At 36.5% G+C, this 66,877-nt stretch overlaps 1 protein-coding gene across 2 annotated transcripts; it reads right to left on the bottom strand.

The window, feature by feature from the left end:
• Positions 1–7,919: 7,919 nt before the first annotated feature.
• On the bottom strand, positions 7,920–55,539 carry ACSL3 (acyl-CoA synthetase long-chain family member 3). 2 transcript variants are annotated; one of them, XM_008593643.1, is made up of 15 exons: positions 55,482–55,539; positions 35,297–35,714; positions 28,708–28,885; positions 27,066–27,175; positions 26,355–26,493; positions 23,030–23,180; positions 21,483–21,606; positions 21,040–21,111; positions 19,563–19,702; positions 17,805–17,977; positions 15,002–15,076; positions 13,342–13,533; positions 11,782–11,896; positions 10,014–10,171; positions 7,920–8,643 (listed from the first exon to the last, which is right to left on the bottom strand). In XM_008593643.1, exons 2-15 carry the CDS (start codon positions 35,672–35,674, stop codon positions 8,486–8,488), a joined length of 2,163 nt encoding a protein of 720 aa, XP_008591865.1. In that variant the 5' UTR covers positions 35,675–35,714; positions 55,482–55,539; the 3' UTR covers positions 7,920–8,485. The 2 variants fall into 2 exon arrangements, with proteins under 2 accessions (XP_008591865.1, XP_008591868.1); XM_008593646.1 differs by having other exon boundaries at positions 17,741–17,850; positions 55,482–55,524.
• Positions 55,540–66,877: the final 11,338 nt, after the last annotated feature.

The raw sequence follows: 66,877 nt of genomic DNA, 5'->3' as shown, positions 1-66,877 counted from the left end.
ATAATTGATTATACATATTTTGGGGGTTCAATGTTGACATATGTTGATAAAATCAATATTATTAATATGTATATTGTTACGAATTGTACTAATTCTTTTTGCCCCTTGTCCAATCTCTCCCCGTCCCCCTCCCTCCCCCTCCCACCACTGATAATCCTAGATTTCTTCTCTCCTTCTGAATGAGTAATGGTTACTCTGTTGATTTGTTGCCTAGATGATCTGTCCAATGCTGAGAGGTGTGTTCAGGCCCCCAAATATTATCACAGAGCAGCTGCTGCTTCTGTCACTGTGGAATGGGCTTTGTAGAGAGAGACATCCTATTCTTTTCATTGGTCTCTGCTGGTGACTCTCCTTGTGTCAATGCACTCCAGTGGTTGGCGGACCATCTGCGTGGTGGTTGTGACATCTAGCTACTTTCGCAGCAGCCATGGTTACTGTCGTGGCTGTGGTGGGCCACCTGCGTGGAGGTGAAGTTTTTGGCACGCTCCTTGGTGCTGGCAGTGTGCCTGGCTGTGGGAGTGGGGTCTAGTCCCCAGATCCAAGCCCCAGGTTCCTGGGCAGGCCGAAGGTGCTGGTGGTGTGCCTGGGCCGGACCTAATTTTTAGTCCTTTGCTTACTTCTAAAACCAGGAACTTCCTGTGGGAACCAGTACTTGAGCTGTGTTGTTGAGCTAAATTGCTGCTTTGCTGCTGTTTCCCTGGGGAAGATTTTTTGTGTAGCTCAGGGCTTAATGGTTGATCTTATAGGTACTTCCAGCTCTCCAGGGACCCAGTGGATCTGGGTTGTGTAGATACTCTGATCTGGGCCTGAATCTTTTCATCAAACTGCACCCCATGCAATTCTATATTCCTGACCAGCCTCCTCTGAATAGTCCTGCACTGATGGGGGGCAGATCAGCTGTCCTTGCTGTGTCCCAGTGTTCTCCCTGTGGGACCATCTCCCCCACTGCCTGTGCTCCAAACACTTCCCATGGGACAGGCTGTGCTTTGGTCCTTGCGATGACTCACCTGCCTCTGGATGGCTCCCCTTTTTCAGCTGTTCTGGCTCCTCGCTCCTGCGTGGATCCACAGGAACCCTATTAGTGTTCTTGCTGTCCTGGGGGCCACCAAGGCCCTCTTCTCCCCTGCCACCTCCAAGTAACTCCATCTGAAGGGCACAGCTGCAGCTTCTGCCGGCTCCTGCTCCGTGTGCTCAGCAGTTTCAGCCTTAAAGCGGCCACGTCCCCAAACGCTCCAAGCAGTTTTTTCTTTCTCTCATCGTGGTTTCTCCCTCTTCATGAACTCCATAGGTCTCTCCTCCTCTTCCCTGAGCTCCAGTGGCCCCAGCTTGGCTGATGTTACATTTTTATAGTTGTAAATGAGTTGATTTGAGTGATGCTGGGGACTGTCTATTCCACCATCTTGACCAGAATTTCACAAGTGTTTTTTAAAGACAGATTCCTACAAATGGAAGCAATGGGCAAAACACAGGAACATTTTTCAGCCTCTAGTGCATCTTGCCTTCCTAAATGAGGTGAGCTATTGATCAAATGAGATTTAGAAACAGGCTCTGGTGGCTACTTTTGACCATGGCTACAGAATAGCCATCTTTCCTTACATCTGTGACAACTTTTTTTTTAACTCTCCAAGGTCTTGCCCCAAAGCTCTCAAGACAGACAACGTTCAAACCAAGAAAGCAGTGTAGGTGATGCTGGCACCAGCACTAACGCTGAGGAGTATCAGGCAGGCCAGGCAAAGCACCTTCAGGGTAAGGCTCGCCCTGGGCTTGCCTGGGAAGCACTCAAAGGGGGAGAGCAGCCCACAGAGGGGCTGGGGCTGATGGACTATGAGGTCCATCTCTCAGCACTAGACATGGGGCTTCAGGAATAGCACACTGCTGGGTTGCCAGAGCTGGATCTCTTACACATGAGCATCTTCCCACTCATCTGGAACTCCCTGTCCTTCCAGGCCTCCCGTTAAAGCCGTTCTTTGATCTCATTCAGATCTGTAGTCTTCAACAACCGTGTTCTCAGACTTCAGACACTAGATACAGGCTTTTATACATACAAATTTTGAAAGCTGGGGCATGAAATTATTTGGACAACAACACAGTGGTAGGTTTTCCATTTCTATTTTGATGAAGAATATGTAACTTTGCATTTATCACATAACAAATCTTCCACCGCTGTGTTCTTTCAACAGCTATGATTTTTTTTCCCAGTGGGAAGTTGGGAGTCAGGTAGGGGGAGTTACACACATGTTCCCCCCTCCCTACCAACCCCTATCCTTGACTTCACTCATATCTTTTTCTCTTTTATCTTAATATGACTATCATCATTAAGGAAAATCAAAGTGAATGATTTAAAAATTCTACACTTTTCATGGTAAAGCACAACTTTAAAGAAAAAAAAGTTTGTGATATCTAAAAACACCAGTCGGGCCGGCCCGGTGGCGCACTGGATAAGTGCGCCGCTTGGGAAGCATGGTGGCGCTCCCGCCCGAGGGTTTGGATCCCACATACAGACCGGTTCCCGCTCACTGGGTGAGCGAGGTGCGGGAGTAACGCCGAGGGTTGCAATCCCGTTGCTGGTCCCCGGTCCGGTACGGGGGCAACACTGAGGGTTGCGATCCATTGCCGGACACGGAAAAAGACAAAATAAATAAATAAATAAATAAAAATAAAAAATAAAAACACCAGTAGATTATAAGCCACATCAACAAAAGCTTTCTGGGGTCCTCAGTAATTTTGTCATTAATCTCTTCAGAGCATAAAGGAGTCCTGAGACCAAGAAGTTTGAGAACTGCTGCCTTATTCGACATGAAAAATCACACAGGTAAGAAATCCTATGATCATAAAGTATTGATAAAGTATCTAAAGTTTGCCCCTCCCTTATTTAACATGTTAGAGTTCATCCAAGTTTAAAAAACAAAGACAAAAAAATCACAAATTAGCCATAATGCATCAGTTAGCCAACAGCAAAGAATTTATACGGGAGAGACTCAACAAATGTGAATGTGGAGAAATCACTTGTAGCTTGCCCTTGACTAAACATGAAAGACCTCACACTGGAAAGAAACTGTATGAAGGCAGTCTGGGAAAACCTGCAGCTATAACTCATCCCTCTCTCAACATGATAGAACACATTCCAGAGAGAAAGCCTGTAAAGGCACTAAATGTGGAAAAACTTCCAGCATCAAAAAACTCATACTGAAGAGAAACCTGTTTCTATAAAAGTAATCCGTGCATTAAAGTCTGAGATCCCCTTCTACAGAATAACAAAAAAACACACAGGAGAATAACCTTTCCTCATAAAGTACAGAGAAATAATCTAAAAAGGAATCACCATATGAGAGAAGTTGATTCTGAATGAATCCCACCAAAGTCAACATTATTGAAAGGTATCACTAAATAAAGATACTAATGGGGAAGGGTTTGCTGAAAAGTGTCTTGAAGTCTGAACTGAGCTAGAAAGAGACATATAACATTAAACAAGGACACATATATGCAAATGTCATGACTATCAATTCACTCTTTTTAAAAAGAGTTATTTATTGAACATCTACTCTGGGGGCTGTGCACCATGTTAAAGCACTGGTACTGATTTTGAAATGGGCAGTCTCTTGCAGCCTACATGCTTACATGTGGACCTATTACAAAGGAATCAGATTTTTTCTTTATCAGATTGAAGATAACATACTTTATTACTTAAATCAGGCTATATAGCCTGCTATTCTTATATGGTATGTCATAAGAATCTTCCCATGACTACATAGACATACCTCATCCTAAAATCATATATGTATTTGGTGTGGTAGAAAAATCAAGCTACGAATGTTTTAAAGAATAATTTAAGCAAAGTTAATACAGAAACAGATGGTTGTGCCTCATTTCTAAGTTGATTCAAAAACAAACAAGCAAAAGCACATTGAAGCTGCCAGATGCTTATGTAAAAATACCTTGACTGGTTCTGTTAGTTACAGGCTTACAAACATACTTCTATAAAAGTGTTAATATAAAGTTACATATGCCCAGTTTTGCCAGAAACAAATCTTGACTAACAATGGAAGGCAGGGAGGAATTAGTTTCTGAGATATCATAGCATGATAAAATGATTCCTCCCACAATCACAGGATTAAATGTTAGCACAAAATTTAGGTATTGCATTGCTGCCACATTGCTTCTATCCCACAAAGTTCAATGCCAAAATTTAATTTACCATCTCTATTCAAGATTTCTTGCTATGTGAATATTATAAGCATAGAACACATTTTATCAGCACTGACATTAAAATGCTGACAGCATAGCTTCTGTGCAGTCAGAACCATAAGGGAGGAAAGCAAAAGAGCTCAAGAAGGGTTAGAGCAAAGCTAGAAAACAAGAATGCTACAAAATAAAGTGGGTTAAGAAATTTCCCTTCGAATGGGTTGGCAAGCTATGAAAGAAAATTCCCCAAACTCCTTTTCAACAAATATTTCAGGAATATCAATTAAAGTATAAATTTTATGGACTTTTTTTTGAAATATTGAGTTTTAATATCAGAAACTTTAATTTTTACGTATTTTTATTCTTCAAATGTCATGTCAATTTACAAATAAACAGCCCACTATGCAGCTTCTCTATGATGTACAGTTCTTCAGGCAGAAAACAGCAACAACCAAGAATACATTGAAATGAACACACAGTAAATAACCAATTGCAAGTATAGAAAAGGATGCATTACATTTCAGTGTGATCTAATACGTACACTGTTTAAAAGTGGATCACCATTAAAAACATGACAGATAATTTTCTTACAAAAAGGAACCCACAAATTAGAGTTTTCAAAAAATTTTGAAGTTATAACACAAGGACTAATTGTTTAAAAACTGTAAAATCTTCAGAATTTTAGCAGCAAACAAAGTTAGTGCAAGTTAATCTATTCTAAACATTGCTGGAAAAACTGTTAAGTTTCAGAGAACACCATGGGTATCAACTCCACTACTTAAAAACAAAGTGGTATTTTGTTTTGTTCTGTTGTAAGTAAAAACGTTTTAATGAAGCTTCAGCTAAAAAAAGTAAACATTTTAGCAGCAAACAAAGTTAGTGCAAGTTAATCTATTCTAAACATTGCTGGAAAAACTGTAAGTTTCAGAGAACACCATGGGTATCAACTCCACTACTTAAAAACAAAGTGGTATTTTGTTTTGTTCTGTTGTGAGTAAAAACGTTTTAATGAAGCTTCAGCTAAAAAAAGTAAAAACCAACGAGGGGGAGAAAAAGATGGAGAAAGGAATAGAGGTGGCCACCAGTCTATGTGCTATAAAGTGCTAAGCTTATTGTAACATGAAATGTTTAAGAGTTCTTCATATAGCTTGTTATCAAAAAACAATAGTTATTAGGAACCATCCCTTTAGGATCTATATTCTATTTTCAGATATGCATATTAGATTTAGCAATCTACACTGATTCCTTAGTTTTCTTCCCCAATTATCTTCTAGTTAAACCAGTATTTATGTAATAAATTTGTTAGGTTTTGGTTTTTTGATTGGCCAATTATTTTCTTCTTGAAAGGGTAATATAAAAGGATATTTCAAGTCACTAAAGATTTTGTTTCGATTAGAGAGTAATTTGTTTGAAAGGGGATTCTACTTATTTAATTTCATGCTCTCCTGTGGCATTCGACACCTGGCATCTGACATTTTAGGAATTAGGAACGTTAATTATAGTAGAAAACAAATGGAACTAGATAAATCACCCTTACTGGATGTTTCTGAAAAGAATCAACTTTTATTCAGTGATAAGCTATTTATTCATCTGACACTATTTCAAGTTACAATTACTGGTATCTCTTCTTTGAAGCATTAAAGCTTTTTTCTCTAAATACCTCCTCTTTTTTTAATTATCTGAAATAAAATTAAAGACAAAGCATCAGAAACGAATTCTCTCCACCCGTCCTGATTCAATTTTCAGATCAAAGCACCCTGATATAGAGAAGTTCCATTTACTTTCTTTCATATTTTTTCTTTTTGGCAATTTCCCCAAACATTATTAAAATTTAAACTATGACAAAAGAGAAAAGCATTCAAAGCATAATACAAATATACAATACAAAAAAAAATTGAAAACAAAACACCATATTGCAATGTCTCCAAATGTTTGTGATGTGACCAAAAACTGCACCATCCTGATCCTCTCAACTCTCCCACTATCTTACACAGATCTGTTTTCATATATTTATTTCTTTGCCTTGAGATGTCTACAGTAACTGAAAATAAAATAAGTCTGACATGAAGAATGTGGTGCATGTGATTTTTTAAGTCCTGATTTCAGCACATCTTAACTGGTACAATATTACTCTTGATAATCCTGAAATAAGAGACAAGTAATACATATAAGACGACTTACTATGTATCATAGAAGCAATATTTTTTGAATCACAAATAATTCCTACGATGACATTAATACCTACAAATTAAATCTTAACTCACCCCATTATAAAGCTAAATTCTCACATATCTTAGTGAAAATACTATTATCAGAAACATTCTAAATTGTTTTATTTTCTAGTGTAGGAAGATTATGGTAGGAAGAAAAAATAAGTTTTAAATAAGCTACCACCACTCTGTCTGTCTGTCTCTCTTTCTTTCTCTCCACCCGTCCTGATTCAATTTTCAGATCAAAGCACCCTGATATAGAGAAGTTCCATTTACTTTCTTTCATATTTTTTCTTTTTGGCAATTTCCCCAAACATTATTAAAATTTAAACTATGACAAAAGAGAAAAGCATTCAAAGCATAATACAAATATACAATACAAAAAAAAATTGAAAACAAAACACCATATTGCAATGTCTCCAAATGTTTGTGATGTGACCAAAAACTGCACCATCCTGATCCTCTCAACTCTCCCACTATCTTACACAGATCTGTTTTCATATATTTATTTCTTTGCCTTGAGATGTCTACAGTAACTGAAAATAAAATAAGTCTGACATGAAGAATGTGGTGCATGTGATTTTTTAAGTCCTGATTTCAGCACATCTTAACTGGTACAATATTACTCTTGATAATCCTGAAATAAGAGACAAGTAATACATATAAGACGACTTACTATGTATCATAGAAGCAATATTTTTTGAATCACAAATAATTCCTACGATGACATTAATACCTACAAATTAAATCTTAACTCACCCCATTATAAAGCTAAATTCTCACATATCTTAGTGAAAATACTATTATCAGAAACATTCTAAATTGTTTTATTTTCTAGTATAGGAAGATTATGGTAGGAAGAAAAAATAAGTTTTAAATATGCTACCACCACTCTGTCTGTCTGTCTCTCTTTCTCTGTCTCTCTCACAAACACACACACACACACTACAAACTATCCAAAAAAAAAAAAAAAATCCTACTTTTGGCCATCAAGCTTTTACACCCCTACCATAGCTGAAGCCTGTGCTTGTTACTGTGGAGATACAAAGACCTACATCAAGTTCTTTCCACCAGGATACTTATGTTTTAAACATCTAAGTGTCCATCTGTTCATGTGTCTTTCTGTCTACCCATCTATACCACAATTTGTATATGTAACATGTTAGGGCTTAAACACATAAACAAAGATCATAAATAAAGACAACTCAATGTACATATGCTAAATGAAATAAAGAATAGCTTTCTATCCTCTGATTTTTAAATTCTACCCTGTCTTTCAGAATTGCTTTTATTTAAGTTTGGCTATTTTTCTAGTTTCAACAGCTAAATAGAAGACACCAAATATTTTGATAGTAAACTACTAGAGACTAATTGTCATACTGCTACACTTGCTCTGTTATTCCCTTTACTATGAAATGAAAACCCTCCCCTGCCATTTTGTTTCATGCAGCACCAACCAAACTTCACTTTTTTTTTCTAATAAAAAATAAATATATAAAGAAGACACCGTCAGGCATTCACAAGATCTCAGTTTCTTAGAACATAAGTATAGGTATATTTATTTCTCTCAAATGCATACAAGACAATAATTACACAGCAACAAATCTCTTGTTCAACAATGATTTGATTCATAAGCATTTGAAATTTACACAATTTCACATTAATACCCTTGTATTTTTAAATACAATTAAGTAAAAAAGCCCCCCAAATAACCAATTCTTATATTTCCTATTTATCCCTCTATACATCCAAACTTTAAAAAGTTACAAACTGAACATTATACAGAACATATAAATCATGTTTAAAAACTTGAGGTTTTAAAATCACTGCTTCCCCAATATGATTCAGAAAAATTTTCATACTGACAAGTACAGTCATAGATGGTAAAGTAAACTGGAAGAGGGGAAAAAGAAAGAGACAGACTCAAGTTTTCTGTCTTAATATTTTACTAATCCTGTCAGTTAAAACTGGTGATGTCATGAGAACAGTTTAGGTTTAATATGAAGAATAAAGTTTGCCTCACAGTTTGAGACATGCATTTCAAGTATTTTCCTATTTGATCTGAGCTCACTGTAGCAAACTGAAGAGAATAATTATTTTCTTCCATACATTCGCTCAATGTCCGCCTGGTAATGTGTTTTAAGCTCTTTGCGTTTCAGCTTGAAGGCATCTGTCACCAGACCAGTTTCAGGGGTCCACGGTTCAGGGCTCAAACGAATTTTTACTGGAATTTCAAACTTTTCCAGACTTGCTGAGATGATGAAAAAAATAAAATGCAAAGGCATTAAAAATTCATAGTTAAAATTTTTAGTATTTATAAAATGTGGCATATATCCATATAATATATATGGCAATAAAAAGGAATGAAGTATTAACACATGCTACAACATAGATAAACTTTGAAACATTAGGCTAAGTGAAAAAAACCTGACATAAAAGGCCATATAGTGTTTGATTACACTAATGCGAAATCTCCAGAATGGGAAAATCAATAGAGACAAAAAGTAATTAGTGGTTACTGAGGGCTAGGGGGTTTGGGGGATAATATGGAATAACTGCTGATGAGTATGGGGTTTCTTTGTGGTTTGAGGATAATGTTATAAAACTGACTGTATTGATGGTTGTACAATTTGGTGAATATACTAAAAATTATTTAACTGTACAAATCAAATGGGTGAGTTGTATGGTACATTAATTATATTTCAATAAAGCTGTTAAAAATATATATAAATAAAAGAAGAAGTATATAAACCTAAAATTATGCTTAGCTATTAATATTTCAGAATTCTGCCTTACATGGAAATTTTGTAGGTTCCTCATGAATATCTGTTAGTTTAATCAATTTAGTATCAGTCTAAGGTTTTATCAGTCCAAGGTTTTAAATTACCTAAAAATGTCCGAAACCATCTTCAAGCTGACATACTACAACACATAATTAGTGCTGAAATAAAGGACCAGAAAAATGTTCCCATTTGGTTGAATGCAAATTTATATTTTTCATAATCATATTTAACATAAACAAGTAGAATAAAAATTCATGCCTATATTATACTTAATGCCGATAACTCAAAAAACAGCTGTTTTTATTAGACCAACAATATTAAACTAGTCTAGGACCAAGAGAAAAAAAAAAGGATAGGACACATTAGCACAACCAACTACCAGTACACTAACATTGCACAAAGTTCCAAAAAAAGTTTTGGACCATTCACTGTGGGCTAGTGTAGGAAACTGAGCAAAGCCTCAAAGAACACAGTACACTAACATTGCACAAAGTTCCAAAAAAAGTTTTGGACCATTCACTGTGGGCTAGTGTGGCCAGGAAACTGAGCAAAGCCTCAAAGAACACCCGAGATCAGCAGAGAAAAGGGCCAACCAAGAAAACAAAGGCTGCAAAGATGAACATTCAGGTTACATGTACTTCAGTCTGGTGGCAGTGGATGATTTGTGTGTCCTGTAGAAGGACTTGAATGAGGGGAGAATGATAAGTGTATTTTTCCATGTACTGATGGTAGAAATGGTTTCTGAGCAGAAAATGATGTACCTGAAACCTTACAAAATAACAGGTTATATGGATATAAACCATCTCAACTCTCAAAATCAGTTTAAAACAACACTCACCTGAAATAGCAGCTTCAGAAAGCACTTTAAGTACCTCGTTTTCCATTTCACTACTGTTACATAGCTCCTCCCAAGTCCCTTTAAGTCCTTTCTTTCGAGCAAGTTCTGTTAGTTCCTTTTGATTTGGCACAACAAATCCAATGACATAAGAATGATAACTGAAATATATAAAGGATAACTTAGCTAAGGAACAACGTGGTATACTGTGTTAACTGCAGTTACTGATTATACTGACATTTAATAATTATTAATTCTTCACTATTTTAAAAAAAAAGCATGAGCCATACTTGGTACTGGCATATTTATTTCATACAACAGCCAGTTTTTACTGTTTGATTTATAATAAATTCCAATGTTTTGGCAGAGTTCATTGTTAAATAAACCTCAATGTGAGTTTATTTCAAGTATGTCTAACTATATTATGAATAGTACTATGTCACATTTTCTAAAAGATAATTACAAATATTAGAAAATTAATCTTTAAAAAAAATCAGTAATTCATGGCAACAGGTTAAACAAAATAAACTTTAATGTAAATTAGGAACTATATCTATTTCAAGTATGTCTAACTATATTATGAATAGTACTATGTCACATTTTCTAAAAGATAATTATAAATATTAGAAAATTAATCTTTAAAAAAAATCAGTAATTCATGGCAACAGGTTAAACAAAATAAACTTTAATGTAAATTAGGAACTATATCAAAAGAAATTGAGCAGCAAATCAAAATAATGTGATTATATTCATTTTTTCTTTTGTTATCATGAGAATTTCTGTTGACAGACGAACTCTGAGTATGCGTGATGAAGGCAGATACTTTTCTGAAAACCATAAAATAGTAACCAGAAGAAATGGCAGCAGCATCAGATAGGCAAGGATAGTTCTGGTTAATATCACGTAAGTAAAATCCAGAACTGTACCATCACTAAAGAAAATACTCAATGGTTAACTGAAGAGCAGAATCATTTATAAATCAATGTAGTTCGTCTTTAACTTAGACTGTACCACCAAAGCCTGTTCCTAAATTGGTTTTTCCTAATACCAGATTTTATTTTCCCATAATAATTATGTCAACTGCTATAGATCGGTCTCTAGTTTACCCACAAAATGTCTGATTAAAAATTAACATCTAAGAATAATTACCATGTGCAATACCATTAAGGAGAAATGTAATCAGAGTTCCAATCCAATCTGAAATTCCAAAATGTGTCCCAAGAATGCATTTCTGGGATTTTAACTTTAAACTCTCCTTCCCATCTGTCTCTTTATCATCATGGACTTGGGATGCTATGTGTTAAGCCATAGCTTAACATAGCTTATGGTGGGAAGCCATGGCCCCACCCAGAGTCTCAAGTAAGCTCAGGTTTAGAGAAGGGATACAAGCACTGAACAGCACACTGCTTGCTGACACTTCTTTACTCCCCTTTCCTCTTAAATGGTTCCTGTGAAACTTTCCTGTGCAGAAGGACAGGTAGCTAGGGGTACCAAAACAGCAGGAAGGAAGATTTTACTCTCTTCACCTCCCTACCACATAGGACACTACAGTGAGATGTAAAGCAGAAAACAGGAACAGAGGAAGATGATGAGGGGAAGCATTGCAAGGAAAGAATTAACTAATGGCTGTAATGACAAGGGGGCTGTTTCGAGATAACAGATAAGAAGGAAGAGTTCTTGGGATAATTTCACAAAGACCCATATATGTAGGAAATGCCTACAGCACACCAAATGTTTTAAGTAAAAAATAGCATGAATTCCACTTTCTTACCTGTTTGCATATGCACAAATGTTATCTATTAGTGGAAGATTCTTCAAAGCTGCCTCTACTTTCCCAAGAGAAACATATTCTCCTGCCTGCAGTTTTACAAGGTCCTTTTTACGATCTGTGCAAAATCAACAAAGGTGGGGAGTGGAAAAAATTGAGGGAAACAATATTAACAAAACCTTTAATACATATAAATACTGGTCATTCCCTAAATAATTTGCTATCAAATTATTTAAAATGCCATTAAATAAGCATAAGCATTAATGGTTATGCTAAAATTAAAAGTAAATTAGGCCCTTATTTTTGTGCTATTAAATATGAGGGTACTTCAAAAAGTTCATAGAAAAATAGAATGAGAAGAGAATACAAACCTTCCCATGAACTTTTTGAAGTACCATCATTCATTCGTTTAAAAGAAAAACAATTAACTTCTTCTTAAGAGACCCCCTCAACAGGCCTTCAGGTATGTTCTACTGAACAGGCATGTTCCTGGAATCTCTTAACATCAGGCAGGTGAAGAAGATACTCAATGTCATCTGCAAGCTCACATTCTATATGTGGAGATATGCATAATGCAAAAACATATTACTTCAATACAATATGGAAGTGCTAAGTGTTAGGACTCCCCAATCTGTGGATTCAGCAAGAATTCCTGCAAGTGAGACCTGAGCTGAGTCTTAAGGGAAGAGTGAGAGGTAGCCAAGCACAACAGCACTGGCTAAGGCCAGAAACGGGTCAGCTTGAATTACTGCAGCATGAAGAAAGAGGGAAACAACTGAGATGGAGGTGGAGGATGACTCACCCTGCCTGAGCCTCTAAGAGCTATTTAAAAGGTTTTCAGCAAGAAAGTTACCTGGTAAGATCAGTGTTTAGTAATCACACAGTGACAGTGAGAAGGAGTGTTTAAGGGGGGTAAGCATGGCAACAAAAAGGAATTTCTTGCAAGCCTGACCAAGGATGATGGCAAGAGGGACAGAGAAAGAAAAGAGTATGATTTCTTGGCATATCTCATAAGATGAATCAATGGGATGTGAAATGGGTATGGGGAGCTGACTGAAGAAAAGTCTCTCATCTTTTCCGAATTTCTAGTTAGCATGGCCATGATAGAAATGCCATTAACTGAAAAAGGAACCTAAAAGGAGAAGCAAGAGAAGATATTTTCTGCCCCACATGGGTCACAGTATTTAAGCTGTCAGTTTTCTCTTTCATTCTCTTGAGCAAGGCAAGAACACAATTCAGATAAGAAAGCCCCATCCAATAACCTCTAGATGTCAAAAACTTCACAAAAATGAGTGTTCCCTACACAAGCAATAAAAAATGACTAACAGTTATCTAATAGTAATTTTAAAAACTACTGCTATTGGAACAATTTTTGAGACCTCATGATATGTCAGGACTTACAAATTCCAGTCCCTATTTAAAATTTTTTATAAAACAGACTATACCAACATTAAATAAAGATATATTCTTACATTATTAAACAGGATCTCTAAATACACAGTACCTCTAACATAAAACTATTTAAGAAAACAGTCACTTTCAAAACCACATTAGATGGCTCACCAATAATCTTTAAACAACCATCAGGGTCAAACTCTCCAATATCTCCAGTACAAAGCCACCTCTGTCCGTTTTCATCTTCAAAGAAATCAGTATTTGTTTTTGTTTCATTTTTATAGTATCCCATCGTCACATTTTGGCCACCAATAAGAATTTCACCCCTGGGGTGTGGTTTATCAGTATTAAAGTATCCACCTAATAAACACAGAATAATTTTGAACTAATTCAATATATCTATCCCTATATGCAACACAGGAAAATTTGAAACTATTAGTTTCTAAATAGAAACATTTTATTATTTTAATCCAATTATAGCTTCTCAAAGGAAACAAGGAAGACATTATGAATGAACAGTTTATCAATATAAAGCTAGGTGCAAAATTTTATCTATCCCTATATGCAACACAGGAAAATTTGAAACTATTAGTTTCTAAATAGAAACATTTCATTATTTTAATCCAATTATAGCTTCTCAAAGGAAACAAGGAAGACATTATGAATGAACAGTTTATCAATATAAAGCTAGGTGCAAAATTTCAGTTGCTTAACCATAAGCATTTTTGCTTTTAAGCTACTGTTCCAAGAAAAAAGTTATACTTTAAAATCGAACATCCTACATCTACTGTATAAAATAATTACAAACACTACAGAGGTAGTAAATTGCATAAATATTCTGCAGAGTTAAATATCACACTAATAAACTGATAAAAGTATTAAGTCATACATCTACTGTATAAAATAATTACAAACACTACAGAGGTAGTAAATTGCATAAATATTCTGTAGAGTTAAATATCACACTAATAAACTGATAAAAGTATTAAGTCGAGGATTTAATAACAGAACAAGTCACTATATAAAATCAAATTACTGGACTGGCCAGTTGGCTCTATAGGTTAGAGTGTGGTGCTAGTAACACCAAGGTCCAAGGTTTGATCCCTATACTGGCCGGCCAACAATTAAAAATAAATAAATTAAATAAATAATAAAATTACCATATATCTAGGAAGTTTATTCTTATTGTTTCAGAATGACTCCAAGCTCAAATTTATTAGACATTTTCACCAATTCTGCTAAAGATAGCTAAAAAATGACATCCAAGCCTTAGAATCTTTTCCTTTACTTTGGACTGAGAAAAGATACATCCCAATAAATCATAGATAATTTGTACATTTTAATAAGATCAAATAAATTTTTAAAGAAGTGATTAATACTTTAAATGGCATAAGCAATAGAACTTCTATAGAATTATAGTGAAAATTTCATTCTGACATTCCTCGGTTGAGTCCTCAAAGTAAAGAGAAAAGGGAAAAACGTAAAAATCCTCAGTTTCACAGAATAAATTTTATTATTTTGCTTCTACAAAACAAGTTATAATCACTCCTAATTTATTGACATTATTCATTTAGCAAATTTCAAGTTTTTGCCATCATTCTTACTTGCATTTACATAATAAAGTAATCAGAATTATAATAGCTTCTATTTTGCTTAAGAATCAACTTTGAAACAAGCAAAATAAATGCACTCATTATAAAGGACAAAAATGAGCATTGGTGGATGTTTTATATTTTAAAATAAGATAAGGAAGGAAATGAAGAACAATTATAATTTTAAAGTTTAATATTATAAAAATTAATGCTCTGTAGTTAAAACAGGTTATTACCTTCCTCCCAGTTCTTTAATTTGATTTCACAGCAAACTAATGGTGCTCCCACTCTGCCAGTATTGTAGTCCCACACTAGGATGCAAATGGGGGGAAAAAGTTTTTGAGAACAGTAGTTAATAACCTGCTTCATTATTCTACATTACTAAAAATGATTTGTCCCAAAGATTAGATATCCCCAGAGAACCCTTAAAAGCAACAATTGGAAACTGATGAACCACAGGCCATGTGGCCTACACCGGTGTGTTGTTTGGCCCACACTGGTATTTTTTTTAAACTTTAATTAGTTATTGCCATTTTTTTTAAAAAAATCAAGATTTTTACATATAAGTGCAGAATCTCCAGCAATGACAAGTCCACATTTCAGACACAGCAACAACTGACAGCCTCTGTTTGATAGAGCAGGCCCGCTCCAGTTCCCCCAGAATCCTTCTCCAACACATTTTCTTACATCAGGGCCCACCTTTGCTCATTTAAGTAGCTGCCCAGTTCATGACTTTGTTGTCCCTATCTTAAAGGATGTTGAGGCACAATGCTCTACACCCATTCCATTTTCTTTTTAGGCCTCACAGCTTTGCAGTACATATAACCTCTCCATTCTTCTCTCATGTATCACTCTTTCACAGTGAGACCTCCACAGTCTCCCTCACATCAGCTTATGTTATCACACCCTATTTAAAATTCATACAATAATAGCTCAGAGCCAGGCTGGAGATTAAGACTGCTAGCTTTCAAGGATCTGGGAAAATAACCTCCCACTATCATGAATTACGACTGCATTATGTTTCCTCTTCAAAGATCATTCAAATATAAGAAATGAAAGGCTAATATTTAACACTTTAAAGACCTTTATTTACAAAAGAAACTGTTACCGATTAATTACATGTCCAATTTTAATCTTAAAAATTTAAGAAATTAAAGATCCTCAGAAGAAAAAAATATATTTGTATTTAAAATTCCTTCTTTATTTCTTCCAAAACAAGATTTTGAAGTAGCTTCCTAAAAATCTTTAAAATATAGAGAACATAACTGAAAAACGGTGAAATAAAGAATGAGATATGGGCCGGCCCGGTGGCGCACTGGAGAGTGCGCAGATGTTGACTTCTTTACAATCTCCTCTGATTCCTTCTGCTCAACTCTTAAAGCAGTACTTTGTTTTGTCTCCTTATTAAATAGGCTCCTTGAAAGCCAGCGCTTTGCACATTTATCTCAATTTCCTCAAGAACTTAGCAAAATGATAATCATTTAATAAGAGTTTGCCAAATTGAATTAAATCTGCTTAATTTGATTATTGCTTTTATTGAATGTAAACTCACTGAAGACAGGACTGTGTTTTGTTAGCGTTTATATTCCTAGCATACAGGACAGTAAGCATTCAGTATACGTCTGAATCAATGAATGGGTATTTGATGTAACTGTAATACAGTCGAGTCACAGAACAATCCTGTTTACCTGACTCAGCTATACATTCAGAAGACAGAAAATTTTTAACATCTCTGATTTTGCCTGTCCTTTGACTCATATAGCCATGCCCTATGATGAGGATAACGATTCAGTGCCCTTTTGAATCTGCTATTCCCCCAGTCTTTTTTCATTGACAGCAGCCCAGGGCCCCCAAATCAGGCTGCACCAAGTGTGAGTCTAGTATTTGAAAGAACAGTACTTTTTTTTTGGTATAATGTGACCACTAAGTGCAGCCAGCTTACTTTTCCTACATTCATCTGAAGAAATAAATATCTATTCCATTGCTGGGGGAAAAACTAGCTATGTTGTACCTGTTGAAAGATGGTAATATTCCGTACTTCATGGGCATTTCAAGGGACTTTCGAGTATAATTTCTACTGTATGCTATTTTGCCTTGCCTGCTGACTGGCTGTAACTCTTCTATAGTGAAAATAGCACTGCCCTTAAAAGACCCGTTTAAATTGGGGCTTTGCGGCACACCATTTGTTTGACCATTCTAAATCTCAGTTTTGTAGTCTGACATGGTGAAAATACCTACCTCACAGTGTTGTTGTTATGATTTTAAAGTGATAATTGTGAGAATGATTTGCAAATTGTTTTACCTGTCCCTCAGTGACACTGCACTTGCTTATAATTGCCTCATTTTCTTCATTCTTGTATTTTATTCAACATTACTTCTATTTTAATAGAACTTCTTATTTCCTTTATGCTGCTTTGTTTTGTAAAGGCAATAAGGAAATATTGTTTACATTTTTTTTTCCTTTTTGTCTTTTTTTGTGACCGGCAACGGATCGCAACCCTCAGTGTTGCGCCTGTACCGGACCGGGACCGGCAACGGGATCACAACCCTCGGTGTTGCGACCGCACCTCGCTCAGCCAGTGAGCCGCTGGTCTGTATGTGGGATCCGAACCCTCGGCGGGAGTGCCACTGCGCTCCCAAGCGGCGCACTGTAGCAGTGCGCCACCGGGCCAGCCCCAAAAACATTCATTTTTCAACACAAAAAGAAATTTAATAACTGATGTGAAAAAATAAAATGTATACAAAACAGCCATTGCTTGAAACTAAAGATTCTTTTCGAGAATGCTGAGTGGTTTTTAATATTACATATCATAGTTTAATATGAAAAACTCCTCTAGATGAATTATTGACTATGATGCACCTAATACATTCTAAATCTTGTTATCAATAATCATAGTACCTGGAATTTACCATTATTCTGCTACACAAAATCTTAACTACTGTTCTCCTTTGTATTTGCAGAAAACAGCCCATACCAAAAAAATGCTGGAGTTGTATCCCTGCCTCTGATGGACACTCCATTTCATGGACAACACCAACCTTCTGTAATGGTCCCAGCCCCAGCAGATTCTGTGAGTCCATATCCCTGACCAACAGGACAGCAAAAACAGATATTCATGAATCGCTGCGTGGTTGCAGAAAGTGGAGCACCGCCACACAATAGAAGACGAATATTTCCACCTAGCAAGCTTCGAACTTTCCGAAAAACAAAGCTATAAAAAAATTAATCAGAAAATCACAGAATTTTAAAACTAAATCATTTAGACTAATCTCATCTTGATACTTGAGATTTTGAGGTTAAATGACTTATCCAAGGTCACACAGCCAATGCAGAAGATTCCCTTGACCCATTACTTAAATCTTAATTTTTAGTACTTTAACAAGGTAAAGAATATATAATTTCATTTCAAAAACTTTTCAAGTAATATGTGAATTTAAAATTGTCAGGTTTAATTTTGTATAGCAATGGAAACCCTTACTTATGGCCAGAGCAATAATTTTATATCATTAATTATAAATAATATATCATTGTATAATATACATTTTTATATTAACACTAAACAATCTTATTGTACATTTATAAAATTTATTAAAAGAAAATTAATTTTTGCTTTAACTTCATTGGAAATGTGCACATATTTGTATACAGCAATCTAGACATTTTTAAAATTTAATTAGTTCAAGTTTTAAATTGTTTATGGATAAAAAAAATTGTAAATTATCTGAGAAATTTAAAAAAAAAAATTCAAACTTCTAAATGATATGTTTCTCAAACCGCACTGATAGAATGAGGGGGTGCCACAGCCTCACCTCTGCGCCTCCTCCCTCCGCCTCCTCCTCTCTATTTCCTTCTCCTTTCCCCTCTCCCTCCCAGCTGCTCCGCAGCAACATCATCATAGAATGTAAAAAAATTAGTATTAATACATAAACTTAAAAAAAATAATAAAAATAAACAAATCTGAGATAAACATAAGAAAAAAAAATAAAAAATATTGCTTTCTACACCTTCATCAAAAAAGGGAGAGGGTTCTTTAATACATAAACTTAAAAAAAATAATAAAAATAAACAAATCTGAGATAAACATAAGAAAAAAAATAAAAAATATTGCTTTCTACACCTTCATCAAAAAAGGGAGAGGGTTCTTTAAAAAAAAAAAAGAACTTTGAAAAATGTGAAGACTAAATGGCAACCATTTAAAAAATATAGTATTAACGGACTTTCCAAAACAGATTATATATCTCACTAAAAAAAAAGGCTGCGAAAAAAACTGTAAAGTTCTAAATAATATGAAGCACCTAAAAACTATATTAATACTTGTATTCCCATAAAAAATAATTTAAATGTCATACTTTCATTTTCTAACTTCTAAACTTTTTTTATAATAAAATCATAAATCTACTTTATCAATGCTACAAAGATAAAAGGTCTGGGATAAAACTGGTCATTTAACATTTTAAACATAATACATTTAATCATATTTAGCTGCCATTTATATTTATATTACAACAAATTTACAAGCAAATAAAAACTATTTCTCAAAATAATTAAAATCACCTAAGTGCCCACAGAAAATACTGTATAAGCACACTCTTAAATACAGCAAAATCTAAGTGAAAAAATGTTTTAAATGATATTGTAGTTTTTTTTAATAGCTCACATTCCTACACAAGATGGATTTTTAAACAATCCTTTTGACTTTTTAAAATAAATTTCTTATAATTATCTCAACTGAGCTATTAAATGTCAACTAAATGATTAAATTATCAAGGGGGGGCGGGAGGAGAACCTTTACTTACCTGTCACATAGTGGGGTACTACGTCCTTTTGAAATCTGTTCCATTTTGTAATTATAGGCCAGAATAAACAAATTGCGTTGAAAACTACTCATTTCATTCACTTTAATCATGACATTTTTGTATATCCGATCCATGATTTCCTAGATGTATGAGTTAATATAGTCAATAATGTTATCAACTGCCTTACATATTCAAATCTTAACATAAAATTAATATGTTTACCAATATTAAGTACAAGATGCATTCTGTCAGGATCAAACTTTTAAAATAGAGACACAATTAATTTAAAGATGAGGTTTCTGCAAAAACAATTTTTAATAGCAGAAATATATCTAGATATTCATTATGAGTAGCAAGTAAAAATAGAAATAAAAGCCTGAGGATAGGAATGTACCATTATTGATTCTTGGAATTGCTCTGTTATTCTGAATTAAAAACTAAACACAAAATAAATAAACAACTATCCAAAATAGTTTTAAAAGATCTCCTAACTTCATCTTATAACCATATGGTGTACCACATTCTTTCTTCACAAAAGGACCATGGCATTTTTTTCAGGTTTTTTTTGGGGGGGGTTGTTTGTCATTTAATGCTGCATCCAGGAAATTTTCCTTGTCTGCATTGCATTTTGCTTGCTAGGTCCATTACTATAAAGTATACTTTAATGAGTGAAAATAAATTTTCCGCTACAATTTTAAATTATAGGTAATTTTTAAGTGAATTAAAAATTTAAAGTAGGATACTACTTAGGAAACTATAATTATACATAAATAAACTCCAAAACTACTAATCATTTATATTTGACTTTGGAATAACTATGTAATTATGCTTGATGTAAGCACTCGAGTATCTGACAATAATTCCCAATACTTTCAAACAAAATCAGAAAGCCACATAAAGCCCACAGTAGGAGAAGCCAGAAAAAAAAAATCATTGCAAAATCATACCATAAGATAACATTTCTGTTATCTTATTCCCAGACCCCCACTCCATCCTGTATTAAATTAGGATGCTCAGTGTATATCACATAGTTCAAAGCTGCACTAGCTTCTGTCACTTTTTTTGGTGTCTAGGCCAGACTCCCTGAGGACTCAGGATGTAGCTATACAATCTGCTTAGAAGAAAGTAATCTCAAACCCTCCCCTCCTATCTTCTTCTGAGTTTTAGGTTTCTACTAATCGGTAAACAGATATCATGAAAATGATTTTAACAAGAAGCTATTTATGGGAAAAAGCTGATAATATATGAAGATAAAACGAAGTTGAGTGTTTAGTAAATAATAAGAAAAAAATAATGCTAAAGCAAGACTGAATAAATCCAGTAGAACTTAAGGCAATATGAATAACCAGTAAGGAAACAATAAGGAATAAATCTTTCATAAACTACCTTGTCAACAATATCCTTTCCACTAGCATTAATGTTCTGTAGCACACAATACTTCTTTAGTACTCAATACTAAGGAATGGTCAATTCTTACCGGAACAGCTGCCATCAGTGTTGGTTTCAACATGGATGTATCCCCTTTGCTTCCTTTTTTTATTTTTGAAGACTATAAAACAGAGAGAAAAAATGATCTATGTTAAGTGATTTTTATTTTTTTTTTGTCCTTTTTGAGACCGGCTGCACTGCGCTCAGCCAGTGAGTGCTGTGAGCGCACCAGTCATCCCTATATAGGATACGAACCCGCACGGGAGCGCTGCTGCGCTCCCAGCGCCGCACTCTCCCGAGTGCGCCACGGGCTCGGCCCAAGTGATCTTTATTTTAAAAATTCATAGATCAAAAAGCATATTATAATTCTTAAAAGGCAAGAGCTTATTTTAAAATGATGAACCGTCATCCTTAGAATATACTGTCAGAAAATAGTGTTTTAAAAATAATTATGATTTTTTTAGTATTTCAAGTAACAGACATTTAATTTACCTGATCTGCTAAAGTCTGTGGTGAAGAGTAGCCAATTCGGCATCCATGAGAAAGACAAACAAGCTCAGCACTTAATTCTAGAACATGGGCCAAAGGCAAATACCCAATGTACACATCTTCCTCTCTAAAAGAAGAGAGAAATAAGAAGCAAAAGTGAGGTGCAAAGGCACATGGACATCAATATGCTGGTGGAGTATGTATGTGAGGGAGAGACAAGACAGACACTGGTGAAGAGAACAATAGCTCAACCTAAAATTGAGGAGGTAGACAACTCTCAGGAAGCAGTTCTGTTTCCAGTCCTACTTGAAGACACTCACTCATTATGAGTGCTGCAGAAGTAAAGGCAGAAGAAATAACTTTGAGGGGGGGGGAATTAAAGGTTCATTTGAAGGACACAAGAAACCATTCAAGTAGGAAATGGTCTTTGGAGCTAGTGGGCTGTCAACCAGAAGACACAACTGTCTGCCAGAAATTTTACATAAGGGATTCCTGTTCTTGGAGTTGGGTCAAATAATAAATTATATCTTAATACATAAGAAAATATGTATGTATATGCGTGTATATATTTCAAAAACTACCCACACCCCCAAAATATGGAAGGCAACTGAGGCAAACCTACAAGGAAACTATATTTCAGAAAAACTCAAATGTTGGGCCGGCCCGGTGGTGCACTGCTACAGTGCGCCGCTTGGGAAGCGCAGCGGCGCTCCCGCCGAGGGTTCGGATCCCACATACAGACCGGCCGCTCACTGGCTGAGCGAGGTGCGGGGGCAACACCGAGGGTTGCGATCCCGTTGCCGGTCCCGGTCCAGTACGGGTGCGACACTGAGGGTTGCGAACCGTTGCCGGTCACAAAAAAAGAGACAAAAAGGAAAAAAAAAAAACAAAAAACTCAAATGTTTTTCTGAAATATATGCATACGTAAGAGAAATTCCTCTCTCCATCCCCAAATTCAATCTCACAGTAGCCGCATGTGTAATTTCTGTGCATAAAGGCATCAAAAATATCCAACCGCTGCACCAGATCAGTCAACAGAATACTGATAACATCTCTGGGACTGTCTCCTTTACAGTTCCTCAAACCTCCACCTGGTTTCTTCCATCAGTCTTTTTCCCACTCCACTATACCTTCCCCTGCTACCACTGGAGTTTATCTTAAAAAGAAAAATCAAAGACTATGAATACAGAAGATCAATAAATATTTACTGGATAGATTAAGTTATCTGTTCACCTGAATTGTATTTAGATATAAAAATAACTATAGAGGCAGCAATACCAACTGATTAAAATAATATAAATTAAGGGGCTTATAACTATGACAGCTAAAGTCTGAACTCTTCAAAAAGTAAGTATCTATAAACTATATTTTAAACATCACAACTATAACTATTTTGCAATTAATTTTGATGTCCCTTTTTTAAAGGAAATACCTATTACAAACAGACTTTGAAGGAGTAAATTAAACATACACCACTAAAATGACCCAAATGTTTATGTTATAACTGATATAAATACTGAACTACTCAATGTTATTTTACTATAACATACCCCAGTCCCGGAATCCTTTCTGCCATCCCAGTTATACCAGCAATAATGTTACTGTGTGAGATCATAACTCCCTTTGGAAGTCCTGTTGATCCACTTGTATACATGATTACTGCAATATCTGAGGGCAACGGTTTGCTATGAGGCTGGTTTTCTGTATTGGAGAAAAAACAAACACACACTTCTGAGAAATTCAGCCATATCACCACGTTTTTAATAATCATTTATTCATTAACAAAATTCAACAAAAATTAATTATACTCACACAGAGGTGAACAAAACAGATCAAGTCCCTGCACGTAAGGGACATTCATTCTATTGGGACAAACAGATAATAACAGCTATGAAGAAAAATAAAGCAAAATAAGGTGAGAAAATGATAGTAGATGCTATTTAGATGGAAAAGTCAGAGAAAGCCTCTCTGTAGAGTTATTTTAGTGAAGACCTGAATAAAATGAGGAAGGGAGCCATGAAGACTCTCGAATTGAGAAAAGGGTTCCAAGTAGAAGAAAATGAGCAAGTGCAAAAACCCTAAGGTAGGAACATGCTTGGCATATGTAAAGACTAGCAAGGAGTGCGGCTGGAATGGAGTGAGCGAGAGCAAGATTTACAGGAAACAATGGTGAAGTGGCATCTAGGGCCACACATAGAACCTTAAAGGCCATGCTAAAGACTTTGGACTTCACTCTGAGATGGAAAGCAATGTTGTTTTGAACAGGAACATGTCATCATCTGTGACAAGGATCACTTTGGTTGCTGTGTGGCTACCTAACTTCAGAATGGTAAGAAAGGAATGAGGGAGACAAAAGGCTATCCCAGTAATTCAACTAAGAAATAAGGGTGACTTGGACTAGGGTACCTAGATATTTGCAAAAAGAAGTTCTCTGCTTCACCGTGGTGAAGTTATCTAGGTCAAACTGAGAGTCCTGGATTAAAAGACAATGTCACCTATGTGCAATCACAGACCACAAGCCAACATGCTGTAGAGGTGGCACAGCAGAAAGACACAGAGAAATGGGTCATGGATGACACTGCTCATCTGCCTGCATTAATCTCAGAACTACCCTACACGCGGACTTCTAAGTGAAGTGTGAAAACATTCTTTAAACATATTCCCAAGAAAATATTCTTTCTCTCCTACCCATCCAGATACATTTATTGAAAACTGTTTTCATTCAAGTCTATTTCTGAATCTGCCATTCATTCCTTCAAGCCACATCACCATTCTCCACCACCACCACTTTTTGGAAACTGTCCTCTCTAAAATGACATTGGCTATGTCTGATGGACCGTTTGCAATCCCCGTGTCATCTGACCTCTCCATGCACCTGGTCCTGCTGATGACTCACTGAGATCTCCCTTCTCTTGGCGTCCATGAACCACACACTATTTGTTTTCTTCTTTCTGCTCTGACTAGTCCTCAGTAGCCTTTGGGGCCACCATTCTCTGTGGGTGACATCATCTTTTCTCACAGCTATAATTAATATCCAACTGCTTCCCGGTTCCAAATCTCCAAACTTAACTCCAAGAGTACTAGACCTGTATTTGACATTGCCCACTGGAAATCTACATTTGAATGTCTCACCAGCACCTAAAATTCAACATGCCCCAAATTAACATCAGTATAACCTGGTCCCTGAGCTGAGCAAATACTTATATCTAATTAATCACTAAATTTCCAACTACAGAGGAAATAGTTGCAGCATCCCAGCAGCATCTGTAAAACTAGTATACTCTCCAACATTGTCTGACACTTATTTGAGAATAGGCATTTCTACAATCACCATGCCTAGGAGTGCTAGTTGGAGGATAAAGTTGCCCCATTTGGAAAGAGTAGAACTGGAGCAGAAAGAGTAGAACTGGAGCACAGAGTAAAAGAAGGGTTCTAAGTTTAGCCTTTCTGTTAATACTTATAGGTAATTCACATAGGATAAGTTTGGAGGCATTATTTATAAAACTATAAACCATCCAAAACTACCAGGGAAAAATTAAAAAAAACAGGAAAACTGGATAATGTACAAGAAAATGTATTTTAAATTAATTTCACATAAATACTACTACTTTTAGAACAATTATAAATTGTATTTTTCTGTGGAGGGTACTAACAATAATAAAGCACATGTATTTCAGAGGGCCTTAACCTTTAGCCTAGTAGGGCCACAGCCCTAAGATTAGAAGGACCACAGTCCTTAGATTAGGCTGTAGCTTAGTAGGATTTTTATCTTAGTAGGACAACAGTTCTTAGCTGTTAGAAGGGCTAAAGCCCTTTAGTTTAGGCTGTAGCATAGAAGGACTACAGTCCTTAGTTTTAGCAAGGCCAAAGCCTTGTAGTTTGAGGAATAACCTAACCTTTTAGTATTGCACATAAGAAATGCTAAGCCTGGGAAAAAACAGAAAACATTCACAGGACTAAAAAGTCTCTGGTGTGGATATGAAAACTGTAACACAGCAAAAGTGCTTGGTCTAAGGGCAGATGCCCTTCGAGGCCAAAGCCTTGTAGTTTGAGGAATAACCTAACCTTTTAGTATTGCACATAAGAAATGCCAAGCCTGGGAAAAAACAGAAAACTTTCACAGGACTAAAAAGTCTCTGGTGTGGATATGAAAACTGTAACACAGCAAAAGTGCTTGGTCTAAGGGCAGATGCCCTTGGTGCAGCTAAACCTAATGATGGGAAAAGTACTATGTTAAAAGCTTCAAGGCTACTCTGCCAATTAGCATTGGTTCCACATTTCACCTTCAACTGCTTCTCTAAGTTTCCTAGGGAACTAAGTGTTGCCATAATGATTACCTCATTGGTTCTTTTGTTTGTCACATACCTTAGTTTTATGACTCCTTTGATGGCAAATTGCTTAAACTATTTTTAAGTTGCACTTGCTTTAATGAAAATTGTTATGTAGTCAGTTTGTTTATGTTTTTACTATGGTTGATTAACCATGTGTGTTCTTTTCTGTAACTTTCTTGGCTGGACAATAAAAATCGAGAGAAAACCTAGTCTGGGGTTATTTTTCCCAAGGAATGCTTCTCTCTTGAAGAAGCCGTCTCCTGGAATTAACCCATTCTGAGCCTCTCACTGCTCTGGAGAAATGGGCTCTGAGTAATCCTTTGTGTCTTCATCTCCATCACCCTGGGGGAGAGGTGACATTTTTCCTTAAATCTTTCTTTAAAGGCAAGATGAAAATATACCTAGAGAGACCTACTTCCCCAAGTGATGGTCTAGAAACCTGATTATGTCACTTGATATAACTTCAGGAAGAAATCTTTGGAATAATTCTGGAAAGCATGGTCAGTGGAGAGCACATACAAGAAATTAGGAAAATGCAACATACCTACACTGGCCTTTGCTCCCAGAGCCTGCACTGCAGCCATGGTATGCACAATGACGCCCTTGGGGAATTCAGACCAGGTTGGTGGCTTCCCATCAACAGTGATGATGTGCCGCAGGCGTGGGACCAAAGAAACTATATCCTGGAAAAACACAAATATTCATCATGTTCTTCATTATTCATTCAGAACATAAGATTACCATATTCAGTGAATTGTTAAAGTAATATGTTGCCCAGAACAGCCCAGATATTTGTTTTCACAGGGAGTTGTCTAGAGATTAAAGAAACTTCTTTTTCATGTAATTCCATAAAAAGTTTTCTTTTTTAACTTTTAAAAAATTCTGAAACCTCATACTCAATGCTTCAGAAACTAAAGGAATTACTAGTTTAAAATATGACCCTTTAAAATTACAAATTTATTAAAAGTAGACTAGAAAATAGATGAACACAATAAAAGAAAAAGTAGTTGTAATTCCTTCAATTTAGACATAGGCATGTTAACAATTTGTAACTCTGGACTACTTATATGTAAATTATATATGAAATACACTTTTTAATTTCTGAAGGAAAGGAATAAAGTCTGATATTCCTAAAAGCTTACAAAGATATTAAGAACTTAAAAGATAATAAAAGAACTAATAAGTATCAATAATAGGGCTCGTGACACAAAAATTCTACAGTATCAAACAGTTATAAAGTAACTGCAGTCCTTACCTTCAACTTTGTATGCAGAAGTTCTTTACTAGTAATGATGTTGGTCACCTCTGTTTCATTTAATCCATGAACAATTGCTGGACCTCCTAGAGTGGCATATAATGTAACAACTACAAGGAAAAGAAGAGCAAGTAAAGCACTGGAACATTTCATGAACTAAAAAATGTACATAAAAACTCTGAAAGTGGACATGAATCATAAGGGAGCATTCTGAACCCTAACTTGTTAAATTCATAGTCTATGAGAAACAATGTTGTGTTTTTAAAAACTATTTTAACATACTAATTAGCATTATACCTACTCACCCTCTCCTAATTTCCCCCAAATTTCCAGAACTTTAAGATGAAGGTATTTTAAATGTTATTTTGTTTCACCTACAGATGTTACTCTAGGACTATTACAATGGGAAGAAAATATAACTGATTTCGAAAATTTCAAAATGTTAACTATTGACTATTTGGTACTAAAATGTGAAAAAGAAAATATACCAGTAAGATGACAGATTTAAGGTACTATGTGTCAAGATAACAGCATGAATAAGTGGCAGTATTGTTTATTCTAAAGCAGAAAAATCTAAAAAAAAAAAAAAAATTCCTAGAAATGTTGACATTGCATGTTAATAATAATAATAATGTGGATTTTTATTTACTTTCTACCTATCTTTAAAAAGTTGGACATAAAATGACTTTGAAAATGACAATAATTCTTTTAAAGCTTCTCAAGAGAAACATAATGTAAATAAACCCAAACCTGTGAAAACAAAGACGGTATGCTGTTTAAAAGAAAAAGTAGAAACATTTACAGTAAGAAATCTAGTAAAAGTATATTTACTGTTTCATGTGAAAGATGAGATAACATCCACAGTCACCATCACATTTTGGCATGAAGACTCTGGACTAAGCTTCCAGGAGTATCTCATAGACTGAATCATCATGATTACCATTCAAATAATTACAACATTAAAATTCTCTATCATTTGGGCTGGCCCGGTGGCGCACTGGATAGTGCGCCGCTTGGGAAGCGCGGTGGCGCTCCCGCCCGAGGGTTCGGATCCCACATACAGACCGGTTCCCGCTCACTGGCTGAGCGAGGCGTGGGAGCAACACCGAGGGTTGCGATCCCGTTGCCGGTCCCCGGTCCGGTACAGGGGCATCACTGAGGGTTGCGATCCGTTGCCGGACACGGAAAAAGACAAAAGACAAAAAAAAAAATTCTCTATCATTTAACCTAGCACCTTGAAATTCAATAGGTTTGAGTATGAACATGTCAACTCTTTAAAGGTCAACTGTTGCTGGTAGAAGTAACATAATAAAATGACAATAACTTCAACAGAAGATTCCTAAGAGATGTTACCACAGCAAAGACTCTAGTTCTGCAGACCTAGAAAGTACCCTATAAATAGGTTCAAGTATCCTAGCTGTAATGACTGGTACAATTTGTTCCACGACTGGATGGCTCCTTTTCCAAAATTGAGCAAAAATTCCAAGTTGCAACAAAGAGTTCTCTACTAATTGGATGCAAAGTAAAAACTAACATCAGAATTTTAATCTCCTAAGAGTGAATAATAAATAATAAAAGGTTAGTATCATCTCTCCAACAAAAACTAAGTCCACTCTTCTAGAAGATAAGAAAGCCTACGTACGCTGAAAATTATACATAAAACACGCCTGTGCAGCAATCATCCACTCAGCCCTGGTCTCACAGAAGATGGCAATATTGGTCTTTGGTCTCTGACCCAACATCTGTAAGCCATTTCCAAAATTAAAGGCGCGAACAAAGACATCTTCAAAGGAGAGCCAATTATAGTGTCCAAGAATAACCTGATAAAAAAATACAAATAGCTTTTAATATAACCAAAATTAATTAACAGAAACGAGAATATGACCCAAATCTCATAACAAACCAGAAACTACTTTTTTTTAATAAAAAGCTAGAAATTGAGTTTTAAGTGAAAAATCTATCTTAAAAATTAGCTATTTTGTGATATTCTCTATGACAATTCAAACCTAATGCTAAATCTTTAACTATAACTAGTTTTGGCTTCATTTTTGATTTTCAAAAATATTCAGTTTGATGGGATCTTAACAGTCAAATTCCCAGCCAAATGACCATATACTAATAATTCACTTACAGATTTCATTTACTTCAATTATTTCGGTGTTAATTTAAAATTTATCCTACTACCAAGTACTACTGATGCCAAAATTTTACTTGCCCTCTACTTATGAATTCCTGGATTTCAGTATCAGATAGTACAATATGATCCATAAACAGAAACTGACCCTACCCAAGTTAACAGAAATATTTACGGCTGTTCAATTGCAATTGCTGTATCTAATTCTGGATAAGCAAAGTAAACAAGTCTCTATTTACGCAACCAGGTTTATGTTATTCAAAGTCCCTTTTGTTTAAGCCTTACATGCTGTCACCCCCAAGTTTACACATTTTATTCATGTTTATCAGAAGTGCAGGCAACATCAAGTTTGTGTTCCTAATAACCCCCTTTTAAAGCTGCTTAACATATTTTTGTCTTTAGGGATTTTCTTCAATTTAGATGAGAACATAAATCCCTTATTACATATAGATTGTATAAAGCTCTTCTCTCTACAAAAATATACAGGTAACTCTCAAATACGGCTGTCTCTCAAACATCTTAAAACCATCAGACCATACTAACTTTTAAAATGCAAATATTTAAGAGATTTTTAGAAATAAGAGATTGAATGAAGATAAAAATTTGAAAAAGATAAATGCTGCCCTCTAGTGTCCTATTCAACGATGGATTTAAGAGATAAATTTTTATTTTGATGAATAAGGCAACTGTATTTATATGATACTTATTTAACTTTAGTGGTCCCAAACTCTCACCTTGCTCTGCACCCCCATGAAATGCTCAGCATGGGGAGCTCCAGAGACTCAAAAGGAGCTGTGTGGGGGTGAGAAGACAAGAATTTGGCCAAAACATGCAGGAACTGGATTAAAAATATTAAGAATTTTGCATTCTGAAGATAAGAATGAGCTACCTTCTATATTCCAGAATCTAAACGATAGGTTTTATAAATTTCAAAGAATATTTGTGTTTTGGAAAGGCATTAGGTATATAATTCAAGTATATAAACTTATGTGATCACACTACCATGTGACAAAGAAATCAAATCATGAGTTTAATTCAAGAGGTTTCCTCACCTACAAAAAACAAAATATAAACCAAAATCTGAATTTCATTACTTTAATTATTTAAACCACTGAATATTCTAGTAATTATCTTTCTCATAAAAATTGCATTTAGAAGAACTGTCTACCTCATAATTTAATATTATCTAATTTGTGCTGGAGCTCAATTTCTAACTTTGTCACTTTGCTTAACCCAACCCAAAATTAACTCATTTATTTCTTCCTTGCCTATGCTGTTGAACACTGCTGCAGAAAAACACCCATAAATCCAGGACCGTAAATCTCACCACCCTGCAATCCTATTATACTTTCCTGGTATATTCATTCTCTCATCCTCTGAAATAGCTTTGAAACCTCCTTTCTACTCAAATATCCTCCACCCTCCCTTCTCCAATTCCCTTCTCCAATTTGTCCTGTCTCATACAAAAAACCCTTTAAGCACTAGGACTTTTTTTACTTTCACTATTTGGAATTTAAATATTTCAAAATTATACACTTCCCTGTCTTCTTCAACAAAGTATACCTGGCTTCATTTAACCTTTCTCTCTGCAAATGAAAACCATCATGAACAAATTATTGTGAGGGAGACAAAAAGGGTGAAAATATTCAAGAGATCTGGATGGCTGTAATAACCATGAGATGAGGACAACAACAATGATGATGATGATGATGGTGAGCGCAGCTAATCCTTACTAGAGCTTACTATGTGCTAAATAAGTTGCAAGTATTAATTCATTAAACTCTCACAATAACTCTAAGAGACTGTTAATATTATTATCCCTATTTTACAGATGAGAATACTGAGGCATGGAGATAACTTACTCAAAAATCACACAACTAATAAGTGATAGGCTAGGCTATGAACCCAGGCCAACTCATTCCAGGACCAAAGCACAATTCTTTAACTGCACCATAAAAAGCAGCCAGGATCTTATTAAACAGGTGAGTAAGGTGGCCTGATTAACAACTGTAAAAGATCATTTTAACTGCTCTGTGTGAGTGGATTATAGCAGGAAGCAAGAGTGGAAGCAGAAAGACCTGTAAAAAAGGGATGCAGGTGGGGGGTGGCTGTAAGGGAAATAAATCAGACTCCTGGTTTTTAGCTTGAGCAGTGTGGTACATGGTAGTGCCATTAATAAACAGGATAACAGGTAGAGGAACAAACTGGGATGGAAAAACCAAGAGCAGAGTAATATAATAATCAAACCTCAAATCCTGGCCAACAGAACAAACGTTACTTTTCATATAAATCATGATGTAAATATCCTAGTAAGTCAGAAAATAAGTATCATACACACATGCAATCAGGGTAAAAAATGTGACTGTGAAGTAAGAAATAACATAAAAGTAGACATAAGAAAGAGAAGAAAGCTAGATCAACTTACAAGGACAGAAATAAGTATTTCTATTATCTTTTTGGATAAATTTGGAAGGAATCGCATAGTGAAATCTTCTCTAAGCACTATGATTCCATAATTTCTTTTATTCTCTTCTCTCTAATGTGCGTAAAGAAAAAAAACTAAAAGTGTTTCTGATAGCTCACAAAATATTTAAACCAGCCTTGTGGTGTTTCTGATAGCTCACAAAATATTTAAACCAGCCTTGTACTCTTTTCTATTTGTTATTTTTATTCTTTGCAACTTTGTTCCATTTCAGCTACCCAAGCGTAAAGAAAAAAAACTAAAAGTGTTTCTGATAGCTCACAAAATATTTAAACCAGCCTTGTGCTCTTTTCTATTTGTTATTTTTATTCTTTGCAACTTTGTTCCATTTCAGCTACCCATATATTTTTAAGTTGTTCTGAAATCCAGTCATTTCACCGTTCTTCATTGAAGACAACATTAGTGCAATGCATTTGCTGCTGGGAAGGCTGGGATTAGGTGTTATTGACACATATGCCAGGCCTTAACTCTGCTCCAGTTTTACAAAACCGTATGAAATTTAAAAAGATGAGACAGTAGGTCCAGAAAAAGCTTGCCAAACCAAAAGAACACAGCAGCCTCTACTGGGTGCTCTTTGTTTCTCTGTCTGTGCACCCCAGGCAACCCCATCTTGGTGAAGCTGGTAGCCACTCTATCTTGAGTAGAATTAGAGCAGAATCATCACCACTGCCTTTCCTTCCCCTTAACACCACTTGGGAGCTCAAAACAGACTATTAGATAAAATGGAAAGAAAGCTTCAAAGCTCATTAATTTGAAATAAGGTTTGTGTATCTTTGCCTTCAACCCCATCAGATACATTCTGAAGTTAATCCCCAAAAGTCTGCTTCCCAAAACAGGTAAAAACTTTTAGATATTACTTCATCATTAGCTTTCTTTTCCAACTGAAAATTATCTTCATATACAAAACTATTTAATGAAGATTTACTTCATTAAAAATGTCTTCTGACCTCCCTCCTGGGTTCCACAGTTAGTAGGCACTAAGGGCAGAAAACCCCCTTTTCAATATTCAATCATGGCAAATGCTACTACTACAGCAATACAATAGGTGTAATAAGAAACCAAGAGGAAAAAATAAAAAGATGAAGAGCCTAGTTTGTTTAATATGCAACTGATACCCACTCTCCAGTTTGCAGATCACTGCTACAGTCGCAACACAAGACCAACAGAAACTGAAGTCTTGGGCCGGCCCGGTGGCGCACTGGATGGTGCGCCGCTTGGGAAGCGCGGCGGCGCTCCCGCCCGAGGGTTCGGATCCCACATACAGACCGGTTCCTGCTCACTGGCTGAGCGAGGCGTGGGAGCAACACCGAGGGTTGCGATCCCGTTGCCGGTCCCCGGTCCAGTACGGGGGCAACACTGAGGGTTGCGATCCGTTGCCGGACACGGAAAAAAGACAAAAGACAAAAAAAAAAAAAAAAAAAAAAAAAAGAAACTGAAGTCTTAACTAACCAGAGGTATTGCACACTTACTTCTTTAGTAAGGCCAACAGAAAATACTTGCTTCATTTGTTATACACAAAACCTAAAATTAATGCTACTTTCTGAAAGAACCTAAATTCAGAAAAGAAAAATATAACAAGTTTCCATGTCAGAGAGTATCTGTACATATGTACACACACACCCCACACACACCCCAGATCTCTTAGAGACAGACTCAAGAATCATATACCATAAAAAGCAGCAACTAAACATGACAAAAGCAAACTTCACGATGACAAAATATTTTGTAAATTATAATCTCTAGGCCAGAGAAAAGTAATCCAACTACGTGGCTTTAATTTCTAGAAACGTGCTATTAATTGAAGCTAGATCTTAAGTAAAAAAAAAAAAAATTCACTTTTTTTCTAAGTCAACAAAAGAAATAAGAATATGCATTAAAAAGTAGGGTGATCATATAACTTTATTCAAAGTAGGACACTTCTGAGACTGAAAGGGGGCACTATTAATAACAGAACAACAGGTAAAAATCAGGACTGTTCTAGGCAAAACAAGATATAAGGTCACTCTATTTAAAGGTGAGAAAATTTACAGATTCTGTTGTCGAATTAAAATGTTTTTAGTTTCTAGGAATTACTGACATCAACTTGTTTGCTAACCCCTTTATGTTTAGAGGAAATGATGTATGGAATTTGTATGGTAAGTGTTAAAATTAATGGACCATTAAAGAGATTAAGCAACATCTCCCTGGCCCTCCAGTAAGAGGAGGAGCTCTGAGTTTTTCATTCCATAGCTGTGATCCAAGATCTGACAGTTCCCTCATGACTAATATAAGAAAAGGTAGCTGGGGGTCAGGATGTAGCTGGAATTGGATGAGGAAAACAGCTTTGCCTATGAAGGTATTATACCTATAACCTAACCAAATTATCAACCAACTACAGATCACTGTACTGCCTCTAAAAAAATACTGTATCTTCAATTTTTACCTAACAGAACTTCAAGAATTGCTTAAAAGAAAGTCATGCATCCAAGTTCATAAATAGCATGTTCATGTCATTTCTATACTTACTATCCTTTACAATGCTATACTAGTCCATGATGTAAGCCTCTGTACTCACTAATATAACTATCCCCATTGAATTCCCAAGATAATAGTAACATAAAAATAAAAGCTATAGCATTTACATTAGGTGCCACAAACTGTTCTAAGCACATTACACGTGTGTGCGTGTGTATGTCTTGTGATGATTAACTGAGCATATGCATGTCTGTCCATACACACACACACCTGAGAGCTGTGATTAGTTAAGAGGTATGAGTTCTGGAGCCAGAAGAAGGCCTGTGTTCTGGTCCCAGCTTCACCACTTGCTAGCTGCAGTATCCTTGGAAAAGATACCTAACCTATCTACACCTCAATGCTATCATTTGCAAAGCAGAGATAATACTAACTCATAACATTACTGTAAATCTTAAATAAGGTGATATATGTAAAGATCTTAAAACAGCGTGACTCATAAGAAATACATGTCAGCAACAATCATTATTTCCATATCAGAGATAAAGAAACTGAGGTAAACTTGTTAAACAATTTTTCCAAGGTCACAAAGCCAGTGTCAAAGCCAAGATTCAAACCTATGGTCTGGGTCTGGAGTCCACTCTTATCTACTATGTTACAACCGCCTCTAAGAACATCTTGTCTTCTGTTTCAAATCAACAATGACAGATTCCTCTATGTTTGTGAAGATTTTTTTTTTAAACCATACAACTACCACAACCAAAGAACTAAGACAGTAAGCATCCACCGCGACCCGTGTTAAAATCAGAAATAAGTCACACCCCCAAACCTGGAGCCATATCAAGCACCCAGGTTCTTCTGGAAACCAGGGAATATGATTTCATACCCCAAACTGCCCTAGACGTTCTATTCCAAGCCCTGGTAGACATCCAGTTTCAGAAGAGTTCTAGACCAGTCCTCAATGTCTTTCTGAAAATTCAGAACTAAATCAGTGCTGGTGAGTACAGAAAGAGATTAGAACACAGTCTAGTTCCTTTCCTATACTGTTTTTCCTGCAACATCTGCAAATTCCAATAGAATTAAGATGAGCTTTGCCCCTTGCCAACCTTTTCTAAGAGTACATTTTATTCAGAGGGAAATCAATGGCAATGAAAATCACCTTACCTTCTTAAAAATTTTTCCATTTGGTTGTACTTCATCTTCCTCATTTAAAATTTCACGTGTTCCCAAGAGTCTTTTGTCCTTAAATTTGTTTTTTGCATACATAAAAATTTTATCTAGTGTATCACATCCAGGATATAATACTGAAGCCAAACCATCCAAACTATTAACAGATCTGTATGCAGACTCAGGTTTTGAATTTACAGGCTTTGCTTTAATTTGGTTTGACTTTTCTTGTCTTGAATCAGACAAAAAATAAAATGGAATGTATGTTAAAATAGTATAGAGTGATATTATAAAATGTATGAAATATAAAAGAATGGGGTTGATGGTCTGTTTTAGCTTCATGGTTGATGGTTTTGAAGATATGTGGTTATTCATAAGTGCTCAAAAAGTAGAATTAACAGATTTCAGCAAGAATCTAGAAAAAAAAAGAAAGACATTAGTCAAAATCATTTTAAAATAACTTTAGAGAAAAAATCTTCATATTAGATAGGCAAATGAAGATTCTTCTTCCAATCAACTAGTAATATACTGGCCCCCTGCAATGTCCTGACATTTCTAAGAGACCCATTTGTACCTCTATTAATAATGGAATTATATAGAAAGTTTCCACATCATATTGTAAACAGGTGGCCTTTCTACTAACCCCAACTATCCATAAACATATTCCAGCAGTAAGGAGGAAGCAAGCCAGAAGAGAAAAAGAAAAAGAGGAGACCAAAAATTTACCCATTTCCTGTTCTTAGCATCTCAATACATTAGAGGTGGCAAGTACTTTGCATAAATGCCACATTCTCCTCTCTCATTGCCCTAGCAGCCATTGTCAAATAATCATTTCATTCTTTCCCAGTGAGCCCCATTCTCACTCTAGGCAGCAACTAGCGATTAGAGTTGGCAAACACATAAAATTCCATTTTCCAAATGGTAGTAGATTTTTTTGTTTGTTTGTTTTGACCGGTAAGGGGATCGTAACCCCTGCCTCGGTGTTGTCTGCACCAAGCTCAGCCAGTGAGCGCACCGGCCATCCCTATATAGGATCCGAACCCGCAGCCTCAGCGCTATCAGTGCCACACTCTACAGAGTGAGCCACGGGGCCAGCCCAGTAGATATTTTTCAATTTAGACAGGTTAAATTGTGAAGAATACAGTAAACTTCGGTTTGGTCTGTACTTAGCATTTATCAGTTTACTGAAAATTCACTGTGTTAGATAATGTTCTAAGTACTGGGAATATAACAGTGAGCAAAACAGCCTAAGTCCCTGCTCTATGGAACCTATACATTCATGGGGAGAGGTAGACACGCAAATACATATGTATGTACGTATGAATGCATGGATGCCAGGTGGTGATAAATGCAATGAGTTAAAATAAACCCAGGTAAAGGAAATACAAAAGTGACTGGGGCTAAACTGGAGCAGTGCTCTATTATATGAGTAGTCAAGGAGAGCCTCTCTGTCAAGGGATATCTGGACAGAGGCTCATACAGAAGAAAGAGAGTACGTGTCACGTGCCTACCTGGGAGAAGAGCACTCCAGGCAGAGAAAAGAGTCATTGTGTGGTAGGTGAGTAATAATAATAATTCCTAAAGAAACAAAACTGAAACAAACTACTAACTAGTTACCCTGCCCAGGTCCAAATCCAGTGCTATGATGTCTGCCCAGAAGGGGCAGGTGGCCAGCATTTTTCATTTCCTAACCCCTAGCTTCATGTTGCTGAAATTCTATTCTAGGCAAGTGTGGCAAAGAGAGCAGAAGAGTGCCTTCTTTCATCCAGTCCCCACTCAAAGGGCAGAAGCTCTACTCCAGGCACAGCAGGCCAATAATACTGGGCACAGATTATCCTTGCCTCAGCTCTTGTAAGGCAGAGGTTCCATGCAGGCAGAGAAGATCCAAACCAAGAAGACCAATGGCCCAACCATGGCCTAACACACCACTCACAGAGCAGAGATGTAACTCGAAGAAAATCAAGCCACTCTCCCTGCCCTCAGCTCCAGAGCAATGGCACAGGGGTTCTGCACAGGCCAGAGAAGCAGCAATTTCTAAGACTGACTTTATTTGGAACAGGGAATGGAGAAGTTCTCACTAATGGCACTGTCAAAAACTATGAAGACTTTGGTGAGAAGTAATTAATGTAAGACTGGTAGCTCCCTGATAGCAACAAGTGAAAGAGTATACCAGCTGGCTGGTTAGCTCAGCTGGTTAGAGCACAGCCTCGTAACGCTAAGATCAAGGGTTTGGATCTCCATACTGGCCAGCCACCAAAAAAAAAGTAAACCAAGTAGAAGTTTAACAGAGAATCTGGGCAAGTGACACCTAAGAACCCTCCTAGATTCATGAAAAGCCTCAAAGACTGACTTTAAACACAACCCCTATAAAAGGGGTATAATTTAATCCAATCACACTGTGAAGCAATGTATGGCCCAGAGCTTTGTTTAAACAATAAAGCAATCAGCTAAAGCTAGTGAAGAACAACTGCTAGGTATCATACCAACAGAGACAGAACAGGCAGAAGTTTAACAAGATTAAAGAAAGGAAAAGTTGAAGGAGAGCTCTGCTAAAACCACTCTCATCCCTTAAGGAGGGCAGTTCAGGGTGACTGTGTGTGTGTCCTCTGAGGAGTGCACTGTGTGGAAGAAATAAAACTCAGTGAAATAGCCCAGCCAAGTCACTACACAAACAAGTGAACTACACACAACAAAAAAGAAACTGTGGAAGAGCAGAGGGGAGATCACTATTCAGAGTTTATACAAAATACTATCTAAAATGTCCAGTTTACAACACAAAATTATGAGGCATGCAAATAAACAGGAAAGTATGACACATTCAAGGGGGAAAAAAAAATCAGGCAGGAGAAACTGTCCTTGAAAGGGCCCAGATGTCAGACTTAGAAGACACTAAAGCAGCTATTATAAATATGTTCAAAGAACTAAAGAAACCCCATACTCAAAAAATTAAAAATCCAATTCTATTTTACAAGTTAAGGAACACTTCTAAATTTGCTCATGTACAGCTGATGAGAAGCCAGGACTCCTAACTGAGCTCCCAGGCTAAGTTAACCATTCCAGACTGTTTTGACAATGTATTACATAGTACTCTGGACACCAGTTCAGAAACTTGGACTGGTGAATTATTTTGCCATAAAGAATTATTCTGCCACAAAAGTCTTGGGGAGCCACTGAAGGTTTCTATACAGGAAAATGGCACAATGAAAACAAATGGTCTTGCTACTTCCAACACACCAAAGATAAGAAGAATAAATGTATCCTAATAACCCAGGAGAAATTTTATTTTGCACGTTTGTATTTTGAATTAAAAATATCGTGATAAAAAACTATATTCACAGATGACATGATCACATATCTAGAAAATCCTATGGTATGATAGTACATATAGAAAATCCTGAGGAATCCACTAAAAGCCTGTTAGTACTAATAAAAATAATTCAGAAAAGAATGAAGATACAGGACTTTGATATTATGACATAAAAGGAAATACATTTTTGGACTTCATCCATGTATCCTGGCACAGAGCTCCTAAAAACCTCGGAATTTTTGAGTGACAGGGGTAAGAGGAGCATCTTTTGTTATTCCTAATAAGCCCCTTTCAACTATATCTGAGATTTTACTAATAAAAAGACTTTTTAAAGGACGGGGCTGGTTGCCACAGGAGCCAACCATATAATTAGAGGATTGGAACTTTCAGCCCCATTCTGCCCACATCTGGGGAGGGGAAAAGGGCTAGATATTGATTAAATCATTGGCCATTGATGATTAGCTCAATCATGCCTATCTAACAAAACCTCCATAAAAACCTTAACCAACCATCCATGTGCTGGAGGGTGGTGAACCCCATCTCCACAGACAGAAGCTCCCACATTCAAGACACTTCCAGACCTCACCCTATGTACCTCTTCTATATGGCTGTTCATTTGTATCCCTTTATGATATCCTTTATAATAAACTGGTAATAGTAAATAAAAGGTATCTCTGAGTTCATTACAGCAAACTGTCAAACTGGAGGAGGGAGTCATGAGAAACCCGCAATTTGTAGCCAACTCAGACAGGAGTGTGAGTGATCTGTGGACCCACTACTTGCGTCTGTCATCTGAAGTTGCGGACGGTCTTGTGGAACTAAGTCCTTAAGCTGTTGGATCCGTGCTAACTCCGGGTAGTTACTGTCAGAATTGAATTACATTATATCTAGTTGGTGTTCAGATACCCAACTGGTGCTCATAGAATTGGAGAATTGCTTGGTGTAGAAAACCATATATTTGGTATCAGAAGTGTTGTGATTAGAGAAATGGTTTTTCCCTTTAAAGACGAATATAGAAAAATCAACTGTATTTCTATATACTCGTGATGAGTAATCAGAAAATGAAGTTAACGATTATATTTATAACACCATCAGAAATAATACTTAGGAATAGATATAACAAGAAGTACAAAATATGTACCCTGAAAACCACAAAACATTGTTGACATATTAAAGACCTAAATAAATAGAAAAACATCCCCTGTTCTTGCATGCCAACATTCCTCAAATGGACATACCGATTCAATTCAATCCTGAACAAAATTTCACCTGGCTTTTATACAGAAATTGGTAAACTGATCCTAAAATTCAAATGGAAATTAAAGGAACCACAACAGCGAAAACAACCTTTAAAAAAAAGATCAAATTTGAAGGAGTCATATATCTTGATTTTTAAACATAACTACAAAGCAACAGTAATCCAGTGCAGTAGAATAAATTATGTTCCCCCAGAACTCACTGGAGCTTGAACTGTGTGCCCCAACTTTTATGTATTAGAAACTGAGCTCCCATTATGACTGTTAAGAGGGTGGGAAATCCTATTATGGTAATTGAAAGGTGGACCCTTGAAGAGGTGATTGCATGGTAGAACCATGCAGTAGTAAATGGATTAAAAATGGTGGTCAGGGGCATGGTTTTGAGGGCTTTAAAAGAAGAGGAGAGTCAGAGTTCCGGTCAACATGGTGGAATAGATGGTCCTAAGCATCTCTCTCGCACACAAATCAACTAATTTACAACTATAAAAATATAACAACAGCCAAGCTGGGGCCACTGGAACTCAGGGTAAGAGGAAAAGGGACCTACAGAGCTCATGAAGGGGGAGAAGCCACCAATAGAGAAAGAAAAAACTGCCTGGAGCGTTTTGGGATGCGGCCACTTTAAGGCTGAAACTGTTGAGCACACAGAGCAAGAGCTAGCAGAAGCCACAGCTGTGCCCTTCGGATGGAGTTGCTTGGAGGTGGCGGGGGAGAAGAGGGCCTTGGTGGCCCCCACGTCAGCAAGACCACTAATAGAATTCCTGTGGACCCATGCATGAGCTAGAAGCCAGAACAGCCAAAAAAGGGGAGCCATCCAGAGGCCGGTGAGTTGCAAGGGACCAGCGCAGGGCCCGTCCTAAGGGAAGTGTTTGGCGCATAGGCGGTGGGGGAGATGGGCCCACCGGGAGAACACTGAGACATGGAAAGGACAGACAATCTGCCCCCCAATCAGCATAAGACCACTCAGATGAGACTGGTGGGGAATGCAGAATTGCATGGGGTGCAGTTTCATGAAAAGATTCAGGTCCAGATCAGAGTTTCTACACAACTCACGAGCACCCAGTCTCTGGAAAGCCAGAAGTACCTACAAGATCAGCCATCAAATCCTGAGCTGCACAAAAAGTCTTCCCTGGGGAAACAGCACCAAAGCAGCAGTTTAGCTCAACCACACAGCTCAAGTACTGGTTCCCACAGGAAGTTCCCCTGTTTTAGAAGTAAGCAAAGGACAAAAAGTTAGTTCCAGCCCAGGCACACCACCAGCACCTCAGGCCCCGCCCAGGGGCCCGGGACTTGAAGATGAGGATGGACTCTCCACCCATACCCAGGCACACTGCCAGCACCTCGGGGCCCTGCCCAGGACCCAGGACATGGAGCAGGGGACCAGACCCCTGCCCACAATCAGGCACACCACCAGCGCCAAGGAGCATGCCAAAAACATCACATCCATGTGGGTGGCCCATCACAGCCACCACAATAACCACGGCTGCCACAAAAGTGGCTAGACATCACAACCACCACGCAGATGGTCCACCAGGCACTGAAGTACACTGACACAAGGAGAGTCACCAGTAGAGACCAAAGAAAAGAATAGGATGTCTCTCTCTACAAAGCCCATTCCAGAGTGACAGAAGAAGCATCTGCTCTATGATAATATTAGGGGAACTGAACACACCTTTCAGCACTGGACAAATCATATAGGCAACAAATCAACAGAGTAACCATTACTCTTCCAGAGGGAGAGAAGAAATCTAGGGTTATCAGTGGTGGGAGGGGGGAGGGAGAGGGGGAAGGGGAGAGATTGCACAAGGGGCATAAAGAATAAGTACAATTTGTAACAATATACATACTAATAATATTGATTTGATCAACATGTCAACGCTGAATCCCCAAAATATGTATAATCAATTATGATTCAATATAAAAAAAAATAAAAAGGAGAGTGTCTCTCTCTCTCTGCTCCCACCATCTTGCAATGTGAAATCCCCTAGGTCACTCTCGCCACCACCAGATGGACTTTGGGCTTCCCAGCCTCAGAAACTGTAAGCAATAAATTTTGTTTTTCTTTATAAATCACCCAGTGCCATGTATTCTGTTATAGCAACACAAAATGGACTAATACATTGAGGCAGTGTGGTAATAGCAAAAGGGTACACATATAGACCAATGGAACAGATCTGAGAGTCCAGATACAAACCCTCACATTATGGGCAACTAAATTTCAACACAATGGCAAGAGAATTCAATAGGAAAAGAACAGTCTTTTCAACAAAGTGTGCTGGAACAACTAGCTATCAACATGTAAAAATGATAAAGTTGGACCCCTTCCTTCTGACTTACCAAAAATTAACTCAAAGTGGCTCACAGGCCTAAATGTAAGTTAAAAAAACTATAAAACTTTTGGTATTAATCACTGAGTTTAACAGTGCTTCAAGAAGAGTATAGTAAAAGGTTGAAGCTAGTTCTAGCATTTTCTGATAAGTCTTCTTGAACCAAATGGGAATTTATTATGATTTTAAAGGCTGAGGACAAGTAAAGGTGGGCGTGTGGGAGTGAGGGTGGAGATGGAGCTTTTGAACAGATGACATCACATAGTTTGACCAAGCACCAAAAGCAGCATGTGGTCAAGAAACAACCAGCAAACTAGTAGAGCAGGGTGGAATGAGGAGATGAGAAAGTCAAACTGCTGTGTCCTCTGATGCTAGGAGAAGCAACGTAGTTTACATTTAAATGTACACAAATACACAGCTTCATAAAATAACCACATGCAGAAGATAACCTAAAGGCATCAGAAACTGAAGGCAAGGAAATTAGATAAAAGGCAGCTGAAATAACTTTTATTCCTAGATCAGAAGGCTAGGGTGGCACAACGTGGGCAGTAGCTAGGCTTTCCACCTCCTGATGGCCTGGCTTCCGAGGTTCCTCCAGTCCTTCCCAACAACTGAAATCTCTTTCAGCTTCACAGAGTGAAGGTGGTTTCTAGGTCTGAATCCTGAACAGAATTAAGTCATGAATTAAAGCACTGGCAATGCAAGGAGAGAATATGGTTTTGGTGCCTTCGACAGAAACAGAAATAAAAGTGAAACAGTTGGTTAGTGGTTGGATGCTTGGTGGAAAGGAGACGAATTTTGAAAATAAGGGTTGAAGATGCCTGTGAGACATCCAAACATACATAAACTAGGAAACTTAAGAGGGTTCAGAGCTAGAAGTATACATTCTGGAGCCTAGGAAATCTCCAAAATCAAGTTCAAGGACAGAAAATTCTGGAAGGAAACCAATGCAGCCCTGAGAGGAGGAAGATCCCACTGAGGAGACCAATAAGAGGAGAACTAGGACAGGGTAGTGTCTCAAAAGCCAAGGGGAGGGGAGAGCCAAGTTATGAGTCAGTGTAAAAAAAGTAACAAACCTTTGGCTAATTGCATCCAATTTCCTAAAGTGGCTATGGAAAATCTAAAGAACTAGAAAACTAGCCATGCATGCTTTTTTGTATGTTGCCACATCTTAGAAAAAATATCACCTTTCAAAAGTAAACTTGAACAGTTAAGTCTGTCAATCTTTTCATTCGTGGCTTCTAGGTTTCCAATTTAGTTTAAGAAGGCCTCACACATACAAAGGTTAAACTAATGGTCTCCTTTATTTTTTCTAGTATTTGCATAATTTTTACATCTAGATCTTTAATCAACAGAGTTTGTTTTTCTATATAGTGGGGTGGAGAAAGCTAACATTCTTTCCTCAGATGAACTATCTCAACCAGTTATTAAACCAACCACCCTCTCCTCATTAACCAAAATGTCATCTTCACTAACTTCTCATTCACACTTGTGTTTCTGAATGCTATTCTTTTTCTCTGATCTATTTGTCTACTGCTTTGCTAAAACCATACACCCCTGAATACAGAAGATTTACAGCACGTTTCTCAAATGTGACCCATCACATCAAAATTACCTTAAAGGTTATTCAAAATGAAGACTCCGTAAACATGCTTCCCCTCCCCCCCCCATATTCTTTTTCTCTGATCTATTTGTCTACTGCTTTGCTAAAACCATACACCCCTGAATACAGCAGATTTACAGCACGTTTCTCAAATGTGACCCATCACATCAAAATTACCTTAAAGGTTATTCAAAATGAAGACTCTGTAAACATGCTTCCCCTCCCCCCCCCACTTTCTTACTGCCCCAATTACCTATAAACTGAAAACCCTAGTGGCAGACTCATTTTTAAACAGCAACTGTGTGGTTTTTAAGTACACTGATGCTTAAGAACTACTGTTTTAAATATCTGGTAAGGTCCTCACCATCCAGGGGAGGGGAAAGGAGGAAAGAAGAGAAAACGAAAGGAAACGGAAGGAGCAGAAGGAGAAAAAGGAAAAAGGAGAGGGGGAAGGGAAGGGTTATTTACATCTTATATCATTTTAATTAGCAATTGCTTTAAATCATAAGGATCAAGTAAAAGGAAGATCTTTCCCCTGTGTGACCTCTATCATTTGAAACAAAGAACACAGGAGACTTGGAAAGAATGGAGAAGGAAGAGAGAGAGAATTTTGTGTTACTGTCAGAAAGCTGAAGGCAGATGTTGAAGTTATGGAAACAACTGTACATAAAACAATGGAGATTAATGCCCATCTATACAATTACTCTCAAATGATACCCTTACAGAGTGCATAAAGTTGATGTTAAAATTAAATTATATGCTAAATTGTAACTAAGGAGTATTAATATTATAGTCATATGACCTATATTAACTCCCCATTAAAAAAAAATTGCTACAAATCCTTACATGAAAAAGAGAGGACAAGAGAAAAACAGGGAGGGAGTAGGCTGCCATGGGGAACACGTTCATACTAATATATTAAATGGTTCTGCCTGTTTAGATCTGGTTGCAGCTACCTAAATGTAGACATTTGAAGAACCTCTTAGGCTCAGGAGACGCAGCATGGTAACTCAACCCCAAATTCGTAGGCCTGTAGAATTAACCTCCACAAAGTTGGTGGAATGAACAAAAAATGGAAGTCACCCTCAGGATCTAAGACACATGCTATGTCCACAGGTGAGAAGAGGCCAGTGAAACCATTATATTCACACTCTACTAATACTAGGGGTCAAATGTGTTCCCCAAAAGTTCATGTATTGGAAATTTGATCTCCACTTTAACAGCGTTAAAAGGGTAGGAAACCCAATTACGGTATTTGAAACACAGGGCCTTTGAGACGTGATGTAACATGAGGACTATGCCCTCATGATAGACTAATCCACTCATGGAGTAACGGATTAATGGTTTAATTGGCTGTCATGGGCATGGTTCTGACAACTTTATAACGACAGCAAATGAGAAGGTTAGTACTCTTGCTCAGCACATTCTTGCCATGTGATAAGCTGGTCACCAGAAGACTCTGGGTCAGAGTTTCCACCAAGAAAGGGGCCCTCACTGGATGTGTTCCCTAGACCTTGGACTTTCCAGCCTGCAAAACTGTAAGAAATAAATTTTACNGAATGAACAAAAAATGGAAGTCACCCTCAGGATCTAAGACACATGCTATGTCCACAGGTGAGAAGAGGCCAGTGAAACCATTATATTCACACTCTACTAATACTAGGGGTCAAATGTGTTCCCCAAAAGTTCATGTATTGGAAATTTGATCTCCACTTTAACAGCGTTAAAAGGGTAGGAAACCCAATTACGGTATTTGAAACACAGGGCCTTTGAGACGTGATGTAACATGAGGACTATGCCCTCATGATAGACTAATCCACTCATGGAGTAACGGATTAATGGTTTAATTGGCTGTCATGGGCATGGTTCTGACAACTTTATAACGACAGCAAATGAGAAGGTTAGTACTCTTGCTCAGCACATTCTTGCCATGTGATAAGCTGGTCACCAGAAGACTCTGGGTCAGAGTTCCCACCAAGAAAGGGGCCCTCACTGGATGTGTTCCCTAGACCTTGGACTTTCCAGCCTGCAAAACTGTAAGAAATAAATTTTATTTCTTTAAAAATTACCCAAGTTCAGGTATTCTGTTATAAGCAACAGAAACAAACTAATACATACAGCAAACAGGTCTTTTATAACCCCCACATCCAGCTCCATCAGAAAAAGAGACTTGAGAGCTCAACTTCCAGAGTAGGGGAGAAACCTCAACATTTGGAAATACCCCTACAAACTCAAAGGCAGCAGAAGGAGGGTACCAGGAAAGAGAGGAGGGGGTAGAGGAAATGCTCTGGAAGGGCTATCTTGATGCTCCACAATTTATTTCTTGGTTAATCTTCTCCACCACTTAACCTGTGTCCTCCTCTGTATTTTCCTTTCAGCCTACAACACCCAGACATACATCAATACTATATTAACGGTTGATAGTTGCCAAAAAAAAAAAAATACATATATATATATATATATACACACACACATATCTCCTTAGCATTTTATCTCTAATAAAATACAAAGAAGTGGATTGCACAGTGATGTATAGCAAAGAATTTGTATTTGTTAGTGTGAAATGTGCCTAGAATTCTTCACCAAGCTTCCAATAAGTAGAAAACAATTCTGAGTACCAACCAAGCAAGTACTGTGCAGGGAGCTTCTTACATTATCTCATTTAATTCTCACAGAAACCCAATTTCAAACAGATCATGCCCAAAGGCACTTATCACTAGGAGGTGGGGTGGGATTCTAAAGTGCATCCAAACTTTTTAATTCCCTCACAGTCCCTAAATAAACTCTATGGTTAACATTTTATTGTTAGACTTTTTAAAAAAAGAAGACAAAGGGTCCTTTACTACACTACTTTTGAAATCCTCCTTTCCACACAAGTAAGTCACAGTTACATTCTACAGAAACTGAAGGAGTCCCAGATTAATGATGCAAAGTCATTTATTTTGAATAAGAAACTGGGGTCAAGAAGGGCAGAAAGAACCATTTCCTTCCCAGAACTAGTCTCAGAGTTGTAATGGAAAATGCAACCAGCAACTTCTATTTGCTGTCAGGAAAGTTTCTTTAGAGGACTCTGTTTCTAATGAACATGTCTGCTTCTCAGCTTCCCAAGGCTAAAAGCTTAACAAAAAAGACCTATCTGGTTCAGGAGAATGGTTTTAAAACATTCACTGACTATATACCCTGATGCCCCAAAACCATACCCAATGGTAGGAAAGCTGCTTTAAATTCTTAAGCATAAATACACAGGCTAATTTATTATGCATCATACAGTGGTTCTCACTCTTTCTTTACTGAAGGAAAGAAAAAGGATTTTTTTCTTTCTAAATCCCCAAATATTAACACACTCTTTCAACAGCTTTGAAGATTTCAACTCTGACCTCACAGGTGTTACTGCTATATGACACTGCAATGATTATAGGGCTGAAAATCAAGATCATTAATCCATTCAAGGACTTCCTTAATACAACGACAAAATTTACAACTAGGAAGTTTTATGAAGAAATAATAATTTAGTATTTTTTTTTTTGTGGAGTATGCACAAAGCAAATGTGTTTCACAGGGCCTGGTTTTCCAAAGCCTTGCAGTTTCAAATAATGACCTTGCAAAGGACAGGAAATTTTCCCCAGGCTACAGTCTCTGTTGTAAGATAAAGAACTGTAACACAGCAAGGTTGCTGGCTCAAAGACAGACAGGTTACTGATTGATATGTAAAGATACTGGGAAATTGCTGTAAGAAAAGAATGTTTGCTAAAATCAAGCTTTTGTTAGTGGACTTAATTGTATTATAGAATGTCACCTTCCTTGTCTTACTGAGTGTTACCAGCTTCTACTGTTAAACTTGTTAAACTAACTTAGCAAAAACCCCACCTATGTTCTCATCCTGTAACTTCCTGGTCTGGAGAATAAATGCAGGAAGAGAACCCCAATTTGTGGTTAATTTCCCAAATGGAAGGAATGCCTCTCTCTTGAGGGTTCTGGGAGAATAACCCCTTTTCGGGGCTTCTCACTGCTCAGAAGAGATAGGTGTTGAGTAATCTTTGGCGGCTCCATCACCCAGGGGAAAACAGGTGACAAATCCATGGGAGGCAAAGCAACACTTTTTAAGAAAACTATTAAGCTTATAACCTCAGAAAATGAAATTTTGGCCCTAAAGACATGCATTGGAAGGAAGGAAAGGAAGGAGGGAGGGTGGGACAGGAGAATATTTAGCAAGTCTTTCTCATGAACATATTTAAATTAAAATGCAGTCTAACAGAGCCAACTAACATTTTTTTAATTTCAATTACCCAGTGTAATTTTTAAACTTTGTCAGTCCTTTTACTATGACAGTTAGGATAACAGTAAGACTCTTGAGTGTTCTCCTTGAACTATAAATACAGCTCCCTGAATTCCCTAACCCTGATCAAAACACATTTAAATTAATAATAATTAAAAAATCTACTTTTATTCCCTCTTCTAGATAAAAATCATTAGGAAACAGAGAAACTAGGCAAGAAAATATATATCCTTTTCAAAATGATGCAAAACAGGTATTTTAAACACCGCCCCCACCCCATCTCAGCTCTGCCACCAATAACTATGAGATCTTGACCAGATCACCAAATCTTAATATGCTCATCATTAATATTAGACCAACTAGATCAATTTTATTATTATATTCTACTGATGCCTAGAGCTCCCAAAATCAATTTAGGGCAATTTCACTGAGAGCCAAACAATAAAGATTTAAACAATCCGAGGAACTCTGTCTTCTTTGTATACTACTTCCCCCCTTTTGGGGGGGAGGGTAGGAAAAGAGCTCCCCTGAAGATTTCTAAAATTCATTTCAAAAATTCTAACCTCCAATCAGATCGGATTGTCTCCAAAGTGAGTAAATGTACACATACGTACAAGAAGAGGATGGGGAAAGCCTTTAATTCCTTTTCATTTTTGAATCATGTGAATGTACTATCTTAATGACAAATACTTTTTAACATATGGTGGTCCGTGGTTGATAATTTGCTGATCCAACAAAGTTGGGATGGGCTCAGGTCTGAGTTAAGCCAAGTAAAGGAGAACTAGCTGCTTCAAACCACCCACCAACCCCTCAAACCCCATACACACACATCAGCTTTAATGCACTGGGCAAAAAATCTGGGTTTATATATTCATCCTGATTTCTTGTATCTCTGTCCACACAGCTGAGAGAAGAGTCGAGTACCCCAGAAAAGGAAACTGTCAGATGGTGCTCCCTTAAGTTGATAAATGTGTGAAGCCTAAGGTCAAGCAGCTAAGCAGACTTTTTACACACTGGAATATCCCTTCACTCTTCTTTAGGGTTGCCAGATTTAACAAATTTTAATTCAGATTTAACCAGGTGCCTCATATTTCACATGGCACCCCACTTCCATCTCCAATCTGCCACAGTGTTACAATTAATTAGGGTGACCAACCACCCTGGTTTGCCCGGGACTACTTGGTTTCCCCGGGACTACTTGGTTTCCCCGGGACTACTTGGTTTCCCAGGATACAGGACTTTGATTACTAAAAACCAGGAAAGTCCCAGGCCAAGAGGGACAAGCTGGTCACCCTAAAACTAATCGTCTTATGGAGACAGCAAACTAATTGTAGCCTGGCTCTATCAATAGTTAAATTTATATACAGGAAAGTCCCAGGCCAAGAGGGACAAGCTGGTCACCCTACAACTAATCGTCTTATGGAGACAGCAAACTAATTGTAGCCTGGCTCTATCAATAGTTAAATTTATTTTATTTTTTCACGAAATAACCTTTTTCTACTTTATTTCTCTACATATGTTATTGTTTATCTAATGCACAAAATTAAAGTAAGACTAAAATGTGAAATGCAGTACCCACATAAAGGGTTCTGGAAAATGCACAGGTGTTATAAAAGCTAGTTATGAGTACAAATGATTTGGGTACAAAGTTCAGTTTCATGCAGAGTTTCCAAGCAGACATGTACTTGTTTCATTTATATACTCTTTATGATTTACTAAAGGTGCTATTACTTGCAACACTGGTTTGATTACATATAAAGAATGTTCAATAAACTCATGCCTTTTAAAAGTACAGCAATAAGCTCTGGGTTTGATGCTGGCCTTCCATTTAATCACTGCATAGCATGAGACAAGTGTCTTAACATGCTCAAGCTTCAGGTTCAACTGTAAAACCAGGGTGACAATAATAAATACTTCACAAAACTCCCATTAAGAACAAACAAGGAAAGCAGGTAAAAGCACTCTTCATAAACTACAGAATACATGTGTTAATAATATTTTAAATTTTATGGTTTATACAAATCTATGTATCTCAATATTTTTCTTCTATATTTTGGTTATTTCTTACACCCTACTGATTCTGAAGATACTGAAGTTAATTCAGCTTTACTCTTAATGACAGCTTAGGCTACAGAATGTCACTGTAGGTAAGTTACATTTCTAAACCTCAGTCTCCTTAACTGTAAAAGGTAAAGAATATCTGTATCATAAGGCTATTATGAGGTTAAACAGTTAATACATGTAAAGTATGTAGTGCATGTCTCATAACAACCACTCAAATCTCAGCTGCTATTTTCATCAATACTGATTCTTCTTTACCAATCATAAGGCTTTAAGAGGCTAAAATCATGTTTATTCATGAAGTTCCTTATAACACAAAGTAATAGCCAGCAAAAAGAATAATAATGATACTTAACATCTTGTACTCATATTTGGAATTGACACTATTCCATTTAGCATCTCCAGTGAGCCAAGTATCTTTGGGGATCTCTCTCCATGAGCTTCAGTGAAATGAACAAATTTACTTTTGTTTGAAATAATACACTTAGAATACTTTTTCCTGTGTCTTGAACCTCATGATAAAATTGAAATGTCTTTGGATTTTATAACACAGAAATGTGAAATCCCACTTTTGAATCCCACTCTTGTCCCAAAAGTACAGAATACATTTGGATAAAACTCAAGACAATCTTTGTTTAACCAATTCAATTTACACAGCCTCCATATTTCTAAAGAAGATGTTTCCTCAGCAAGCTTCCCTAACTTTCAACCTCATGCCAAGGCCCACCAAGACATAGTGAAGTACTCAGAGGTGTCCTAAAGTCCACTTATCTCAGTTGCCATGTAATGTATTTATTCCTAACCACCCTCCACCCAGACAACCACAAACACACGGGCCAACAATCGGTTCTGGGTTCTAAATCATTCTGCCTAACTTGCTCATCTACAGGAAAAACTTCCATTCGTACTCTGCATTCTACTTAACTTCCAGGCCACATTACTCTCTTTCTATTATATCCAAAAGAAGTGAATTTTTCTCTACCCAGAAATACAACTTTTTATATTAGAATTTATTCAAGTTTGACTTATTAAAGAAGAATGGGGATAAATGACATGTTCAGTCACGATTACCTCATCCAAATGGTAGGGCAGAGAAACGAGAGCTACTGACTAGCAGCACTGTTATAATCAGTATGTGCTAACTAGCCAAGAATTGAATGCTTTGACTGTATTAAGACAATATTGAATAAGACTATTTACCCTTTTAGTACTATTTCTTATTTATTCCAATCATTTCCTACAAAACAGTTCATGATAGCCAGCTATAAAAATATTTCAGGAGACCACGAACTATTAGATTACATAATGAGCTGCCCAGATGCAGGCAGGAAAGAGAGCACTCCTGGGGTCTTAAGCAGGAGCAGAGGGCCAGCCCCTTCCACCTGGATGTAGGCAAGAAACAGAGCATGCCTGGGATCCTTAGGCAAGAGCTGAGGGCAACATCTCCCACCGGGAAACAGGCAAGGAGCACACCAAAAACACCACTTCCTCGCAGGTGACCCACGAAAGCCACCACCATAGCCACAGCTGCCTCAAAAGCAGCTTGACGCCATAGCTACCATTCAGGTGGCCTGCCAGATACCCAACTGCAGTGACACAAGGAGAGTCACCAGAGGAGACTAGAAAAAGAAGAGAACCTCTCTCTCCTCAAAGCCTGTAATAGAAGAAGCAACTGCTCTACCATGCCCCTGCTTTATTTCCGATTTTAGTAATTTCTGTCTTCTCTCTTTTTTCTTGGCCAGTATAGATAAAGGTTTGCAAATTCTGTCAATCTTTTTAAAGAATCAAAAAAAGACTATTAAGCAGTCTACAAAGGACTGTTGATGTAAATATTTTAATCAAACTAACTTTACATAATTCTTTTAGGGTATAATAATCTTTGTATATATTGTATAACTTGTTAAATATGTAACTATTATTCATTTTTCTTTGACAGACTTTGTTATGTAAGATTGAAATCAAGCTCAAAACTCATTTCTCCATAAATAAAAAAAAATTATATAATGACCTCAACCTGGCTGGCTGGTTGGTTGATACTTAGGGTCTTAGTAATTCCAACTCAATCCAACTAAGTACTACATTTAGTATTACATGAACCTATACCTAGGGGAGTGAACAGACAGCCCAATTTTAAGTGAAGGCTGTTTTAACTGGATTAACAATTTCACTTTTGAACTTTCCTGACTATTTTCTTCCCCAAGGTGAAATAAAAAATAAAACTAATGAAAATTCAAAGGCCAGAGGCAAGATATAACAGTACCAAACATATAAAATGTTAATAAAAGTAAGTGCACTTACAGTGAGCAAAATAAAATATGCATGTCTGAGATAAGATAGCTTTCCAGGTAAATTTGGGCTTTGAGAATGTAAAAGAACTAAAGTTTCTAAATTAAGATTTAAGATTTTAAAATTCCATTTACAAGTAAGAGCTACAATAGCTTAGAATCATTTTACAATCTAGGTGTATCCAAAATACTTTTTCTTTAATTTCAAGGGTTTATATATTGTTCAGTAAGATTCCTTAAGTGTTTCCTTTTTTCTTCCGCCATTCCCCTCTCCATCCCCAAAAGCACAGTTTCTTATCCATATTTTGGCAGATCAGTTTTAAAAAGAAAAGAAAAAAACATATATAATTACAACTTATAAGTATGTTGTGGAAATATATATAACTACAGAATCACCTGTGTCACATCTAACATATCACCTTCATTTGTACTACCTAAAGGTTAAATAGCTAAGAATACGGTTTAAATATGCAATTACTTCCTTTAGTCAATACTTAACCTTGTATTGTATTTTGTTCATATATTAGTCATTTTTTTTATTTTTCCTTTTTTAATTCTTCACATAAGAGTATTTTCTTCCTTTAAATTCTCAATTATTTTACCACAAATAAAGCTTTTCTTAAACAACATGCTTCAAAATCAGTTACTAAGATAAATAGCTATCTTTCTCTCCTCTCCTTCGTTCTCTGGTGTGCCATTTTCTGGCCTGTGAAGCTTTTCCATAAGTGTTCAAAAGCTAAATTATGTTTTAAAAATAGAAAGCACAGGAACAAGAGATCCACCTTAAACAGCTATGAGAAATATCTGGCCCTACTCTAAAAAAATTTTCCAGTTAAACCAAGAGAGCAACAAACTTGCTGCTGTCCCCATCTCCTTCCATACTTCCAATCTAGGTAACTTGCACATATAAATAAAAATATTCTAAATAACTTCTCTACTGCAGGACTATACATACAGATAACACTTTCTGCTACCACATGAATGTGGAACACTGGATCATCAATATAAGTGATTAAGTCCTGAAGGCCATCAAAACTTGTCTAATCTATAAAATACTATAATCATGGACAGAACATACTTTTATAACCAGTATAATTGAACGTCAGGAAAAAAATGAGAGTAATGAATTTGCTGTGAATCTATAACAGATTTAAAACATTATTAATAGCTATGGTAAATGTCTAAATTTATGTATACAGGTATACAATTCTATTTATTAATGTTCTCTTTCAAATTCTATGTCATTTTTATATGGACTACAAAAAGCATTAAAATAAACGTAAAATTATGTCATCAAAACCTGCTTCCTCAGATTTTTTAAGGAATTTAAAATGGATGCAATCACACAAAGAACATGTAAACATGTGAATCAGCCTCAGTTTTTATATTATTTCTCAAGTCACAAGACTTCTGAACATGAGAATTTCCCAACTGTGAAAGAGTTTAGTTCTAGTAGTTTATGACATCCCTTCAAGTTCACCACACAGTTAACCTACATAACATTACCATGAGTTTCCTTTCCCTTTTTAAGTCCCTAGTCAAGCCAAGGCAAAATTACGACAGAGACAAAGTTACCTTTGTCACTGTACTATAGCACTTTTTCCTCATGTACCATCCCCCCACCCCCAGTTTCTGATGTCCTTTCTCTATCCTCCTCAAGCATCCTAAGTGCCCTACATTGAGCACAAGTAAACATTTGAAAGCTCTAAAACCACTTCTCCATCTACCCCAATCTAGTTGATCCTCTCTATAGGCAATATTACCAATAATTTATACAAATGCCTTACTGTTTAATAACTACTATTTACTATGCCATAAATTAACTTTGCAATTTCAATTTCATTGTAAATCTAAACTCTGATGATGCATCCCTAGGTAGAAATTCAAAGTTTGGGTTTCCATAACCCACTAATCACTAAAAGAAATTTATAGAGGAGTGCTGTGTTCCAATGTGTTTGCTTAATCACTTCAAAGCACTCTTCATTTGGCCATCTGTCTCCCTCAAAGAGAGGAAGAAAGGAAATGTCTAAAACAAAGTGAAGAGTACTTTATTTTAATGTGAGCAAAATATATTCCTTTTTCCATCACACCTGCTTCATTCAAAAATGGTAATCTTGGATATGCACACACAGGTCTAGAAGAACATACTGTGTATTGTTAAGAGGCAATCCCTAGCGAAAGAACCAAAGAAATAAGAAAGTTTCCCATTTACTTACATACTTCCACACTGTTTACAGTTTTTAATGATAAACACCTTATGTAATTTCTTTTTAAAATCAGTTAAAAATGTAAAGATTATTAAATTCAACTGACATGGATAGAGATTTTGAAAATAATCTTCTGAAACAGAAAAACTGTCAACAATTGTGATTCTAATGGATAAAATGCTGTTTTTATGTCCTCAAAGCACTTCACCAACATGCACTGTTCCTTCTAATAGCCCTGTCCACTTTTAGTTTCCTTCATAAAATGCTAAGACCTTTCAGGTGGCTTGATCCTTAAATTCCTGCCCTAAAAGTTCACAAATTCTAATTCACTTCAGAAGCCACAGTAAGAAAAGAATAAAACTATTACATTTCTTTTACCCCATGATAATTGTAATTATCACACAGAACCTTCTATAGGTTAACAAAAGGCCCACAGCTGTTCTCCTGACCTTGAACCTACAACTTCTATTAAAATATCCAGATAGAAATTCACAATAACAGCAACACAAATTTAAAATAACCATCACATGTTGAAATGGTAATACCAGTCTAATTAGTGCTAAACTTTGCAAAATAAAGAGGGTACTGAGTTCAAATCCCTTACAGAGATATTTAATGAAATTCAAATTGAGGAAATGAAGATAGACAATATTGCTAAATAACATGGTTTAATGTTCCAAGGAGTCTGTATGGAATTAAAAGAAGTACAAAATTACCTTCTCATCACTTTCATAATTCTATAGTCACTAAATGGGAAGAATTTCAAATTACTTTGTCAGTTTAGGAATAATCAGTTTTAATTTAAGATATTTTATGCCTAATAAAAAAATGTTTTATAATAAAAAAATTAAATATTTTACCAGTTGACAATGGTGGGAGGTACTAGTGCCTTGAAGAAATGCGCCTTTGTGTTAATACCTGTCAAAACAATCACATAAAGAAGAAAAGCATTACTACTCATAGTCTAGTTAATCAGAGCTAAATATCAACTTTTTCCTGGAGATGTTTTACTGCTAAACCTTGAGAAAATTTCTGGTGAGTTTTTCTACAAACACCATCTATCACACTAGCAAATAGACTTTATCATGTAACTTTCTCCAAAAAAGTATATTATATACACTACACACTGATTAGAATGGCCAAAATCCAAACTCCAAAACACTACCACCACCAAATGCTGGCAAGGAGTTTGGCAGAGCAACAAGAACTCTCTTTCATTGTTGGTGGGGATGCAAAATGGTACAACCACTTTGGAAGACAGCTTGGCAGTGTCTTATAAAACTAAACATACTCTTAACATATGATCCAGCAACCATGTTCCTTGGTTTTACCCAGTTAAAAATATGTCCATAAGTAAACATGAATGTTTGTAGCAGCTGTATTCATAATTGCCAAAACACAGAAGCAAAGATGTCCTTCAATAGGTGAATGGATAAACTGTGGTATATCCAGACTAATTGAACATGATTCAGAGCTAAAAAGAAATAAGCTATCGAGCCATAAAAAGAAATGTAGGAAACTTAAAATGCATATTATTAAGTGAAAGAAGCCAATCTGGCTACATACTATATGATTTCAACTGTATGATATTCTGGAAAAGGCAAAACTATGGAGACAGTAAAAGGTTCAGAGGCTGCCAGGGGCTAGGGGGCAGAGAGGGATGAATAGGCAGAGCACAGAGGATTTTTAGGGCAGTAAAATAATCCTGTATGATACTGTAATGGTAGACACATGTCATTATACATTTGCCAAAATCTGTGGAAGGTACAACACCGAAAGTGAACCCCAATGTAAACTATAAACTTTGTGTGACAATGATATGTCCATATAGGTTCTTCACCTGTAACAAATGGACCACTGTGGTGGGAGATGCTGATAATGAGGTAGGCTGTGGCTGTGTGGAGGCAGGGAGTATACAAGAAATCGCTGGACCCTCCTCTCAATTTTGCTGTGAATCTAAAACTGCTCTAAAAAGTAAAGTCTATTTTTTAAAAATGTACATCCGAAACTCAAAAAAAGTATATACTATAAAGATTGAGTTCATTTACTCATGATGATGATGGTAAAGAATAATAACTAAGATATATACACAGTGATATATTGTTTATAAAACACTTTTATACTTTATCTCAGTGATCTTCCCAATCACCTGTGAAGCAAATAGGTTAGCTATCACTAAATAGCCATTTTTAAAAATATAATTAACATCAACCCAAACTCACAGAGCTAGTAAGCAGAGCTAAATACTAAGTATTTTAAAACAAAATTCAACACACTATTGCCTCATTATTAATTTTCTCATTCCCTGCAAGTCAGCCAGATATGGGGCAGGGGTGGGGAGGAGGACATACCTTAAAACCAGACATATCTGCATTCAAAATTACTGCTGTTTCTTATTAGCTATGACTCTATTGCCTCATTATTAATTTTCTCATTCCCTGCAAGTCAGCCAGATATGGGGCAGGGGTGGGGAGGAGGACACACCTTAAAACCAGACATATCTGCATTCAAAATTACTGCTGTTTCTTATTAGCTATGACTCTAGACAAGTTCATCCATCTATTCATGGGGGGCGGGGGGGGGAATTGTATAAATTTCCTTGTTAACTTCTTGTGCCAGTTTCCTCATATGCAAATAAGGCCAACAGCAGCATAGATAAATAATTCATACCCATATTTGTAGAATTTGTATAAAGAAAAAAGAAAAACAACAGATGAAAGCAGGCTATGCATATTAGCAGAAAATTTGCAAAAAAAGAAAGCCCCAAAAGCACGTCCATTAACTATGAAAAATTGGCCAACCTCATTAGTTATCAAAGAAATGCAAATTAAAACAATATCAGTTCCCACATCAGATTTTTTTTTTAATAGAACAAACAAACCAAAAAACATTGTTGGCAAGGATATAGGAAACAGAATAGTTCTCGGCACTTTTAGGGAAGTGAAGTTAGTTTAGAGAGCAATTTGGCAGAATCTAGCAAAAGCTGAAAATCTAAGTTCCTGTGACCCAGTAAATCCCTTTTGAGAGATCTGTCCTGGAGATACTTTGGCACATGTGCATACTTACTTTACCCTGCTTTGTTTTGTTAATTAAATGGCCCAATGTGACAGGTCCTAGTATTTAACTGGCCCTCAATAAATGCTAAGAATCTCATCAACAAATTACTAAATGCCTACTCAGATTCAGACTGGAAGCTTCTCATTCTGAGAATGAGACCATAGCACTCAAGAAAGTTCCTAGTGCAGTGGTAGAGCCTGACAAGACAAACATGTTAACATGGCAAAAACTATTAGAGATGTAGATCGCACTAAGAAAAGAGACAGGCAAATGCAGCCCTCTGTCTAGGAGGAGGAAGAGATGGTCAAGGAAGTTACTGTGAGGTGAGTTGATGTATATATTTTTGTCCAAGTAGACAATAACTGTAGGCAGTAAAAACAATATCTGCAAAAGCACAAAGGTATACAAGAAATGGGAAATTTCAGTAAACTCTAAGTATTTAGAGTAGGCTGAATAAACGACCTCAAAGATATCAGGCCCTAAATAAAAGCCAGAAAGTACAAATGTTTCCTTATTTGGGAAAAAGATTTTCACAGATATGATTAAGGATTTTGAGACAGGAAGATGATCCCGGATTATCCCAGTGTGCTCTAAATGCCATCACATGTGTTCTTACAAGAGAAAGGGAGATTTAACACACACAGAGAAGATGATATGAAGACTTGAAGATGCCAGCCTGAAAGACTGGATTGATACAAGGAACCCGAGGGGGCTGGAAGAGGCATGGGACAGATTCTTCCCTAGAGCCTTAGAGGGAGTAAAGCTCTGCTGACACCTTGATTTCTGCCCAGTTATACTGATTCTCCAAACTTTCGGCCTCTTTTAACTCTAAGAATAAATTTGTTGTTTTAAGTCACCAAATTTGTGATTTGTTTTAACAGCCTTAGGAAACAAAAGCAGTGTCCCTCACTACTGCCAGGAATGTATGCTGTGCTAAGTGGTGAGACATTATCCATGGCTCTGAAGAGTCATCTAATTTTTATGCAGGAGAATGATGTAATCAGATCTCTGTTTCATAATGTTAAATCTGGTACCAATGTTGAGAATTTACTGGTGGAAAAAGAAACCAGAAACATAAAAACCGTTTCAGAAATAAAAATCCAGACAGGAGTCTCTGAAGAGTCATCTAATTTTTATGCAGGAGAATGATGTAATCAGATCTCTGTTTCATAATGTTAAATCTGGTACCAATGTTGAGAATTGACTGGTGGAAAAAGAAACCAGAAACATAAAAACCGTTTCAGAAATAAAAATCCAGACAGGAGATAAAGTTCTGGATCACCAGATATTTGAGAAAAATCATCACTATGAAAGAGACAAAAACAAACAGAAAGACAAGAAAAGGTACCCCCATGGCAAAACAAAAGGTAGGAAATGGGGAAATTTTTAAAATACGTATGTATATGAAATTAATATTCTCAAAGGGGTAAGAGAGACTATTATATCCATGAAGCAATAATGGCATTCTATATAGAAAGAATAAAAATAAGAAAAAGCTCTTGGAAATTAATAACAGCAGCTGAAATTACAAAGTCAATAAAAGTATCAGAAGATGAGATTGAAAATATTTCTCCGAAAGGAAAGCAAAAGCAAAAAGGTAGAGGAGTAAAAACAATTTGACTCATTTTTTAAAATGAGGTGTCAAATTAATCCAAGAGATCCAAGTTCCACTACAAGGGATTCCAGAAAGCATGAATGAAGAGGAATAAATTACTGAAGCATTCTGCAATAAAGTATCCCAGGCTGACAGACACAGGTCTTCAGTTTGAAAGGGCTGAGCAGACAAATGATGGAAAAAATAACTGACCTCTAGACATAGCCTACTGAATTCTCAGATCACAAGGTATATCAAGTATTCTAAAAGCTCCCCCAAAAGGAAAAGCAGTTCACCTACAAACACGGTGATTGTGTAAATGATCAACAAACGAGGATACTTTTCAGAGTAAAAGGAGGCACTATTAAAAGGTGTAATTTGGGGGTGTTCCAGGCAAATCAGGATGTATGGTCACTCTTCTCATGAAGGAGTAAGAATTATACTGGCATCAGATGTCTCAGCAACAGTGGATGCTAGGCAGCTATGAATGATGCCTTCCAAATTTTGAGAGAAACTAATTTTAACCTAAAATTCTACTCCCAGCTAAATTCCCAATCAATTACAAGTAGAATAAAGAGATTGTCAGACATGCAAGGACTCAAAATTTTACATTCCACAAATACACTTTGCTAAGAAATCACTTAAAAAGTCCTTGACCATGTGCATGTATTCCTTTGATAAAACTTTTAAAACATTACTTTTTTAAAAACCTGAATTGATCTGAAGTTCCAAAACCTGAAATACCATATAGAACAATCTCGCTAATGAATCATAAGGAAAAAAAATCCTAAAATACTATCACATCTAATCCAGAGTTAAAAGAATAATACACAATAACCAAGCATAGCTTGTATATGAGTACAAAGATGCTTCCTTCAACCCCTAAGAATCTCTAATATTATCATTCTCTATATTAACAGGCTAAGTGGGATATATACATACATATTTTAGTATTTAAGTAAATATCAATTATTAACTTTAAAAGAAACTTCTTACTCAGAAACAAAAGAAAACTTCAACTTAAAAGAGTTTATTTATCAGAAACCAACAACAAACATCATCCTTCCAAATCAACTTCCACTGAAGTAAGAAACAAGACAAGGAGGCTGGCTATGACCATAATCATTGTACATTAAGAAGGTTCTAGCTCTGTGCTGTACAATGTGGTAACCACTAGCCACAATTACTACTGAGCACTTAAAATGTGGCTTGTCCAAACTGAGATGTGCTCTAAGTGTAAAATACACATGGGATTCCAAACACTCAATATGAAAAAAAGAATGTAAAACAACTCATTAATAATTTTTATATTGATTATATGTTGAAATGATAGTATTTTGATATACACATTAAATAAAATATATTAATATAGATTTTATACTTTTACTTTTATTCAGTATGCCTACTAGAAATTTAAAATTACATATATGGCTCACATTTATTGCTGTCACTGAACTTCTTTTGAGCAGCACTGCAGTCTAGCCAATGAAATGATGACTTAAAAAAAAGAAATGAGGAGTATTCATATAAATACTGAAAAGGAAGAGACAAAACCATCACTGTGTACGGGTAAGTGTCTGTCTGATAAGGAAATCCAAAAAGAATCATCTAAAAAATATCCAACCAGAGAGAGAATTCACTAAGAAATCTGGAAACTAGTTACATAATAAAATTGATAGTTTTCCTATATACTATTAATAATTAGTTAGAAAATGAAATGGAAAATGATTTTAGTTACAATAGCAAAAGCAATTTTAAAATACTTCACGTAATAAAACATATATGTATATGTAAAATGCTACTGATAGACACTAAAAGACCTGAATACATGGAAAGACAGACTTGTTCCTGGGTGGAAAAGACAAACCGAATTCAACCAAAATTAATTTATAAATCAAATGCAATCCCAATCAAAATCCAACTAGGATTTTTCCAAATTGTTTTGTATAGTAACTTTATATATTAATTCTAAAGTTTATTTGGAAGAAAATAATTGTAAGATTAGCTAATATAATTTGAGGAAAAGAATACTTAATGCATATTTGCCCTATTAGATTTCAAAACAAACACTAATTGTCCTGCTACAAAATTTAAATACCAGAAATAGTCATGAGACTTTTGTATTTGACAAGGGTGGTATTTCAGATTGGTGGGTAAAAAATTATTCAAGAAGATGCACTGCGTCAAAGAAAAATCAGAACTGAGCTAATGGCTGAATTAAGTGCTAGAAAGATGAGCAGACAACCAGCCTATTAATTAATACATTTCTTTCACAGCTCCCATGTCCCAAAAATGGAAAAAAAATTATTGCTCTTTTTTCTGATTCTAAAACAGTCTCTAGTGACGTCAACTACAGTTTGCACAGTCCATACTACCTGGCCTATGACTGTTGGGGAGGGAAGCATTGGTTCTGTCTGAACTACACGATGCCATTTTGTTCCCGTCTCCAGCCAGCAGACTATGGCATGGCAAGTGTGGGCATCCACAGGTATCCAGGAGCCTATGACAGTGAGGTCTATATGAAAATTATGAATGTGTTGGTCCAATCATATTCTCCTCTCCAAAACTGGGAATTGGAATATGGAATTGGACAGACATAAAAGAAGCTCAGAGGACTGCCAAAATAAATTCATCCTTCAAGATTTAGTTTAAGCCTCTATGTGAAGTCCTCCTTGACCCACACACAGAGCTGAATCAATCCCTCTGCACTCGGATTCCTCCCTCCACTCCTGCATACACACAGAGGCATGATGAGCACAGAATGAGGAACTGCAAATAGCCTGAGACAGTTGGAACACAGCAAATATGGGGGCAGCTAGAAATGAAAATGTTGCAGATAGAATTTTTAAATAAGGCATGTGGCCAAATTGGTTTTTTTTAGAATGATTACTTGGATCAACATAGAAAACAAAGCAGAAGGGATTCCACATAGGTGAAAACAAAATAGAAGGGATTCCACGTTCCTGGTTATTACAACAGCCCAAGTGAAGGATGAAGAGGTGCAGAGTTTAAGGCAGAAGATACAGAAGAAACAGAACAATCTGTAGAGACTTCTCTGAGATTAAATGAATAGGACCTGTCACATAGGATACGGAAAGTAAGGGCTTTGAAGATTAATGCCAACATTTCTACCATGGAAGAATTGGTGGCTTGTGATAGATATGAGGAATACAGGAGGAAGAGCAGATACATATATCAGAGTACAGGAATTAAGGGCTATATATCAAGTTTGTGGGAAAGCCCAGAAGAGACATTCAGAACATTATTAGAAATACAGGGCTGGGGCTCTACACAGAGCTGAGAAAGCAGATTTTTATTTATTTATTTATTTTTTTAATTTATTATTATTTTTTTTTTTACAGTCATCACTGACTCTATTCATAAACCAAAAAAACTCTCAGAAATAGTATATTCAGTTAGAAGATAAAAAGACCGAGAGATGCTAGAAGAACTAGCAAAAAACATAAAGGAACCAAGCGTAGTGCCCTAGAAGCCAACGGCTGGTGAAAGCTGGTGAAGGCTGATAAGGGCATTGTCTGGACTGTCAAAGGCTGCAGAGGTTACAAGTGGTAATGATAGCAAAGTCCAACAAGCACTTGGTCTGGCTTGAAACAATCCACCACTTTCTTGCCTTCTTTATCATATAATTTTTAAAATTATATTTGTATACGTTACTCAACCAACTAGCTATTCAAATACATATTTATCAGCAGTAAGTATATTCTTTCTGCATTTCTGAGCTCCTACTAAGTGTATAGCAGTCATTTTGATGTTAGAGTGTTGGCCTTCCAAAATTTGGGGGGTATTATGTTCAAATCTTTCAAGTCAATTTAATAAATGCTTACTCAGTATCTCATGTCCATTATTGTGCTAGGTGGCAGGGATGCAGAGATTGATTCATTACACAAATAAGCGTGTCCTGTATGCTGGGCACTGAGTATGCACAGTGAATAAAACACAAATATTCCTGCCTTCATAGAGTTTTCTTTCCAGCGGAGAGACAAATTAAACCTGCTCTCCTTCAAGAGCCCAAAACAAACACACTATGTTCTTGACTCATCTAAAAAAAGACAGCAAATACAATTATTTCATAAAGCTATTTGAAATTAATAGCAAGAAACAAAAACTGTAATTTACCATTTATAGTAAACATACCTGTCCTCTGGCATCACATAATATAAATAAATCTTATTAACATACATGCAGTCAGCTCCCAATTATCTGTGGATAAATTATCTGTGCATTAAGAGCAATTCCCTAATGCTGATTCATGTTTCTGGGTGGGGTCCCATCCAAATTTCTACCATGTAATCTTCTAACACATGATATAGTGTAATATAAAACACTTTCACAGACTAACTCAAATTGTTACACATGCTAGTTTTACTATGTCCACCATTTTCCATATTAAATGAATTAGAGAGAGACTGGCTCCCAAAATCCATTGCTCTTCAATTTATTTCCAGAGTCACTAACCCAAATTCTTCAATCACACTCCAAACCCAATTCATCCTAAAGCTGTCCCCAAACAAATAAAACTCCAAGCACAGGCCTACCTTTCATCCACTAGATCATGATCTCTAAACTCTGAGGATCACAAAAGCCCCCTTTGTAAAAACTGTTGGCAGTCCAAACATGAGTACTTTTAATATTGTGTGCACGTACTATAGTTCTAGCATACCGTAAACATTATAAATCATAATACAGTACAAAATTTAGAAACTTAAAAAAAAAGAGAGGATTTCTACCCATTTTCTTCCAGCACTCCTGCAATTGGTTGCATCACACCCTAGAGTACCATGTACCCTGCATGGGAAACATCATTCCTATCTTAAAGAAACTGAAGCTGTGGCTACAAAACTAAGATAAGGAAGTGCCTGATTTGGAGATTCAAGCAACAATGTGGTCCCAATGCTCAAGCTCTTTGTCACTCCTCTGTACCACTCCAATCTCTTTACTTATTATACTTGGAGTACTATGACTGCCCACCTCACCCCCACCCGGCCACTGCCTCCCACAACCCTCCCATTTCAAGGTTCTGTTGGATAGAACAGGTATTCTTTTTAGGCCTTAGAAAATGATATACAAACTAAACATTTTTAACTTCTAAGGTGAGTGCTATAAAGTCTAAGCAGGTGTCCGCCCTACATGTCAGACCTAGTTACACAGTGAATGATGAATACAAATTCTTAGAATCTAACACACTAGCAATATGGAAAGTTATAATACAATAAGATAATGACAGGGAAATATTAACTATAAACATGTAAAAAATAATGATCCCACATATTATGGTCCATGTGTTCTAATTTCAACTAGTTTGAGTATGTTGATTCTATTTACATTAAAATTAAGTCAAGAACAGTTTTAAAATTAATTCATTCTGGTTCATTCTGGTTTTCCACGGAACTAAAATAAATTCCTTGCTTCACCTTAGAAAGAACTCTCCTACCACCCTCTAAACCTCTAAACAGCAGGTATCAAGACAGATTCCAAAAGGAAGAGAAGGAATCTCTGGTTTAGTGTTACAGTAAGAAAGCCAGCATTAAGGTCCAGAAAGAGGATCACTGCAATTCTGATAAAAGCAAAATAAGTAAAAATAAGAAATCTTTGCAACTGAAAAGGAACTTTTCATAATTTTGGCCAAAACGATTTTGAGTTCTCTACAAGCCAGAAACATTGATATAGGAAACTAAAAACTGTTATATGCCTAAAAAATCACGTTAGAACTAAAATAATATTTTAAAGGGGAACAAATGTCTATGAAGCAGTTGGTGTAGTTAATATCTAATAAAACAACAACAAAAATAGCCCACACAGATTTCTCACCAGAAAATAAATAAATAAATATAAAAGTGTGCTTTGCTTTTCAATCTCAATTCTAAAAAGTTCAGATTTACATAAATATTCCCTGAGTATTCAACAGAACTTGCCTCATGAAACTTTCCACCGGGGCTATCACCTGCTTAACCTTTTTCATTCCAAGAAAATCACAAACCTGTCTTTAAAAAACACCCTCTAAATAATCTCAAGTACAAAACAATCTCTTAAATACAAAACAATCTGGGGCCGGCCCGTGGCTCACTCGGTAGAGTGCGGTGCTGATAACACCAAGGCCACGGGTTCGGATCCCATATAGGGATGGTTGGTTTGCTCACTGGCTGAGCATGGTGCTCACAACACCAAGCCAAGGGTTGAGATCCCCTTACCGGTCATCTTTAAAAAAAAAAAAAAATACAAAACAATCTGTTAACTACAATCCCTTAAGTACAAAACTCCAAAACTATACTCATCATAACCAGTCCCATTTCACCAACTCTGTCACTACAATCCTTCTTTGACCTCATCTAAACCTCCAATACCCTTGATCTTTCCCATATTAGGCCTTTCCTGGCCTGTTCTTTGTTGTTAATCACTGCAGCACAATCCTCGCCTTCTCAATTTCTCAACTCCTCTGGACACCCTGTCCTTAAGTGCCATGGTATTGCAGTGGCCCTCAAGCCTGCTTACTACTTCTTTTGAATCTAGTCAGCACTTCTGCCATATCCTTCAGTGGATTTCCTTCCTCCTGATCTCCTTCACCCCATGTCTACTGCCAGTACCTTTGGGAAGGTAAGCAAGCCTTCATGATGTGTATCATGATTACTTTAACAGTAGCCCCAGTTATTCCTCTCTCCCACTCATTCAAGTCAATCTCCCCCAAAGAGCTACCAGAGTGATCTTCCTAGAATGCAAACATGGTCACTCCCCTACCTAAAATCTTTCAGTGGCTCTTCAAAGCCCTTGTTTTCTGATCACTGGCCTCACCATCTGCTTTGTCTTCAATCTTCTTTCTACCTACTGATCCACCTACCAACTTATCTTCATTTTTCTGTACTACCCTGTAACACTCCTTCAATTCTCCAGACATTCCATGCACTCTCTTGCCCCATGATGCCTTTATACTTACATTCCCCCTGGGTCCCACCTCTAAACCTCTCCCCCTCCTGACTAGGAAAAACTTTAATCCAACCATTTGACTGCACTCCCTCCATCCATTTTTACCTCCATCCTTTCTCTCACCCTCTCCACCAAGGCTCGGTTAGAAGTCCTGCTTCTGAGCTTCCAAAGCACTTTAGGCATAGCACTAACATAACTTACTACAACTGCATTTTAACATTACTTTTCTGTCTCTCCAGACTAGACTGTGAGCTTCTAGAAGCAAGGACCATTTTTTATCTCTGCTTTCCTAGAATCTAGCAGAGTATATTTACCTAGTAGGTATGAATAAATGTATGCTCTAATAAATACTATTCTATATTCAATTTAAATGTGTATAGGGAAAATATTTTAAAGCCACATCTTTTTTTTTTTTTTTAAATTTTTATTTTGTCAATATACAATGTAGTTGGTTATTATGGCCCATCACCAAAACCTCCCTCCCTCCTCCCTCTCCCCCTCCCACCCGAGAATGTCCTTTCCGTTTGCTTGTTGTAACAACTTCAAAAGATTGTAGTTGTTATATCTTCTTCTCCCCACCCCCGGATTTCTTTTTTGTGTGTGTATGTGAGTGAATTAATTTATTTTTAGCTCCCACCAATAAGTGAGAACATGTGGTATTTCTTT

This window comes from Galeopterus variegatus, unplaced genomic scaffold (genome assembly GCF_000696425.1).
Source record: "Galeopterus variegatus unplaced genomic scaffold, G_variegatus-3.0.2 Scaffold160, whole genome shotgun sequence".
NCBI classification, from domain to species: domain Eukaryota; kingdom Metazoa; phylum Chordata; class Mammalia; order Dermoptera; family Cynocephalidae; genus Galeopterus; species Galeopterus variegatus.
Note: the sequence above shows the minus strand (reverse complement) of the source record. Positions and strands in the feature narration are given on the sequence as shown.

What these genes read in the sequence shown, in the direction of transcription:
- ACSL3 (XM_008593643.1), bottom strand. Translation starts at nt 35,674, where the DNA reads ATGAATAACCACATATCTTCAAAACCATCAACCATGAAGCTAAAACAG. An exon ending in GGGAGCAAAGGCCAGTGTAG is followed by an intron (nt 23,181 to 26,354) that starts GTATGTTGCATT and finishes TCTCCAATACAG; the next exon opens with AAAACCAGCCTCATAGCAAA. An exon ending in AGTACCCCACTATGTGACAG is followed by an intron (nt 17,978 to 19,562) that starts GTAAGTAAAGGT and finishes ATTTTTTTATAG; the next exon opens with CTTTGTTTTTCGGAAAGTTC.